This window comes from Panulirus ornatus, chromosome 6 (genome assembly GCF_036320965.1).
Source record: "Panulirus ornatus isolate Po-2019 chromosome 6, ASM3632096v1, whole genome shotgun sequence".
Taxonomy (NCBI): Eukaryota; Metazoa; Arthropoda; class Malacostraca; order Decapoda; family Palinuridae; genus Panulirus; species Panulirus ornatus.
In genome coordinates, this window is record NC_092229.1 from 19,791,800 (window position 1) to 19,852,747 (window position 60,948).

The 60,948-nt window shown below is 39.6% G+C and overlaps 1 protein-coding gene across 2 annotated transcripts; it reads right to left on the minus strand.

Moving 5' to 3' along the window:
• Positions 1-29,304: 29,304 nt before the first annotated feature.
• On the minus strand, positions 29,305-60,544 carry LOC139749113 (acid sphingomyelinase-like phosphodiesterase 3b). 2 transcript variants are annotated; one of them, XM_071662702.1, is made up of 7 exons: positions 60,369-60,544; positions 51,298-51,508; positions 46,595-46,742; positions 40,294-40,434; positions 39,451-39,576; positions 33,880-34,060; positions 29,305-30,817 (listed from the first exon to the last, which is right to left on the minus strand). In XM_071662702.1, exons 1-7 carry the CDS (start codon positions 60,394-60,396, stop codon positions 30,027-30,029), a joined length of 1,626 nt encoding a protein of 541 aa, XP_071518803.1. In that variant the 5' UTR covers positions 60,397-60,544; the 3' UTR covers positions 29,305-30,026. The 2 variants fall into 2 exon arrangements, with proteins under 2 accessions (XP_071518803.1, XP_071518802.1); XM_071662701.1 differs by lacking the exon at positions 60,369-60,544 and adding an exon at positions 55,100-55,655.
• Between the last annotated feature and the right edge of the window lie 404 nt (positions 60,545-60,948).

Sequence of the window (60,948 nt, forward strand, 5' to 3'; positions counted from 1 at the left end):
GAAGGAGATGGAGTGAGTATTTTGAAGGTTTGTTGAATGTGTTTGATGATAGAGTGGCAGATGTAGGGTGTTTTGGTCGAGGTGGTGTGCAAAGTGAGAGGGTTAGGGAAAATGATTTGGTAAACAGAGAAGAGGTAGTAAAAGCTTTGCGGAAGATGAAAGCCGGCAAGGCAGCAGGTTTGGATGGTATTGCAGTGGAATTTATTAAAAAAGGGGGTGACTGTATTATTGACTGGTTGGTAAGGTTATTTAATGTATGTATGACTCATGGTGAGGTGCCTGAGGATTGGCGGAATGCGTGCATAGTGCCATTGTACAAAGGCAAAGGGGATAAGAGTGAGTGCTCAAATTACAGAGGTATAAGTTTGTTGAGTATTCCTGGTAAATTATATGGGAGGGTATTGATTGAGAGGGTGAAGGCATGTACAGAGCATCAGATTGGGGAAGAGCAGTGTGGTTTCAGAAGTGGTAGAGGATGTGTGGATCAGGTGTTTGCTTTGAAGAATGTATGTGAGAAATACTTTGAAAAGCAAATGGATTTGTATGTAGCATTTATGGATCTGGAGAAGGCACATGATAGAGTTGATAGAGATACTCTGTGGAAGGTATTAAGAATATATGGTGTGGGAGGCAAGTTGTTAGAAGCAGTGAAAAGTTTTTATCGAGGATGTAAGGCATGTGTACGTGTAGGAAGAGAGGAAAGTGATTGGTTCTCAGTGAATGTAGGTTTGCGGCATGGGTGTGTGATGTCTCCATGGTTGTTTAATTTGTTTATGGATGGGGTTGTTAGGGAGGTGAATGCAAGAGTTTTGGAAAGAGGGGCAAGTATGAAGTCTGTTGGGGATGAGAGAGCTTGGGAAGTGAGTCAGTTGTTGTTCGCTGATGATACAGCGCTGGTGGCTGATTCATGTGAGAAACTGCAGAAGCTGGTGACTGAGTTTGGTAAAGTGTGTGAAAGAAGAAAGTTAAGAGTAAATGTGAATAAGAGCAAGGCAATTAGGTACAGTAGGGTTGAGGGTCAAGTCAATTGGGAGGCAAGTATTGAATGGAGAAAAACTGGAGGAAATAAAGTGTTTTAGATATCTGGGAGTGGATCTGGCAGCGGATGGAACCATGGAAGCGGAAGTAGATCATAGGGTGGGGGAGGGGGCGAAAATCCTGGGAGCCTTGAAGAATGTGTGGAAGTCGAGAACATTATCTCGGAAAGCAAAAATGGGTATGTTTGAAGGAATAGTGGTTCCAGCAATGTTGTATGGTTGCGAGGCGTGGGCTATGGATAGAGTTGTGCGCAGGAGGATGGATGTGCTGGAAATGAGATGTTTGAGGACAATGTGTGGTGTGAGGTGGTTTGATCGAGTAAGTAACGTAAGGGTAAGAGAGATGTGTGGAAATAAAAAGAGCATGGTTGAGAGAGCAGAGGAGGGTGTTTTGAAATGGTTTGGGCACATGGAGAGAATGAGTGAGGAAAGATTGACCAAGAGGATATATGTGTCGGAGGTGGAGGGAACGAGGAGAAGTGGGAGACCAAATTGGAGGTGGAAAGATGGAGTGAAAAAGATTTTGTGTGATCGGGGCCTGAACATGCAGGAGGGTGAAAGGAGGGCAAGGAATAGAGTGAATTGGATCGATGTGGTATACCGGGGTTGACGTGCTGTCAGTGGATTGAATCAAGGCATGTGAAGCGTCTGGGGTAAACCATGGAAAGCTGTGTAGGTATGTATATTTGTGTGTGTGGACGTATGTATATACATGTGTATGGGAGGGGGGTTGGGCCATTTCTTTCATCTGTTTCCTTGCGCTACCTCGCAAACGCGGGAGACAGCGACAAAGTATAATAAAAAAAAAAATATATATATATATATATATATATATATATATATATATATATATATATATATATATATATATATATATATATATATATATATATGGATGGAGTGTTAAGAGAGGTGAAAGCAAACCAGGGAAAAGCAGTGCAGAGATGGAGACCAAGTGGCAAGCCTGTTTGCAGATGATGCTGTGTTGTTTGCTAAGAGTGAAGAGGAGTTGTAGAAGGTTATAAGTGTGTTTTATGATATGTGCAAGCATAGACAATTAAAAGTATATGCAAGTAAAACTAAAGTCATAGTGTTTGAAAGGAAACAGAGTGAAAATACAGATTTTGTAAAACCATACAGAGTGAAAGAAGTGTGTACTAAATTGTGCTTTGAATATGGGGGGGAGAAAGACTGGAAGAAGTGAGAGAATTTTTAGTATCTAGGAGCTGTCATGGATAAGTTTAGTGATATGGAAGGAGAGATAAGGGAGAGAGCGTTACAGGTAGAGAGTCATTGGGTCCCTTAATAGAATAACGAAGGGTAGAGATGTAAGTATGGAAGTGAAGAGAGGATATAGGGACAGCATAGTCCTACCATCCCTGACCTATGCAGCCAAAACATTGACATGAAATGAATCATAGAGGTCAAGAATTCAGGCTGTAGAAATGAGCTTTTTGAGAAGAGCATGTGGTGTGACTAGATAGAATGAAGACAGGAATGAAGGGGTGTATGAGAGATGTGTTATGGTATGGCCACCCCTTAATGGGAGTTCTCAGAAGGAATGGGTCTCTGAGATATAGATAGATAGATTTAATTTTATTTTCCAAGTGCAGCTTAAGCATACGTAAAATCCATGTTATTGTGGAGCATTTGGAAATTTGTTTTATATACCACAGATTTTAATTTCAATGGGGACTGTACCGAACTTCAGACATCAGAAAAAATGCATGATTGACAAATGATGGTTGAGATATTGCTGTTTTGTATTTAGTCCTTAATTAGGATTTGTGAATAAGTGTCCAAATTGACTGATAGTGAAAGAAACTGCAGTGCAGATAAAGACAGCGATAATCGAAAGACGTATGAGAGAACTTTTCTTAGACATATGCACATGGCTATCCTGTACATCATAGGTCATTTTATTTACACAATTATGAACCTTGTTTGGAATTTGTATAGAGGAATTATTTCATATGTATTCCTATCATTTTATGAGATTGATGGGAAATAGATACAAAGTCTTATGTTTTCCCATGTTTTCCCCAGTATAGATATGGGATTTATCTTTTCTTGAATGATTGTTTTTCCAAATCATATGGTCATTCTCATTCTTTCTTACTCTTTTCCGAGAGGGCTCATTACCATGGTCACTTCTTTACATTTTAAGATTTTTAATTTAGTTATTTTTAATTTTAGGGAAAATTACTACACATTTCATGAAATTTTGTGTAGAAATATATGTAAAACTTGTGCTTAGTGATCTTGAAAAATAAACTAGTGTCTTTGAAAAGTCCTTAGAAATGAATTTGATTTTATATGTGGCTGAATGTTTGAGAACCCTATACATAAGTGAGTTTGGGATATATTTTTTCCCATATGATATTTATTTGATATTTGAGTGACTGGCATTACCATGCAAAAAAACAGTTTCAGTTTTGAATTGGATATTCAAATTGTGTGTGCATAGTTTCAAAGGAGTTTTTCAGAAATCCTCTTAGTAATACATTAGACAATATTGTTTAAAAGAATGCCTTTTAATTTTCTCTCCTTAATAAACCAACACTGCATTGGGTGAGTGCAGCTTGTTTTAATACAAGTCCAGGTATACAAACTAAATTACAAGGGATACAGTGCAGGAAGTTACTTCCAGGTAATATTAATGGTTAATCTTTTAATAAAATAATCTAATGAATGTTGTTTTTATTGTAAGCCCAGCTAAGTTTGTTTGCAAAGGTATTGGGCAATACGTACTAGTCCCTACCAGAGATCTGTTGTGGAGAAAATACTGAAGAGCTCATGGGTTGGGTAGAAAATAGCACAACTGGCCATTAAGTGTGATGTGGTGTGCAAGGTACAGTGTACATGCTGTACAGGCAGAGTGGGTTATGAAACTGGTTAAACTTGTACAATATTATTCATGAAATTATGAGACATCCAGATAAGAAACTACAAAGTCAGTGATATAATCATATACATAATGAGTGTACTATATTGAATTTCCAGTCCAGTTTAACCAAGCACAACAACACATCTCAAACTTTTGAGTTTCCACTTAATGTGAATGCAAGTACCACTCCAACCTCCCTGTAAGTTTCCGCTTAATGTCTGTTCACAATTTGCAAAGTTTCTTTCACAGATCTGCCTCATTTCACTAATTGTCAACATACAGTTTTCCTGGTTCTTGCACTTGGATATTTCCAGATGCTTATTTAGGTTATTCACCTCACTCCAGTATGAACAATATGTGACATTTTCTTCTCAACTTTAGTGTTCTTATATTAACCCTTTATATGTACAGCTGTCCAAGACCTTGCAGAGAGATAGTATCCCCAAATATCCTTGCAATATATGCAACTCAATCCACCCTACAGCTACAGTCAGGTAATACAATATATGACTTTCCTTCTTCCAAATTACCCATTTACACTCCAAGCCACAACTGTGGCTAATTGCAATAACCTCTGATTATTGACAGGTGTATTTAAGGTAAGCTAAGAAATGGAACTGCCTTCCATAAATTCAATGTAGCTTTCATCAATTCTGTTGGAACACTAGAGACATTGTGGACCAATGAGGCTTATGAATGAATGCTGTTAGTCAGTGACATGGTCAGACCATCAAAATGCTCATACAGAAGCTGGATGATCTAAACAAAAACTTTTTTAGTTACTTGGAATATAAGATAGGCAAATTTCATAACAGAGAAACTGATTTTAATTTATTAGTGCCTTGGTATTTTTATGTACAGCACACAGTAAATCCCTCTTTTAGAAACTGGAATACAAGAGGGGGTGAATTTAGCTCTCCACACCTACCCTTTAATCGCCTTCTATGACATGCAGGGAATATGGAGGTAGAATTCTTTCTTCCCTACCCCAGGGTTTGGACATACGGAGAGATTGAGTAAGGAAAGGTTGGCAGAGAGAAGTGGTTGAAACAAGAAAAACAGGAAGACCAAATTGCTGATGGGAGAATGGAGTGAAACAGAATTTGAAGGAACAGGGCCTAAACATGCATGATAGTGAAATGCATGCACGGGACAGAGTGAATTGGAATGATGTGGTATACTGGGGTTGACATGCTGTCAATGAGCTGAACCAGGGCACGTGAAGCATCTGGGATAAACCATGGAAAGGTTGGCGGGGAACTGGTTGCGGTGCATTAGACATGACAGCTAGAGATTGGATGTGAGCAGATTTAGCCTTTTTTAGTCTGTTCTTGGCACTGCTTCTAATGCGGAAGTGGCAATCAAGTATGAAGAGAGACTGAATGGAATCTGGGCGAACAGCCTCTTTGTCTTCTGATTGGTTTTACTAATTATATATTGGAATATTATTCATAATGCAGAGGGGAAGATGAGATAATTTGAATTTAGGTATATTGAGAGCTTTCTAAGAAGCCTCATGTTTTATTGATCATTGAGGAATTGTACCCTTTACACAAAATTAAGGAATGGAGATTGGAACATGAGAGAGCTATCTTTTCTTTGTAGCTGCTTGTTGGCAAGATACAAGCTCTACATATCTGAACATGCATTACAAATATTTATTCAATTTTTTTCAAGATTTTTTTAGATTACATTTTTTAGTAGAATCCTGATTTTTAACCACCATTACACCTTACTGTAGCTGATCTAGGAAGATTTCATTAATTGCATTACTTATTTCAGGTGATTTCAATTCAGAGTAGAAGGCAAGCATATAATTTTACCTTTTCTTATTTTTCTTGACATTTATTTTTGCTATGGGGATCTATTAAATGCCAATTTCTTCATTACATCTTGGGGTTGGAGGTTCCCCAAATTGGCTTCCTAAAAGCAAGTTATTACAAATAAAATGAAATAATTATAGTATGAGTATAAATGTAAAAAAAAGAATTTATTCTTAAAGATACAGAAATAAAGATATTTTCTTATTTTTCTAATAGCATCTCATTCATTGGCCATGTAGTTATGCATCATGGTAAGTTATTGTTACAGTAAACTGAAGTGATCTCAGCCACATAATAGGAACAAAGACTTTTCAGGATGCTTTACAAATAATTATCGTACGAGAAAGAATTTCAGACTTCTTCTCATGTTTATAAGAAGTGGAATTATTTGTCTCCTGCTGTCAATTCCTACACAAAATTAGGAATGAGAGAGGAGCTTATGACTGCATTCAGCCTCAAGATGAGGTACCTCATTATCATAAAGGAATTGTATCCTTTACATTAAGATACTTAGTTTAAAAAGAGAAATATACATAAGTGTATGTATGTAAGTAGGAGAGATGGCCAGAGAGCGTTATTGGATTACGTGTTAATTGATATGCGTGCGAAAGAGACTTTTGAATGTTCAAAATGCTTTTGGCATGAGAAGCGTGGGAGGTGGGCAGATTAGAAAGGGTAGTGAGTGGTGGGATGAAGAAGTAAGATTATTACTGAAAGAGAAGAGAGAGGCATTTGGATGATTTTTGCAGGGAAATGATGCAAATGACTGGGAGGTGTATAAAAGAAAGAGGCAAGAGGTCAAGAGAAAGGTGCAAAAGGTGAAAAAGAGGGCAAATGAGAGTTGGGTGAGAGAGTATCATTAAATTTAAATTTTAAATTTAAATTTTTCTTTTTCTTTTTTTTCTTTTTTTTTCCCCCAAAAGAAGGAACAGAGGGGGGCCAGGTGAGGATAATCCACAAAGGCCCAGTCCTCTGTTCTTAACGCTACCTCGCTAATGCGGGAAATAGCGAATAGTTTAAAAGAAAAAAAAAAAAAAGATGTTTTGGAAGGAGTTAAATGAAGTGCATAAGACAAGGGAACAAATGGGAACTTCAGTGAAGGGGGCTAATGGGGAGGTGATAACAAGTAGTGGTGATGTGAGAAGGAGATGGAGTGAGTATTTTGAAGGTTAGTTGAATGTGTTTGATGATAGAGTGGCAGATATAGGGTGTTTTGGTCGAGGTGGTGTGCAAAGTGAGAGGGTTAGGGAGAATGATTTGGTAAACAGAGAAGAGGTAGTAAAAGCTTTGCGGAAGATGAAAGCAGGCAAGGCGGCAGGTTTGGATGGTATTGCAGTGGTATTTATTAAAAAAGGGGGTGACTGTATTGTTGACTGGTTGGTAAGGTTATTTAATGTATGTATGACTCATGGTGAGGTGCCTGAGGATTGGCAGAATGCTTGCATAGTGCCATTGTACAAAGGCAAAGGGGATAACAGTGAGTGCTCAAATTACAGAGGTATAAGTTTGTTGAGTATTCCTGGTAAAATATATGGGAGGGTATTGATTGAGAGGGTGAAGGCATGTACAGAGCATCAGATTGGGGAAGAGCAGTGCGGTTTCAGAAGTGTTAGAGGATGTGTGGATCAGGTGTTTGCTTTGAAGAATGTATGTGAGAAATACTTAGAAAAGCAAATGGATTTGTATGTAGCATTTATGGATCTGGGGAAGACATATGATAGAGTTAATAGAGATGCTCTGTGGAAGGTATTAAGAATATATATTGTGGGAGGCAAGTTGTTAAAAGCAGTGAAAAGTTTTTATTGAGGATGTAAGGCATGTGTACGTGTAGGAAGAGATGAAAGTGATTGGTTCTCAGTGAATGTAGGTTTGCGGCAGGGGTGTGTGATGTCTCCGTGGTTGTTTAATTTGTTTATGGATGGGGTTGTTAGGGAGGTGAATGCAAGAGTTTTGGAAAGAGGGGCAAGTATGCAGTCTGTTGTGAATGAGAGAGCTTGGGAAGTGAGTCAGTTGTTAGCTGATGATACAGCGCTGGTGGCTGATTCGTGTGAGAAACTGCAAAAGCTGGTGACTGAATTTGGTAAAGTGTGTGAAAGAAGAATGCTGAGAGTAAATGTGAATAACAGCAAGGTTATTAGGTACAGTAAGGTTGAGGGACAAGTCAATTGAAAGGTAAGTTTGAATGGAGAAAAACTGGAGGAAGTAAAGTGTTTTAGATATCTGGGAGTGGATTTGGCAGTGGATGGAACCATGCAAGCGGAAGTGAATCATAGGGTGGGGGAGGGGGCGAAAGTTCTGGGAGTGTTGAAGAATGTGTTTGAAGAATGTGTGGAAGTCGAGGACATTATCTCGGAAAGCAAAAATGGGTATGTTTGAAGGAATAGTGGTTCCAATAATGTTATATGGTTGCAAGGCATGGGCTATGGATAGAGTTGTGCAGAGGAGGGTTGATGTGCTGGAAATGAGATGTTTTAGGACAATATGTGGTGTGAGGTGGTTTGATGGAGTAAGTAATAATGGTAAGAGAGATGTTTGGTAATAAAAAGAGTGTGGTTGAGAGAGCAGAAGAGGGTGTTTTGAAATGGTTTGGTCGCATGGAGAGAATGAGTGAGGAAAGTTTGACCAAGAAGATATATGTGTCAGAGGTGGAGGGAATGAGAAGTGGGAGACCAAATTGGAGGTGGAAAGATGGAGTGAAAAGATTTTGAGTGATCGGGGCCTGAACATGCAGGAGGGCGAAAGGCGTGCAAGGGATAGAGTGAATTAGAACGATGTGGTATACTGGGGTCGACGTGCTGTCAATGGATTGAACCAGGTCATGTGAAGCGTCTGGGGTAAACCATGGAAAGTTGTGTGGGGCCTGGATGTGGAAAGGGAGCTGTGGTTTTGGTGCATTATTACATGACAGCTAGAGACTGAGTGTGAACGAATGTGGCCTTTGTTGTCTTTTCCTAGCACTACCTCGCGCACATGCGGGGGGAGGGGGATGTCATTTTTATGTGTGGCGGGGTGGCGACGGGAATGAATAAGGGCAGACAGTATTAATTATGTACATGTGGATATATGTATATGTCTGTGTGTATATATATATGTATACGTTGAGATGTGTAGGTATGTATATGTGCGTGTGTGGACGTGTATGTATATACATGTGTATGTGGGTGGGTTGGGCCATTCTTTCGTCTGTTTCCTTGCGCTACCTTGCTAACGCGGGAGACGGCGACAAAGTATAATAAAAAAAAATAACATATATATATATATATATATATATATATATATATATATATATATATATATATATATATAAGGAAACCTCGATTTAACGGACCCCGATATAAAGGATTTGTTTTAATCCATTAAAGGCGGGCGACGTTACTTAACGGTTGTATGATAGAGGCCGGCAATGCTAAGTAACGGACTATTTTGCGTCGTAATTGTTTTTTGAATTTTGGAGATGTGGCTTATTGTTATCTACTACCATGGCCTCTGTTTATCTATTCCTATAAACAGGTTACGTACGTTTGGCCCTTTTGCATCGTAATATTACGGTATAATTAGGTGATGTGGCATCTCTGACATGTACTATCATGCTCTTTGTTTGGAAGCACCTGTAAACAGCCACCCGCGCTCGACCAGCCGGGGCCAACATCAGTCTTATCCCAGATGATGGAAGGAGAGGAGGAAGGTGCCTCACACAGCCAGCTATGACGTGGTATTACGTAACCCCGTTTTTCATCCAAGTTTATCTAGTTATGAATTTGCTTATTCTATAATACTTTATTATTTCTAAAATATGCCGCCTCACATAGATGTGTATATTAAAAAGTCACCGGCCTTTAATGGGTTAACGGACCGGACAAATGATAATATAGTACATTAATTTATAATAATTTGGAAAATGTGAATGCCGCACTATGCGCATTTCGTATCGCACGTGTTTTTGGTAGCGTAAGGTAGACTCGCTTTGTTTCGGTCTCAGTCTGACGTAAGCTATTGTACTTTTAGGTTGTGCACAGTGTTTTTGCTATTTCAGAATTGTGACTTTATTTAATATTCCAATCCTTACGATTCAAAATGGCATCAAGTGATAGAGGAGTTAAAAGAAAGCGTATGAACTTAAATGTAGCACAAAAATTAGAGTAATTAGAAAATTAGAACAAGGAATCTCAGTAACAAGTGTTTATGAAATTTACGGTTTGGAAAAACAAACTCTGATATCCGTAGATCAAAGGGCAAATTGCAACAATTTTCTTTTGAATACAGTGATGGTAGCTCTAATAGTGGTTCTTCAGTGGGGAGTAGAAACACATGAAAACGTAGAAGCTGTGTATAAATAGTATGTTCAACAGAGATATAGTAGTGTTAATGTACGACGTCTCGAGTTGAAATCTCTATGTGGAACTCTTGGAAAACACATGGTACTTAATATTAAGGCAAGTAATGGGTGGCTGTGGCATTTTAGATAAAGGCATGGTGTTGTAAACAAGCTTTGGTGAATCTTGTAAATGTAGACACTAAGCAGGTTGAGCCATTTAGAAAATTTATGAATGAACTTATAAAATTTGAGGGCCTGATTTTATCACAGGTTTACAGTGCTGATGGAATTGGCCTGTTCTTTTGTGCTGTTTCTGAAAATATGCTGGCCTACAAACATAAACACAGCACTCCTGGTCGCAAGTTAAGGAGCGAATTTCTGTCTGTCCTAATGCTGATGGCTTGCATTGCCTGAAGCCCATGGTCGTAGGAAAATCAAAGAAACGACACACTCATAAAAACATTATGAATCACTTACCTGCTATTTAAACCAGCACAAAGAATGCATGGTTTACTTTAAAGATATTTTCTGACTGGTTCTTCAACCACATTGTCCCTCATGTGAGGCACATCCAGACATGTTGCGAGGATTCCCCCCAATAATGTAAAGGCATTGTTGCTTCCTGAGTGGTCAGTAAGGATGGCAGAATTGATTTTTTTTTTCTCTGACACAATTTGTTTTTCAAACAATGGACCAGGGAATAATTGTAGCCTGCAAGAGGCTGTATAAGAACTTTTTGGAAGAAGTAATGGTTGTGTTAGAGGAAGAAGAAGATGCAGGACACTTCCGAAACTACGAGCCAACAAGTCTGCACTCAACTTTGCAGCTGCTTGGAAGGAGATGAAGACTACAACTTTAGCAGATGGTTAAAAGTTGTTGTACAACATTGAACTAGATCTGGATTTTGAGGGATTTGAGGCAAATTACTTTCAGCGCACCTTTGTAAATGCTGGCAACCAGGAAACAAGTGAAGATGATGTTCAAAAATGGCTTGAAAATGATGAATGTGATCCTGGCTACCAAGTCCTTACTGAAAAAGAAATTGGTTGAGGTTCTAAATGGTAAGGCAAGGGAAGAAGACATTGAGGAAGAGCAAGTTACACCAGCACAGCCTACAGTCTGAAACGAGGGATCATATGGACACTGCCACCCACTACATAACATCTGACTTTGAAATTGTCTCTTACTGTGAACATTTTCGGCAGTTCAGGGCTTTCATGATTAAGAAACACCAGAGCGGCAAACAAGTGAAGGTAGACGCTTCCTTTAAGCAAACTTCACAGACTCCTCTCACTCCTAATTCACCTCCAACTGCTTGTACATCACAACCGTCTACAAGCAAACAGATGGCAAGTGCACATTTCAGAAGAATCTGAAGCAGAAGATTCCCCTTCACTTCTCCCTTCGGATACTAAAAATAGAATACTGAACTACTACCACTATAGTCACAGTAAAATACTCTTGAACTACACTGTCAAAAAGGTGAGTAAATATTACATTAATCATTATAATTCCATTCTATTATGTATTGTATTGTATATTGTATTAACCTAGAAAAGGCAAGCGACGTTACCTTACGTTCATTTGATCGAAGCCGAACAACCTTACGTAACGGGCTAGTTTGCGTCGTAATTGTTCTTTTAATTTTAGTGATGTGGCACCACTGTCATTTATTATCATGACTTCTGTTTACCCATTCCTGTAAACAGCTATCCTTGCTTGCTCATCCTCGGACAGGCCAGCATTAATTATTATCTAATATTCGTACACTAGAAGGCAGGCAACATTACGTAAGGTTGGCCCTTTTTGCGTCGTAATTGTGTGGTGAAATTGGATGATGTGGCACCTCTGACATGTAAATAGATGTACATACTCGTAAACAAATGCATAAATGATAAAGTTGGTGCAAAACAAAATTATCGCAATTCCCCTAGCCTCGTACCAGGGATCTCCAACTCTACAACACAAATCCTCCAGAAGCTAAATATGACACAGTATCGCGCAACACCTCTTAACTTCGTTTGTCATCAAATTATATATATTTATTTATGTATTGCCCTATTACTTGATTCAACGTATACATACATATACATACACAGACATATACATATATACACATGTGCATATTCATACTTGCTGCCTTCATCCAGTTTTTACACCATCCCTCCACACATATGAAATAGTACCCCCCTGCCCACCCTGCACGCACGTGGTAGCGCTAGGAAAAGACAACAAAGACCACATTCTTTCAAACAGTCTCTATATCTCACGTGTAATGCACCGAAATCACAGCTCCCTTTCCACATCCAGGCCCCACAAAACTTTCCATGGTTTACCCCAGACTTTTCAAATGCCCTGGTTCAATCTACTGACAGCACGTCGACCCAGGTATACCACATCGTTCTAATTCACTCTATTCCTTGCACGCCTTTCATCCTCCTGTATGTTCAGGCCCCAATCGGTCAAAATATTTTTCACTCCATTCTTCCACCTCCAATTTGGTCTCCCATTTCTCCTCATTCCCTCCACCTCTGACACATATATCCTCTGTGTCAATCTTCCCTCACTCATTCTCTCCATACCATTTCAATGCACCCTCTTCTGCTCTCTCAACCACTCTTTTTATTACCACACATCTCTCTTACCCTTTCATTACTTACTCGATCAAACCAGCTCACACCACATATTGTCCTCAAATATCTCATTTCCAATACATCCACCCTATTCCTCATAACCCTATCTATAGCCCATGCCTCGCAATCATATCAAATTGTTGGAACCACTATTCCGTCAAACACCCATTTTTGCTCTCAGAGATAACTTTCTTGCCTTCCACACTTTCGTCAATGCTCCCAGAATCTTTGCTCCCTCCCCAACCTTATGACTCACTTCCACTTCATGGTTCCATCCACTGCTAAATCCACTCCCAGGTATCTAAAACATTTCACTTCCTCCAGTTTTTCTCCATTTACAGTTACCTCCCAATTAACTTGTCCCTCAACCCTACTGAACCTAATAACTTTGCTCTTATTCACATTTACTCTCAACTTTCTTCCACACACTTTACCAAACTCAGTCACCAACTTCTGCAGTTTCTCACTCGAATCAGCCACCAGCGCTGTGTCATCAACGAACAACTGACTCACTGCATACTTGCCCCTCGCTTCAAAACTCTTGCATTCACCTCCCTAACAACCCCATCCATAATCAAATTAAAAAAGCCATTGAGACATCAAGCACCCTGCTGCAAACCGACATATACTGGGAACCAATCACTTTCCTCTCTTCCTACACATACACATGCCTTACATCCTTGATAAAGACTTTTCTGGTTCTAGCAACTTACCTCCCACACCATGTACTCTTAATACCTTCCACAGAGCATCTGTCAACTCTATCATATGCCTTCTCCAGATCTACAAATGCTACATACAAATCCATCTGTTTTCCAAGTATTTCTCACTTACATTCTTCAAAGCAAACACCTAATCCATACATCCTCTACCACTTCTGAAACCACACTGCTCCTCCCTAATCTGATGCTCAGTACATACCCATACCCTCTCAGTCAATACCCACCCATACACCCTGTAATATGAACACTCACCTTTATCCCCTTTGCCTTTGTACAATGGCACTATGCATGCAATCTGCCAATACTCAAGCACTTCACCATGAACCACACATATATTGAATATCCTTACCAAACAGTCAACAACAGTCACCCCCTTCCTTAATAGATTCCACTGCAATGCCATATATATATATTTTTTTTTTTGCTGTCTCCTGCGTTTCCGAGGTAGCGCAAGGAAACAGACGAAAGAAATGGCCCAACCCACCCCCATACACATGTATATACATATGTCCACACCCGCAAATATACATACCTACACAGCTTTTCATGGTTTACCCCAAACACTTCACATGCCCTGATTCAATCCACTGACAGCACGTCAACCCCGGTATACCACATCGATCCAATTCACTCTATTCCTTGCCCTCCTTTCACCCTCCTGCATGTTCAGGCCCCGATCACACAAAATCTTTTTCACTTCATCTTTCCACCTCCAATTTGGTCTCCCTCTTCTCCTCGTTCCCTCCACCTCCGACACATATATCCTCTTGGTCAATCTTTCCTCACTCATTCTCTCCATGTGACCAAACCATTTCAAAACACCCTCTTCTGCTCTCTCAACCACGCTCTTTTTATTTCCACACATTTCTCTTACCCTTACGTTACTTACTCGATCAAACCACCTCACACCACACATTGTCCTCAAACATCTCATTTCCAGCACATCCATCCTCCTGCGCACAACTCTATCCATAGCCCACGCCTCGCAACCATACAACATTGTTGGAACCACTATTCCTTCAAACATAGCCATTTTTGCTTTCCAAGATAATGTTCTCGACTTCCACACATTCTTCAAGGCTCCCAGAATTTTCGCCCCCTCCCCCACCCTATGATCCACTTCCGCTTCCATGGTTCCATCCGCTGCCAGATCCACTCCCAGATATCTAAAACACTTTACTTCCTCCAGTTTTTCTCCATTCAAACTTACCTCCCAATTGACTTGACCCTCAACCCTACTGTACCTAATAACCTTGCTCTTATTCACATTTACTCTTAACTTTCTTCTTTCACACACTTTACCAAACTCAGTCACCAGCTTCTGCAGTTTCTCACATGAATCAGCCACCAACGCTGTATCATCAGCGAACAAGAACTGACTCACTTCCCAAACTCTCTCATCCCCAACAGACTTCATACTTGCCCCTCTTTCCAAAACTCTTGCATTCACCTCCCTAACAACCCCATCCATAAACAAATTAAACAACCATGGAGACATCACACACCCCTGCCGCAAACCTACATTCACTGAGAACCAATCACTTTCCTCTCTTCCTACACATACACATGCCTTACATCCTCGATAAAAACTTTTGACTGCTTCTAACAACTTGCCTCCCACACCATATATTCTTAATACCTTCCACAGAGCATCTCTATCAACTCTATCATATGCCATCTCCAGATCCATAAATGCTACATACAAATCCATTATTGATACAGTGGTTAAATTGATGAGAACTACTATTGACGTTTGTGTAAATAAATTATACATTTTCCCTTTTCCATAGCCAGAGGTTGAACCATTATGTGACATTCATTTTTTCATTTCATTTCAAGCTAGAAGTTTCAGTTACTAAATTATTTCTTACATTTTTCATATGTATATATATGTATATGTGTGTGTGTGTGTATATGTGCGCATGTATGTGTGTGTATGTATATATATATGTATATATATATATATATATATATATATATATATATATATATATATATATATATATATATATATATATATTATCCCTGGGGATAGGGGTGAAAGAATACTTCCCACGCATTCCTCGCGTATCGTAGAAGGCGACTAGAGGGGACGGGAGCGGGGGGCCAGAAATCCTCCCCTCCTTGTATTTTTGTAACTTTCTAAAATGGGAAACAGAAGAAGGAGTCACGCGGGGAGTGCTCATCCTCCTCGAAGGCTCAGACTGGGGTGTCTAAATGTGTGTGGATGTAACCAAGATGTGAAAAAAGGAGAGATAGGTGGTATGTTTGAGGAAAGGAACCTGGATGTTTTGGCTCTGAGTGAAACGAAGCTCAAGGGTAAAGGGGAAGAGTGGTTTGGGAATGTCTTGGGAGTAAAGTCAGGGGTTAGTGAGAGGACAAGAGCAAGGGAAGGAGTAGCAGTACTCCTGAAACAGGAGTTGTGGGAGTATGTGATAGAATGTAAGAAAGTAAATTCTCGATTAATATGGGTAAAATTGAAAGTTGATGGAGAGAGATGGGTGATTATTGGTGCATATGCACCTGGGCATGAGAAGAAAGATCATGAGAGGCAAGTGTTTTGGGAGCAGCTGAATGAGTGTGTTAGTGGTTTTGATGCACGAGACCGGGTTATAGTGATGGGTGATTTGAATGCAAAGGTGAGTAATGTGGCAGTTGAGGGAATAATAGGTATACATGGGGTGTTCAGTGTTGTAAATGGAAATGGTGAAGAGCTTGTAGATTTATGTGCTGAAAAAGGACTGGTGATTGGGAATACCTGGTTTAAAAAGCGAGATATACATAAGTATATGTATGTAAGTAGTAGAGATGGCCAGAGAGCGTTATTGGATTACGTGTTAATTGACAGGCGCGCGAAAGAGAGACTTTTGGATGTTAATGTGCTGAGAGGTGCAACTGGAGGGATGTCTGATCATTATCTTGTGGAGGCTAAGGTGAAGATTTGTATGGGTTTTCAGAAAAGAAGAGTGAATGTTGGGGTGAAGAGGGTGGTGAGAGTAAGTGAGCTTGGGAAGGAGACTTGTGTGAGGAAGTTCCAGGAGAGACTGAGTACAGAATGGGAAAAGGTGAGAACAATGGAAGTAAGGGGAGTGGGGGAGGAATGGGATGTATTTAGGGAATCAGTAATGGATTGTGCAAAAGATGCTTGTGGCATGAGAAGAGTGGGAGGTGGGTTGATTAGAAAGGGTAGTGAGTGGTGGGATGAAGAAGTAAGATTATTAGTGAAAGAGAAGAGAGAGGCATTTGGACAATTTTTGCAGGGAAAAATGCAATTGAGTGGGAGATGTATAAACGAAAGAGACAGGAGGTCAAGAGAAAGGTGCAAGAGGTGAAAAAGAGGGCAAATGAGAGTTGGGGTGAGAGAGTATCATTAAATTTTAGGGAGAATAAAAATATGTTCTGGAAGGAGGTAAATAAAGTGCGCAAGACAAGGGAGCAAATGGGAACTTCAGTGAAGGGCGCAAATGGGGAGGTGATAACAAGTAGTGGTGATGTAAGAAGGAGATGGAGTGAGTATTTTGAAGGTTTGTTGAATGTGTTTGATGATAGAGTGGCAGATATAGGGTGTTTTGGTTGAGGTAGTGTGCAAAGTGAGAGGGTTAGGGAAAATGATTTGGTAAACAGAGAAGAGGTAGTAAAAGCTTTGCGGAAGATGAAAGCTGGCAAGGCAGCAGGTTTGGATGGTATTGCAGTGGAATTTATCAAAAAAGGGGGTGACTGTATTAATGACTGGTTGGTAAGGTTATTTAATGTATGTATGACTCACGATGAGGTGCCTGAGGATTGGCGGAATGCTTGCATAGTGCCATTGTACAAAGGCAAAGGGGATAAGAGTGAGTGCTCAAATTACAGAGGTATAAGTTTGTTGAGTATTCCTGGTAAATTATATGGGAGGGTATTGATTGAGCGGGTGAAGGCATGTACAGAGCATCAGATTGGGGAAGAGCAGTGTGGTTTCAGAAGTGGTAGAGGATGTGTGGATTTTTGCAGGGAAAAAATGCAATTGAGTGGGAGATGTATAAAAGAAAGAGACAGGAGGTCAAGAGAAAGGTGCAAGAGGTGAAAAAAAGGGCAAATGAGAGTTGGGGTGAGAGAGTATCATTAAATTTTAGGGAGAATAAAAAGATGTTCTGGAAGGAGGTAAATAAAGTGCGTAAGACAAGGGAGCAAATGGGAACTTCAGTGAAGGGCGCAAATGGGGAGGTGATAACAAGTAGTGGTGATGTGAGAAGGAGATGGAGTGAGTATTTTGAAGGTTTGTCGAATGTGTTTAATGATAGAGTGGCAGATATAGGGTGTTTTGGTCGAGGTGGTGTGCAAAGTGTGAGGGTTAGAGAAAATGATTTGGTAAACAGAGAAGAGGTAGTGAAAGCTTTGCGGAAGATGAAAGCCGGCAAGGCAGCAGGTTTGGATGGTATTGCAGTGGAATTTATTAAAAAAGGGGGTGACTGTATTGTTGACTGGTTGGTAAGGTTATTTAATGTATGTATGACTCATGGTGAGGTGCCTGAGGATTGGCGGAATGCATGCATAGTGCCATTGTACAAAGGCAAAGGGGATAAGAGTGAGTGCTCAAATTACAGAGGTATAAGTTTGTTGAGTATTCCTGGTAAATTATATATATATATATATATATATTCCCTGGGGATAGGGGAGAAAGAATACTTCCCACGTATTCCCTGCGTGTCGTAGAAGGCGACTAAAAGGGAAGGGAGCGGGGGGGCTGGAAATCCTCCCCTCTCGTTTTTTTTTTTCTAAAAGAAGGAACAGAGAAGAGGGCCAGGTGAGGATATTCCCTCAAAGGCCCAGTCCTCTGTTCTTAACGCTACCTCGCTATCGCGGGAAATGGCGAATAGTATGAAAAAAAAAAAAAAAAAAAAAATATATATATATATATATATATATATATATATATATATATATATATTTCTTTTTCTTTCATACTATTCGCCATTTCCCACGTCAGCGAGGTAGTGTTAAGAACAGAGGACTGGGCCTCTGAGGAAACATCCTCATCCAGCCCCCTTCTCTGTTCCTTCCTTTGGGGGAAAAAAGAAAAAACCGGAGGATTTCCAGCCCCCCGCTCCATTCCCTTTTTAGTCGCCTTCTACGACACGCAGGGAATACGTGGGAAGTATTCTTTCTCCCCATCCCCGGGGAATATATATATATATATATATATATATATATATATATATATATATATATATATATATATATATATATAAAAAAAAATATATATATATATATATATATATATATATATATATTTTTTTTTTTTTTTTTTTGTCGCTGTCTCCCTCGTTTGCGAGGTAGCGCAAGGAAACAGACGAAAGAAATGGCCCAACCCACCCCCATACACATGCCTTGATTCAATCCACTGACAGCACGTCAACCCCGGTATACCACATCGCTCCAATTCACTCTATTCTTTGCCCTCCTTTCACCCTCCTGCATGTTCAGGCCCCGATCACACAAAATCTTTTTCACTCCATCTTTCCACCTCCAATTTGGTCTCCCTCTTCTCCTCGTTCCCTCCACCTCCGACACATATATCCTCTTGGTCAATCTTTCCTCACTCATTCTCTCCATGTGACCAAACCATTTCAAAACACCCTCTTCTGCTCTCTCAACCCCGCTCTTTTTATTTCCACACATCTCTCTTACCCTTGCGCTACTTACTCGATCAAACCACCTCACACCACACACTGTCCTCAAACATCTCATTTCCAGCACATCCATCCTCCTGCGCACAACTCTATCCATAGTCCACGCCTCGCAACCATACAACATTGTTCGAACCACTATTCCTTCAAACATACCCATTTTTGCTTTCCGAGATAATGTTCTCGACTTCCACACATTCTTCAAGGCTCCCAGAATTTTCGGCCCTCCCCCACCATATGATCCACTTCCGCTTCCATGGTTCCATCCGCTGCCAGATCCTTTCCCAGATATCTAAAACACTTCACTTCCTCCAGTTTTTCTCCATTCAAACTCACCTCCCAATTGAATTGACCCTCAACCCTACTGTACCTAATAACCTTGCTCTTATTCACATTTACTCTTAACTTTCTTCTTTCACACACTTTACCAAACTCAGTCACCAGCTTCTGCAGTTTCTCACATGAATCAGCCACCAGCGCTGTATCATCGGCGAACAACAACTGACTCACTTCCCAAGCTCTCTCATCCCCAACAGACTTCATACTTGCCCCTCTTTCCAAAACTCTTGCATTCACCTCCCTAACAACCTAATCCATAAACAAATTAAACAACCATGGAGACATCACACACCCCTGCCGCAAACCTACATTCACTGAGAACCAATCACTTTCCTCTCTTCCTACACGTACACATGCCTTACATCCTCGATAAAAACTTTTCACTGCTTCTAACAACTTGCCTCCCACACCATATATTCTTAATACCTTCCACAGAGCATCTCTATCAACTCTATCATATATATATATATATATATATATATATATATATGGGATGTATTTAGGGAATCAGTGATGGATTGCGCAAAAGATGCTTGTGGCATGAGAAGAGTGGGAGGTGGGCTGTTTAGAAAGGGTAGTGAGTGGTGGGATGAAGAAGTAAGAGTATTAGTGAAAGAGAAGAGAGAGGCATTTGGACGATTTTTGCAGGGAAAAAATGCAATTGAGTGGGAGAAGTATAAAAGAAAGAGACAGGAGGTCAAGAGAAAGGTGCAAGAGGTGAAAAAAAGGGCAAATGAGAGTTGGGGTGAGAGACTATCAGTAAATTTTAGGGAGAATAAAAAGATGTTCTGGAAGGAGGTAAATAGGGTGCGTAAGACAAGGGAGCAAATGGGAACTTCAGTGAAGGGCGTAAATGGGGAGGTGATAACAAGTAGTGGTGATGTGAGAAGGAGATGGAATGAGTATTTTGAAGGTTTGTTGAATGTGTCTGATGACAGAGTGGCAGATATAGGGTGTTTGGGTCGAGGTGGTGTGCAAAGTGAGAGGGTTAGGGAAAATGATTTGGTAAACAGAGAAGAGGTAGTAAAAGCTTTGCGGAAGATGAAAGCCGGCAAGGCAGCAGGTTTGGATGGTATTGCAGTGGAATTTATTAAAAAAGGGGGTGACTGTATTGTTGACTGGTTGGTAAGGGTATTTAATGTATGTATGACTCATGGTGAGGTGCCTGAGGATTGGCGGAATGCTTGCATAGTGCCATTGTACAAAGGCAAAGGGGATAAGAGTGAGTGCTCAAATTACAGAGGTATAAGTTTGTTGAGTATTCCTGGTAAATTATATGGGAGGGTATTGATTGAGAGGGTGAAGGCATGTACAGAGCATCAGATTGGGGAAGAGCAGTGTGGTTTCAGAAGTGGTAGAGGATGTGTGGATCAGGTGTTTGCTTTGAAGAATGTATGTGAGAAATACTTAGAAAAGCAAATGGATTTGTATGTAGCATTTATGGATCTGGAGAAGGCATATGATAGAGTTGATAGAGATGCTCTGTGGAAGGTATTAAGAATATATGGTGTGGGAGGCAAGTTGTTAGAAGCAGTGAAAAGTTTTTATCGAGGATGTAAGGCATGTGTACGTGTAGGAAGAGAGGAAAGTGATTGGTTCTCAGTGAATGTAGGTTTGCGGCAGGGGTGTGTGATGTCTCCATGGTTGTTTAATTTGTTTATGGATGGGGTTGTTAGGGAGGTAAATGCAAGAGTTTTGGAAAGAGGGGCAAGTATGAAGTCTGTTGGGGATGAGAGAGCTTGGGAAGTGAGTCAGTTGTTGTTCGCTGATGATACAGCGCTGGTGGCGGATTCATGTGAGAAACTGCAGAAGCTGGTGACGGAGTTTGGTAAAGTGTGTGGAATAAGAAAGTTAAGAGTAAATGTCAATAAGAGCAAGGTTATTAGGTACAGTAGGGTTGAGGGTCAAGTCAATTGGGAGGTGAGTTTGAATGGTGAAAAACTGGAGGAAGTGAAGTGTTTTAGATATCTGGGAGTGGATCTGTCAGCGGATGGAACCATGGAAGCGGAAGTGGATCATAGGGTGGGGGAGGGGGCGAAAATTTTGGGAGCCTTGAAAAATGTGTGGAAGTCGAGAACATTATCCCGGAAAGCAAAAATGGGTATGTTTGAAGGAATAGTAGTTCCAACAATGTTGTATGGTTGCGAGGCGTGGGCTATGGATAGAGTTGTGCGCAGGAGGATGGATGTGCTGGAAATGAGATGTTTGAGGACAATGTGTGGTGTGAGGTGGTTTGATCGAGTAAGTAACGTAAGGGTAAGAGAGATGTGTGGAAATAAAAAGAGCGTGGTTGAGAGAGCAGAAGAGGGTGTTTTGAAATGGTTTGGGCACATGGAGAGAATGAGTGAGGAAAGATTGACCAAGAGGATATATGTGTCGGAGGTGGAGGGAACGAGGAGAAGAGGGAGACCAAATTGGAGGTGGAAAGATGGAGTGAAAAGGATTTTGTGTGATCGGGGCCTGAACATGCAGGAGGGTGAAAGGAGGGCAAGGAATAGAGTGAATTGGAGCGATGTGGTATACAGGGGTTGACGTGCTGTCAGTGGATTGAATCAAGGCATGTGAAGCGTCTGGGGTGAACCATGGAAAGCTGTGTAGGTGTGTATATTTGCGTGTGTGGACGTGTGTATGTACATGTGTATGGGGGGGGTTGGGCCATTTCTTTCGTCTGTTTCCTTGCGCTACCTCGCAAACGCGGGAGACAGCGACAAAGTATAAAAAAAAAAAAAAAAAAATATATATATATATATATATTCTTTCATACTATTCGCCATTTCCTGCGTCAGCGAGGTAGCGTTAAGAACAGAGGACTGGGCCTCTGAGGAAACATCCTCATCCAGCCCCCTTCTCTGTTCCTTCCTTTGGAAAAAAAAAAAAAGAGAGAGGAGGATTTCCAGCCCCCCGCTCCCTTATATATATATATATATATATATATATATATATATATATATATATATATATATATTCATCATATTTAATTGCTGTTTCCTGCATCAAGGTAGTGCAAGGAAACAGACAAAGAATGGCACAACCACTCATATACACATATGTATATACATAAACGTCCATACGCACACATGCACATACGTATACATATCAACATATACATACACAGACACACACACACACACACATATATATATATATATATATATATATATATATATATATATATATATATATATATATATATATATATATATATTTTTTTTTTGCTTTGTCGCTGTCTCCCGCGTTTGTTAGGTAGCGCAAGGAAACAGACGAAAGAAATGGCCCAACCCATCCCCATACACATGTATATACATATTTCCACACACGCAAATATACATACCTACACAGCTTTCCATGGTTTACCCCAGACGCTTCACATGCCCTGATTCAATCCACTGACAGCACGTCAACCCCGGTATACCACATCGATCCAATTCACTCTATTCATTGCCCTCCTTTCACCCTCCTGCATGTTCTGGCCCCGATCACACAAAATCTTTTTCACTCCATCTTTCCACCTCCAATTTGGTCTCCCACTTCTCCTCGTTCCCTCCACCTCCGACACATATATACTCTTGGTCAATCTTTCCTCACTCATTCTCTCCATGTGCCCAAACCATTTCAAAACACCCTCTTCTGCTCTCTCAACCACGCTCTTTTTATTTCCACACATCTCTCTTACCCTTACGTTACTCACTCGATCAAACCACCTCACACCACACATTGTCCTCAAACATCTCATTTCCAGCACATCCATCCTCCTGCGCACAACTCTATCCATAGCCCACGCCTCGCAACCAAACAACATTGTTGGTACCACTATTCCTTCAAACATACCCATTTTTGCTTTCCGGGATAATGTTCTCGACTTCCACACATTCTTCAAGGCTCCCAGAATTTTCGCCCCCTCCCCCCACCCTATGATCCACTTCCGCTTCCATGGTTCCATCTGCTGCCAGATCCACTCCCAGATATCTAAAACACTTTACTTCCTCCAGTTTTTCTCCATTCAAACTTACCTCCCAATTGACTTGACCCTCAACCCTACTGTACCTAATAACCTTGCTCTTATTCACATTTACTCTTAACTTTCTTCTTTCACACACTTTACCAAACTCAGTCACCAGCTTCTGCAGTTTCTCACATGAATCAGCCACCAGCGCTGTATCATCAGCGAACAACAACTGACTCACTTCCCAAGCTCTCTCATCCCCAACAGACTTCATACTTGCCCCTCTTTCCAAAACTCTTGCATTCACCTCCCTAACAACCCCATCCATAAACAAATTAAACAACCATGGAGACATCACACACCCCTGCCACAAACCTTCATTCACTGAGAACCAATCACTTTCCTCTCCTCCTACATGTACACATGCCTTACATCCTCGATAAAAACTTTTCACTGCTTCTAACAACTTGCCTCCCACACCATATATTCTTAATACCTTCCACAGAGCATCTCCATCAACTCTTATCATATGCCCTCTCCAGATCCATAAATGCTACATACAAATCCATTTGCTTTTCTAAGTATTTCTCACATACATTCTTCAAAGCAAACACCTGATCCACACATCCTCTACCACTTCTGAAACCACACTGCTCTTCCCCAATCTGATGCTCTGTACATGCCTTCACCCTCTCAATCAATACCCTCCCATATAATTTCCCAGGAATACTCAACAAACTTATATATATATATATATATATATATATATATATATATATATATATATATATATATATATATATATTTTTTTTTTGCTTTGTCGCTGTCTCCCGCGTTTGCGAGGTAGCGCAAGGAAACAGACGAAAGAAATGGCCCAACCCACCCCCATACACATGTATATACATACGTCCACACACGCAAATATACATACCTACACAGCTTTCCATGGTTTACCCCAGACGCTTCACATGCCTTGATTCAATCCACTGACAGCACGTCAACCCCGGTATACCACATCGCTCCAATTCACTCTATTCCTTGCCCTCCTTTCACCCTCCTGCATGCTCAGGCCCAGATCACACAAAATCTTTTTCACTCCATCTTTCCACCTCCAATTTGGTCTCCCTCTTCTCCTCGTTCCCTCCACCTCCGACACATATATTCTCTTGGTCAATCTTTCCTCACTCATTCTCTCCATGTGCCCGAACCATTTCAAAGCACCCTCTTCTGCTCTCTCAACCACGCTCTTTTTATTTCCACACATCTCTCTTACCCTTACGTTACTCACTCGATCAAACCACCTCACACCACACATTGTCCTCAAACATCTCATTTCCAGCACATCCATCCTCCTGCGCACAACTCTATCCATAGGCCACGCCTCGCAACCATACAACATTGTTGGAACCACTATTCCTTCAGACATACCCATTTTTGCTTTCCGAGATAATGTTCTCGACTTCCACACATTCTTCAAGGCTCCCAGAATTTTCGCCCCCTCCCCCACCCTATGATCCACTTCCGCTTCCATGGTTCCATCCGCTGCCAGATCCACTCCCAGATATCTAAACCACTTCACTTCCTCCAGTTTTTCTCCATTCAAACTCACCTCCCAATTGACTTGACCCTCAACCCTACTGTACCTAATAACCTTGCTCTTATTCACATTTACTCTTAACTTTCTTCTTTCACACACTTTACCAAACTCAGTCACCAGCTTCTGCAGTTTCTCACATGAATCAGCCACCAGCACTGTATCATCAGCGAACAACAACTGACTCACTTCCCAAGCTCTCTCATCCCCAACAGACTTCATACTTGCCCCTCTTTCCAAAACTCTTGCATTCACCTCCCTAACAACCCCATCCATAAACAAATTAAACGACCATGGAGACATCACACACCCCTGCCGCAAACCTACATTCACTGAGAACCAATCACTTTCCTCTCTTCCTACACGTACACATGCCTTACATCCTCGATAAAAACTTTTCACTGCTTCTAACAACTTGCCTCCCACACCATATATTCTATATGGTGAGGTGCCTGAGGATTGGCGGAATGCGTGCATAGTGCCATTGTACAAAGGCAAAGGGGATAAGAGTGAGTGCTCAAATTACAGAGGTATAAGTTTGTTGAGTATTCCTGGTAAATTATATGGGAGGGTATTGATTGAGAGGGTGAAGGCATGTACAGAGCATCAGATTGGGGAAGAGCAGTGCGGTTTCAGAAGTGGTAGAGGATGTGTGGATCAGGTGTTTGCTTTGAAGAATGTATGTGAGAAATACTTAGAAAAGCAAATGGATTTGTATGTAGCATTTATGGATCTGGAGAAGGCATATGATAGAGTTGATAGAGATGCTCTGTGGAAGGTATTAAGAATATATGGTGTGGGAGGCAAGTTGTTAGAAGCAGTGAAAAGTTTTTATCGAGGATGTAAGGCATGTGTACGTGTAGGAAGAGAGGAAAGTGATTGGTTCTCAGTGAATGTAGGTTTGCGGCAGGGGTGTGTGATGTCTCCATGGTTGTTTAATTTGTTTATGGATGGGGTTGTTAGGGAGGTAAATGCAAGAGTCCTGGAAAGAGGGGCAAGTATGAAGTCTGTTGGGGATGAGAGAGCTTGGGAAGTGAGTCAGTTGTTGTTCGCTGATGATACAGCGCTGGTGGCTGATTCATGTGAGAAACTGCAGAAGCTGGTGACTGAGTTTGGTAAAGTGTGTGGAAGAAGAAAGTTAAGAGTAAATGTGAATAAGAGCAAGGTTATTAGGTACAGTAGGGTTGAGGGTCAAGTCAATTGGGAGGTGAGTTTGAATGGAGAAAAACTGGAGGAAGTGAAGTGTTTTAGATATCTGGGAGTGGATCTGGCAGCGGATGGAACCATGGAAGCGGAAGTGGATCATAGGGTGGGGGAGGGGGCGAAAATTTTGGGAGCTTTGAAAAATGTGTGGAAGTCGAGAACATTATCTCGGAAAGCAAAAATGGGTATGTTTGAAGGAATAGTGGTTCCAACAATGTTGTATGGTTGCGAGGCGTGGGCTATGGATGGAGTTGTGCGCAGGAGGATGGATGTCCTGGAAATGAGATGTTTGAGGACATTGTGTGGTGTGAGGTGGTTTGATCGAGTAAGTAACGTAAGGGTAAGAGAGATGTGTGGAAATAAAAAGAGCGTGGTTGAGAGAGCAGAAGAGGGTGTTTTGAAATGGTTTGGGCACATGGAGAGAATGAGTGAGGAAAGATTGACCAAGAGGATATATGTGTCGGAGGTGGAGGGAACGAGGAGAAGAGGGAGACCAAATTGGAGGTGGAAAGATGGAGTGAAAAAGATTTTGTGTGATCGGGGCCTGAACATGCAGGAGGGTGAAAGGAGGGCAAGGAATAGAGTGAATTGGAGCGATGTGGTATACAGGGGTTGACGTGCTGTCAGTGGATTGAATCAAGGCATGTGAAGCGTCTGGGGTAAACCATGGAAAGCTGTGTAGGTATGTATATTTGCGTGTGTGGACGTGTGTATGTACATGTGTATGGGGGGGGGTTGGGCCATTTCTTTCGTCTGTTTCCTTGCGCTACCTCGCAAACGCGGGAGACAGCGACAAAGTATAAAAAAAAAAAAAAAAAAAAAAAAAATATATATATATATATATATATATATATATATATATATATATATATATATATATATATATATCATCCCTGGGGATAGGGGAGAAAGAATTCTTCCCACGTATTCCCTGCGTGTCGTAGAAGGCGACTAAAAGGGAAGGGAGCAGGGGGCTGGAAATCCTCCCCTCTCGTTTTTTTTAATTTTCCAAAAGAAGGGACAGAGAAGGGGGCCAGGTGAGGATATTCCCTCAAAGGTCCAGTCCTCTGTTCTTAACGCAACCTCGCTGATGCGGGAGATGGCGAATAGTATGAAAGAAAGAAAGAATATATACAGGAAAAGACCACATTTGCTCACACTCAATCTCTAGCTCTCATATGGAAAGATGGAGTGAAAAAGATTTTGAGTGATCGGGGCCTGAAAATGCATGCAGGAAGGTGAAAGGCGTCCAAGGAATAGAGTGAATTGGAACGATGTGGTATACCGGGGTCGACATGCTGTCACTGGATTGAATCAGGGCATGTGAAGCGTCTGGGATAAACCATGGAAAGTTCTGTGGGGCCTGGGTGTGGAAAGGGAGCTGTGGTTTCGGTGCATTATTACATGACAGCTAGAGAATGAGTGTGAATGAATGGGGCTTTTTTTGTCTTTTCCTAGCGCTACCTCGCACACGAGGGGGGATGGAGTTGTTATTCCATGTGTGGCGAGGTCGCGATGGGAATAAATAAAGGCAGAAAGTATGAATTATGCACATGTGTATATATGTATATGTCTGTGTATATATATATATGTGTACATTGAGATGTATATTTGTGTGTGTGGACGTGTATGTATATACATGTGTATGTGGGTGGGTTGGGCCATTCTTTTGTCTGTTTCTTTGCGCTACCTCGCTAACGCAGGAGACAGCGACAAAGCAAAATAAATAAAATATAAATTTATTTATTTATCCATTCCTGGCACTACCCCACCCCACAGGAAACAGCATTGCTACCCCCTACTTCAGCGAGGTAGCACCAGGAAAACAGACAAAAGAGGCCACATTCATTCACACTTAGTCTCGAGCTATCATGTGTAATGCACCGAAACCACAGCTCCCACAAACCTTTCCATGGTTTACCCCAGACATTTCACATGTCCATTGACAGCACATTGATCCTGGTATACCATATCATTCCAGTTTACTCTATTCCTTGCACGCCTTTCACCCTCCTTTATGTTTAGGCCCTGATCGCACAAAATCTTTTTCACCCCATCCTTCCACCTCCAGTTTGGTCTCCCATTCCTCCTTGTTTCCTTCACCTCTGACACATATAACCTCTTTGTCAATCTTTCCTCTCATATTCTTTCTATATGTCCAAACCATTTCAACACTCACTCTTCTGCTCTCTCAACTGCACTTTTTTTTATTTCCACACATCTCTATTACCCTTTCATTACTTACTCGATCAAACCACCTCACACCACATATTGTCCTCACTCATTTTATTTCCAACACATCCACCCACCTCCGTACAACCCTAACTATAGCCCATGCCTCACAACCATATAACATTGTTGGAACTATTATTCCTTCAAACATGCCCGTTTTTGCTCTCCATGATAATGTTCTCTCCTTCCAAACACATTCTTCATCACTCCTAGAACCTTTGCTCCCTCCCCAACCCTGTGACTCACTTCCGCTTCCATGGTTCTATTCACTGCTAAATCCACTCCCAGATACATCTCTGCATTAGTATAGAAAAACCACAATGAAAAAATCATTTGCATCATCTGGCTTAATGCCTGAAGTATCTCATATTTTTCTTCCTCTGTTGGCTCATTGTTAAAAACTGATAAAATAATATACACAGTCATCTAAGAATAGGCACCAGCTTCTCACAAAATAGCAACATGCATCTCTCTTCATTAATGTTTTTTTTATGAATACTATAAAATATACTTTTACACTACATGATGTTACCCTGCATATAACATATAAATTTTGGTAAAAATACAGGGAAATTTTATGTATAGCTATAAGAGTGTAGTGGGTCAGCTATTTATCTAAAATTGCACACAGAAAGCAGCACTCTCTCTGCAGTTTAGTAGGTATTTTGGAGGTGATATGAGTTGTAGCCATTTATGCATTACAGGGAGGAATTTTTTTCTTATCAATAGTAAAGAATATATTCAATCCCATACATCCAGTGCTTGTAGTAAAAAAGGGTAAATGCTTCTCTAAATCTTCTCTCTTGGATGACCCTAAAGCTTCCCACTATAATAACTGAATTGTTTCAAAAGGTTCTTGAATAATAGGAAGAAAAAAACAAAGGCACATCATGTCAAAGAATACATTCCATCCATAGATATTCTTTATTACAAATCCTATACACTGTTTTCTAATTAGTGCTTAGTTATTTACAGTTACCCCAGGGCCCCCTTTGCCAGGAGCTACTGCAGCTTAGAAGGTTTTATGATATTTCCTCAACATGAAAATCACCATGTGAACACTGTGGGAGCAGTCTGACCCGAACCAGAGCTTTTTTGATCCAAATGCCATCATGAGTAACAAGGGTGTCACCTGCTATGGAAAGAGCCATAATGACATGACATATCATAATGGTTCGAAATTAACTAAAAGCTCACCAAAGAGGTTGCTGCCTAATTCAGTTGGAAATAATGTGAATAGCAAGTCAGGTTTCTATCATACTGAGAAAGTATTTAGCAAGTCTAATTTACATTGCATGTTTTCATGGACACAGGAATTGACTGAGGCATCCTCTATTTGCTAAAAAAAATATGACATTCAAATTTGTGCAGGATTCAGCACTGTAAAGTTTTATATGGAATACTCACTTTAAAAAAATTAAAAAATACATACAGTAGGCACTAATCAGTTCTACATTCTGATGATATGATTAGCTTTTTTTCTAACTAATCAGTTTAAAAAGGCTAAGGTATACCATGCACACACAGTACTGTTATGCATAAAAGGGGAAAATTAACTTAGTTCCATTGTACACAGGAGAAGCATAAACCTCAAGTTCCAACCAACTAAAGGGAATAACAAAATATATGTTTTTAAGGAAGCGGCTTGTAATTTTGTTGACGACACCAGGGGAAGTCTGTGAAAGGTAGGCCTTTCTCAGTCTTAAGCATTTGATTCCTTTTAATTGTTATGAGTACTAACATTACAGCCAAAGTTACAGCTAAAACTACAGTTAAGCTCATACTTAAACCAATAACAACGATGATAAAGTGAGAAGAGTTAGAGGATTTACTAAGCAACTCAACACTTCCGGGAAGTCTATCCTCCATTACAAATGTTGGAACTTCCTTGGAGTGCTCTACTGAAGCTTTCATTCCTACATCATATTTAGTCTGGTTATATCCCATACACTTTCGTAAAGCCTTTATTTTAGCATATGCTATTGCACATACCTGACCTTTTTTACACTGCGGATCGCAGAGGCCATTATCATACCCAGCAGAATTCCTTGCATAGTACTTCTGAAACAAGGCATCATCTGATACAAGTTGTTTGTACAGGCTTGCCATATCAACAGCACTAAGGCTTTTTAGCCCATATGTTTTCCTTGCTTTATAATACAACTCCCACTTTGGCCTTACTAACCCAGTAACTTTAAATGAAGTGCTGTTTAATCCAGTGATATCTTTGGTGCTACCTAACTCTTCAGCAGCAGAAACATCTGTTAAAGTAAGATTGAGGTGGTACTGAGTATAATCTAATAATGATGATTTGTTGTAATAGTACAGCCGTAGTGAGGGATTGATTGCTGTGCCACCCGGAACAGGAGATGGATACCATGGTGTTAATGATGGTGCTAGGAAAGCCACACTTTGTACATCACCTATGTGGAAAAATGGATTATTAATATTCATGAATTTAAGAATAAATATTTTGTATAACAATGATAATAAATACTGTATAAGGATGAATGTTGGTTAGCTAAAATAACAAGTACTATGACATTTTAAAGATTCATTATGCAACAAAAGACATAGATAGTTATCTCACTTCTAAATACACTTACAATTTTCTAGATACTACAAGTTTACTGAATACAATAAATATTACTTCCATAAATAAGGTCTATAATTGCCTTTGGGGAAAAATTTAGCCTTAACTAGGAGCTTATAGAAAATCCTTATAGGATGGAGAAAGAGACAGACCTGCTCATAAAGCCCCCCTGCATATCACTTAGCATCAAACATACAGGAGCTTTTTGAGAGAATGATCTCACCTGATGAACAAAATGAGTATAATGTGTGAGAATGGTCTTGCTTAATAAAAAGAGTGTAAAGTGAAAGCAATTTGTGACAAGGGTCTCACCTGACTAAAAAAATGAGTGTATAAAGTATGAGAATGATCTCACTTAATAAAAAGAGTGTAAAGTGAAAAAGAAGTACTTACATGAAGTTCATGTTTATGGGTTCTGGAGAATTAAGCCACTCAGATGGCCATCACAAACAGCAATTACGTATGAAGATGGTTAATGTGTGTAATGTACATTTACTTTTGTGCATGCAACTTAAAAAATGGATTTTCATGTCAACTAATTTAATGTGTATGTGAGATGGGTTTTTTTAACAGTGACATTAAAAGTGAAGCTAATGGGATATAGAAAAACATTACAAAAATCAAAAAAGAAGTTAACTCTAAGGAAATGGTAATTATCACCCTGTCACACCCTGAGGAACTGGTGCAAGTGGTCTTGATCATTAGCAGCATGCTTACAACCACTTACAAGACATGTGGACTCCTACAAAATGAACTCTCGGAGGAATAAATGATGAATGTAACAGGATGAAAATTCCAGGTAGTTTCAAAAGGGATACTAAAAGTAAGTTGGATGCGTGTGAGACCAGTAAGGGGCTAATGAACCATCTGACCGGATATGAATGAAGGTTGTGAAATTGGACTTATTAAACACATTAAATACTAGAGCTGTATCATTGGCAAACAACAACTGACTTACTTCCCAGGTCCTCTCATCCACAACAGACTGCATACTTGCCCCTCTCTCCAAAACTCACATTTAACTCCCTAACCACCCCATCCATAAAAGAATGATGTACTCCAAAACCAAAGTGCATAACAGTATTTTTTTTCATACTTGACCCCCATGTTCCATGTCAAGTAAGCCATGCCAGGAACATATGAAGAAATGCCACATCCACTCTTGTCATGTGTAATGTACTGAAATCACAGCAATCAGGCCCCACAGAACTTTCCATGGTTTACCCCAGACACTTCACATGCCCTAGTTCTGGCCACTAATAGCACATTAACCCCTGTACACTGCATATTTCCAATTCACTCTAACCTATGCATGCTTTTCATCCTCCTGCATGTTCAGGCCCAAATCACTCAAAATCTTTTTTTTTACTCCATTCTTCCATCTCCAATTTGGCCTCCCTATTCACCTTGTTCCCTCCACTTCTGACATATATAACCTCTTTGTCAACCTTTTCTCACTTATTCTCTCCATATGTCCAAATCATTTCAGCACACCCTCTTCAGCTCTTTCAATTATACTCTCTTTATTACCACATACCTCTTACCTTTTTATTACTTACTTGATCAAACCACCTCACATCACATAATGTCCTAAATCATTTCATTTCCAACACAACCACCCTCCTCTGTGCAGCCTTACCTATAGCCTATGCTTTGTAGCCAAATAATTTTGCTGGGACTACTATACTTTCAAACATACTTACTTTTGCCCTCCCGGATAACATTCTTTCTTTCCACACATTCTTTGGCAGTCCCAGAACCTTTGTCCCTTCTCCCACCCTGCAACTTTCTTCTGTTTCAATGGTTCCATTCACTGCCATGTCCACTCTTAGATATTTAAAACACTTTACTTCCTCCCAAGATTTCTCTGTTCAAACTCCCACCCTAACTAACCTGTCCCTCAACCCTGCTGAGCCTAATAACCTTGCTTTTACTCACATTTACTCTCAACTTCCTCCTTTCACACTCTTTTATACTCTTACCAATTTGTGTAGCTTCTCACATGAATCCCCCACCAGTCCTATATCATCAGCAAACAACTGACATCACAGGCCCTCTCATCCCCAACAGACTGCATACTTGCCCCTTTCTCCAAGACTCATTTACCTCCCTCACCACTCCATGCATAAACAAATTAAACAAGCATGGTGACATCACACACACCTAATGCAGACCAACCTTCACTTGGAACCATTTACTTTCCTATCTTAATACAGTACAACTTTGATAAGTACTTCTCACTGCTTCTAGTAGCTTTCATCCACCACTGAATATTCTTGACCTTCCACAAGGCATCTCTCAATCTTATCATGTGCTTTCTCCACATCCATAAATGCCCACACAAATCCATTTGTTTCTCTTCAGTATTTCTAACATGAATTCTATAAAGCAAACACCTGATTCATGCATCCTCTGACACTTCTGAAACCACAATGCTGCTCCTCAATCTGATGCTTTATACATGCCCTCACCCTCTCACTCACCATCCTCCCTTACAACATACTATGTACACTTAACAAAGTTATACCTCTGAAGTTTAAACACTTGCATTTATAAAGAGGCACTATACATGCATTTCACCAACCCTCAGGCATCTCATCATAATCCATACATACAGTGAAAATCCTTACCAACCAATCAACAACATAGTCATCCCCTTTCTTGATAAATTTAATTGCAATACCATCTACTCTAGCCACCTTGCCACATATCATCTTATGTAAGCCTTTCCCCACCTCTTCTCTCTTCACCAAAGCACTCCATGACTCTCACTTTGCATACCACCCCAATCTAAATACCCTACATCTGCCATGCTGTTCTCAAACACATCAACAGTCCTTCATTAATTGTATAGATTTAATATTAAAACAAAATACAGGCATATATATTTACCTTTTGAAGTTGAAAACAACCTGAAGCTGTCAGTGTGCTCATGGCCATAAATCTGTGCCATAATAACCATACCAAATTCATTCAGAAGATCAACATAGGCATCATTGTATGTGGCATTAAAAAATGGTATGGCTGGAAATCTTTCAAAATATCCAGGAGGGGCATGTGCAGCAATTATAACCTAGAAAAAAAGTTGAATAATGATAATGATCACTACTTTCTAGTTACAAGGACTAATCCTAGATAAGAATAATTAAGGAGTATATAATGGTTTTATAGTTTAGAATGGGTAGAAGGCTAAAAGACATTCTATGACAATGAGGATTGAGGTGAAAAAAAAATTTATATATATAATTAAGAGGATTTGGAAAGATCCAAAGGGTACCAAAGCAAATCCAAGAGATATTTTTTCTACACCTATCTACCTCAGTGAGGTAGCACCAAGAACAGAAAAACAACAGCCTCATTTCTAAACATATATTCTGTAGGTCTTGATGTCTACTGCACCTAAAATCAGTGCCTACCATCCAAAACCAAGCCCTAAAGACTACTCCACAGTTTATTTGACTGCATCACATGTGCTGGTCCAGCTCAGTAACAGGACATCACCCCTGCCACATACCATTTTGCTACAGTTCAATCTGTCCAATGCATGCCTCTCACCTTCCCGAATGTTTAGATTGCATTACCCCCGAGCCCTCTTCCCACCATTCTTTCATCTCCTTGGTCTCCCTCTTCCCCTTGTTCTCTCCACTACTGATATGCAGGTCCTTAGTTTCTCTTTGATCATCTCCTCCATGTGTATGAACCACTTCAGCACACCCTGTTAGCTCTTTCGGAACTTCAGACTGGTCATACTACCAACCTTCTCTCTTACTGTCACACCACATATCATCCTTAGGCACGTAACTTCCAACATGTCAATCCTTTTCCTTTCTTTTGGATTCAGGATCCAAAACTTGCATCCATACAACACTACTGGACTACTATACCTTTAAACATAACAATCTTTGCCCTAAAAGAGACTGACCTGTCTTTCCACACTATCCTTAATGCAACCAAGACCTTAACCCCTTCTTATATCCTATCCTATGAGTCACTTAGACCTTCTACTGCCATGTCTACTCCCTAGTACCTAATGCACTACCTTTCCTTCAGATCCTCCCTATTCACCCTTTTTCATCCCCCTGCTGCACTTCATTACACTCCTTCATTTCATATTGACTTTAAACATTCTTTTACGTGAATTACTCTCCAAAAATCTACCACCAATGTCTCGAGATTTTCTCTCAAGTCTGGCATCACAGATTAATCATCTAAATACAGCAACTGATTTACCTGCACGATCTCAGTTTATCACAGTCCATATATGTCAAAGTTGCTGCATGTGGCCCAGTAAAGGGTTTTATGTGGCCTGTAGGATCTCATTGTGCTTTTATTTTTAACATTTGGTTTATGCTGGCCATTAATGTAAGAGAACAAAATTAAAATAAACACAAAAAAAGATTCAGAGTTGGGAAAATGGGTAAAAAATGTGCACCCCAATCCTGTATTTAGCTTAAAATTTAACCATCCAACTACAACTACTAGTACTACTACGAAAAAAAAATCACAAATTATACCCCAACAGGCATCACATAAATGTAGGGTTCAATGTCAAAATATGTTGTCTTGTTCCTAAACAAAACTTTTAGTATTAGCAGTTATTTATTTATTATACTTTGTCACTGTCTCACACATTAGCGAGGAAGCACAAGGAAACAGATGAAAGAATGGCCCAACCCATCCACATACACATGTATATACATAAATGCCCACACACGCACATATACATACCTATACGTTTCAAAGTATACATACACAGACATGTACATATATACACATGTACATATTCATACTTGCTTTCCTTCATCCATTCCCATTGCCACCCCGCCACTTCCGTGTGAGAGCGCGAGGTAATGCTAGGAAAAGACAACAAAGGCCACATTCGTTCACACTGTCTCTAGCTGTCATGTGTAATGCACCGAAACCACAGCTCCCTTTCCACCTCCAGGCCACACAAAACTTTCCATGGTTTACCCGACACTTCATATGCCCTGCTTCAATCCATTGACAGCACAGCAACCCCAGTATACCACATGATTCCAATTCACTCTTATTCCTTGCATGCCTTTCACCCTCCTGTAAGTTCAGGCCCCCATCGCTCAAAATCTTTTTCACTCCATCCTTCCACCTCCACCCCTGACACATATATCCTTTTTGTCAATCTTTCCTTACTCATTCTCTCCATGTGACCAAACCACTTAAATACATCCTCCTCTGCTCTCTCAACCACACTCTTTTTATTACCACACATCTCTCTCACCCTTTCATTACTTACTCGATCAAACCACCTCACACCAAATATTGTCCTCAAACATCTCATTTCCAGCACATCTACCCTCCTCCACACAATCCTATCTATAGCCCATGCCTTGCAACCATATAACATTGTTGGAACCACTATTCCTTCAAACATACCCATTTTTGCTCTCCGAGATAACGTTCTCGCCTTCCACACATTTCTCAACGCTCCCAGAACCTTCGCCCCCTCTCCCACCCTGTGACTCACTTCCGCTTCCATGGTTCCATCCACTGCTATATCCACTCTCAGATATCTAAAACACTTCACTTCCTCTTGTTTTCCCCATTCAAACTTACCTCCCAATTGACTTGTACCTCAACCCTACTGAACCTAAAGTATTAGCTATATCTATCAATATTTGAACCTAAAATATTAGCACTATCTATCAATATTTGAACCTAAAGTATTAGCAATATGTATCAATATTTTCACTCAAAACTTGCAGCTCCAATCAAAACCAGGTTTATGTACATAGGTCCCTTGCCCACCACAGTTTTGCCAACCAAAGTAATGTTTTGAGTATTTTTTATTAATATTTCATTATACTTCACTACTGTCTCCCACATTGGTGAGGTAGTGCAAGGAAACAGACGAGGAATGGCCCAACCAACCCACATACACATGTATATACATAAATGCCCACACATGCACATATACATATATGTACATGTCAACATATACATACACAGACATATACTTATATACACATGTACATATCCATAGTTGTAGCCTTCATCCATTCCTGTTGCCACCTCACCACCCATGAAATAGCATCCCCCCCCTAAAGAGGCAGCGCCTGGAACAGACAAAAAAGGCCACATTTGTTCACACTCGGTCTCTAGCTGTCATGTGTAATGCACCGAAACTACAGCTCCCTTTCCACATCCAGGCCCCACAAAACTTTCCATGCTTTACCCCCAGACCCTTCACATGCCCTGGTTCAATCCACTGACAGCATGTTGACCCCGGTATACCACATCGTTCCAGTTCACTCTATTTTTATGCACTTCTTTCACCCTCCTGTATGTTCAGGCCCCAATTGCTCAAAATCTTTTTCACTCCATCCTTCCACCTCCAATTTGGTATCCTGCTTCTCCTTCTTCCCTCCTCATTTGACACCTATATCCTCTTTGTCGATCTTTCTTCACTCATTCCCTCCATGTATCCAAACCATTTCAACACACCCTCTTCTGCTCTCTCAACCACTTTTTATTACCACACAACTCTTACCCTTTCATTACTTGCTTGATCAAACCACCTCACACCACATATTGTCCTCAGACATTTCATTTCCAGCACATCCACCCTCATCCACACAACCCTATCTGTAGCCCATGCCTTGCAAGCATATAACATTGTTAGAACCACTATTCCTTCAAACAAACCCATTTTTGCTCTCCGAGATAACGTTCTCGTCTTCCATAGATTCTTCAACACTCCCAGAACCTTCACTCCCTCCCCCACCCTGTGACTCATTTCTGCTTCCATGGTTACATCCGCTGCTAAATCCACTCCCAGATATCTAAAATGCTTCACTTTCTCCAGTTTTTCTGCATTCAAACTTACCTCCCAATCAACTTGTCCCTCAACCCTACTGAACCTAATAACCTTGCTCTTATTCACATTTACTCTCAGCTTTCTTCTTTCACACGCTTTACCAAACTCAGTCACCAACTTCTGCTGTTTCTCACCTGAATCAGCCACAAGCGCTGTATCATCAACGAACAACAACTGACTCACTTCCCAAGCCATCTTATCGAAAACAGACTGTATACTTGCCCCTCTGCAAATCTCTTGCATTCACCTCCCTATCCATCCCATCCATAAACAAATTAAACAACCATGGAGACATCACGCACCCCTGCCGCAAACCGACATTCACTGGGAACCAATCACTTTCCTCTCTTCCTACTGGTACACATGCCTTATATCCTTGGTAAAAACTTTTCACTGCTTCTAGCATTTTACCTCCCACACCATATACTCTTAAAACCTACCACAAAACATCTCTATCCACCCTATCATATGCCTTCAGATCCATAAATGCTATATACAAATACATCTGTTTTTCTGAGTATTTCTCACGTACATTTTTCAAAGCAAACACCTGATCCACACGTCTGAAACCACACTGCTCTTCCCCAATCTGATGCTCTGTACATGCCTTTACCCTCTCAATCAATACCCTCTCCTATCCCTGGGGATAGGGGAGAAAGAATACTTCCCATATATTCCCCGCTTGTCGTAGAAGGCGACTAAAGGGGGCAGGAGTGGAGGCTGGAAACTCCCTCTCCTTGTATCTAAATTTCTAAAAGGGGAAACAGTTTAGAGTAATATATATCAATTTACCCACTATATAATCAAATTTTGAGTATCCACAGTTTTCCAATACACCTCCAATATTGTATCCATGCACTGGGCAAAATTCAAGTGGCCATAGGCTGCTTGAGGCCCAACCCAACAAACAATCATTTCCAGGGAGAGGCAGGAGAAGCATCATAACTAAGTAGTGTAGCAATGCCAGAGCAAGCACTGACGTAGCCTTTTGTGTGATATAGCTAGATGGCTGCTTGGTAGGAATAAAAAGATGCAGGCTCAGTGGTGGCGTAGTGATATCCCATTTTTATCTTACAATTTTGTACAAAATTTCTTTAGATTTCTTTAAACATGTTTTTGTGGTATAACATTATTTATTTTAAACCTGAAGTGTTCATTACAGGAATGAAGGTATCTATATCAAGAGTCACTCCCCCTAACCCTTGCCAAGCACAGTCTTGGCAACTATGGAGTCTTCTTGAAATGTAACCCCAGTGGTTGGCAAGGAACCTCACAGTACATATATTATTAATACACAGTTTATTCATTTGTGATAAGAGGACATAAACATCTTAGAAATGGAGATTTCTGAACACACTTTACATTATTCATTCTCTGCAAATACAGAAATCTCTTGTAATGTAGTACAACTGTTAACAGAAGGCCACAGAATTACATTCTACACATCAGCAGCATTACACAAGGAAGGATAACAGCAAATAGTCTGCAGTTCAAGCAAGAAATTCAAGGAAGTTTGGTTCAGATCATGTGAAAATTGTGAAAATCTCTTGGCTGGATACAGATTGTTCCAACTGCACTCATAGTAAAGGACTTTCCATATTCATACAAACCTTTGAATTTGTCTCTTGGGCCATCTGTAGCCTTTTCCTCAACCAAGCAAACTGTTCACAAGGGTCACTTGCATTCACACCAAGTTCATTAAAGGCGTAATACAGGTTGGTGTTCACCACTAATACCTGTATAAGAAATTTTTCAATAATTAGGTTTATTAACCACTACATGTTTATAATAAAAGTTTTCTATGAAATATTCTAAAAAGTGAAGTAAAAACAGGATAAGTGCCTATCTTATTACTTGTCATGAGCTAAACAGTAACTTTAGTCCTGCTTGTTAAATTTTTCAGTGATAATAAACATCAAATTCTGTCCTTGACACTATCTTGCTTGAGAATATACAAAACATGAAAAAAACAATGCTGAGTTTGAGAAAACCTTTCCTTTCTCCAGAGAAGCCCTGTGAACAACCCTCTCTTCCTTCATCCTATACAACATCCACTCTATTCTAATTTTTCATGTAATGGAATAAAATCATATGTCTGTGGTTTGGTGAGACAGACTAAATGGGATTGCTTGGGAGAGTCCTATGGCTTTGCCACATGGCAAGCACATCAAAGAAGCTTATCCTTGGAAAGGAAGTGGGTAAACCCCATACATGAGGCATGATAGTCTCACACACCCCCAATCTGTGGGTACTAGACTATTGTTTTCTATACTCACAAGGCATCCCCAGCTGAAAGAATATTTTTTTTCCAAACTTCAGATCCCAATTCTTTCCTTTCTTCTACTTTTACTTTCATCTGCCTATCTTCTGGAATCTTATGCAACAGTTGACATATCTTTCTGAATTCTTAAACTTACAACCTGAGAATCACAACAATAACTTATAGCACTTACTGTTATACCAGTAGGAAGTTCATACCCATAGTAACCTCCTTTCTTGAATTCTTCCTGTGCTTTCTCAGGTAAGATAGCAGACCATCCTCCTTTAGTTAAATAAAGTCCATAAAACTCTTCTCCAGCAACTGGAAAATCATCCTGTATTTCATGATGAAAATGGTACCAATGATTAACGAAGATTTGCTAGTGTATACAGTAAAACAATATCATGTAAATAAACCTATCCCCCTACAAAATAGAACTGATGAGTTCTTGAAAAGCTGAACATTACCAGGAATTCTGGTATACAAAACCCATTTTCCCATTGCCTACTATTGTAAAACTGAAGATGCTTTGCATGCCTGTAGAAAAGTTCAATCACAATATACAAAAACAAACTTAAGAATACACAAAAACAAAATATTTTTAAACACTTTCTGATATATACTGTATTCAATAATAATCTGACAAATCATCAATAATTTTTTTTTTCAAACTTTGCCATTTCCCAAGTGGTGAGGCAGTACTAGGAACATACAAAGAGCAGTCTCATTTGCTCATGTCCACCCTCTGGCTGTTATGTGTGTGTAATGTGCCAAAACCAGAGCCTTCTATCCACAGCCAGGCCCTACAGACCTTTCTATGGTTTCCTTCAACTGCTTCATATGCCTTAGTTCAGCCCACTGACCTCTGTATACTGCACTGCTCTAATTTACTCTCCCCAATGCAAACCTCACACTCTCTTATATGTTTAGGCCCTGAGCACTCAAAGTATGTTTCACTCCATCCTTCCACCTCTCACTTAGATTTCTCCTTTTCATTGTTCCTTCAACTTCTGACATGTATAGCCTCTTCTCACTCATCCTCTCCATATGACAAAGTAATTTAAGTACACCCTCTTAAGCTCTCTCACATGTACTCGTCTTACTTCCAAATCTCTCACTTGCCCTATCACTTCTATTATTAACCATCCTTACACCACATACTGTCCTGAAGCATTTCATCTCCAACACATCTACCCCTTTCCATAATTTATCATCTACGGCCCATGACTCACAGACAGTGATCTCTTTTTTCACACACTTCAACAAACCATAGCACCCCTCACCCACCCTAAGGCTCACTTCAGCTACCATTGCTCCATTTGCTGCCATATATACTCCCAGGTATAGGTTGTACCTCTCTAATCTGTTGCTCTGTGGTCCAGTAACTCCCATGGTCCAGCACATTTTGAATCTGCCACCATTAGTTTGTGGATCTGCCACCAGGGTGGTGCTGTTAGCAGTGCTAAGGCACCAAAATCTGTTTACACCAGCCAAGCTAATTAACACTCCTGTTAATTTCTTATATTTTATTTTTTGCTAAAAATGAAAGCCAGAAAAGTTTAAAGTTTTGGAAAACTTTGAAAGGAGCCAGGAGTACAGAATTAGGCAGTGCACTTATAAAGTGATTTAAGCTCCTACATAATGAAGATGTAATCATTTCTGGGGAGATGCTTATCGAGCAGGCCAAAGTTTTTCTTAGAAAACTAAAGCTAGACTATGACTGCGAATATTTGCAAGGATGCTTACACAAGTTTAAGAAGATACATGGGATTTCAGTACATAATGGGTGTGGTGAAAAGTGTGGGTCTGATATGGAAGCTTGTAGTATAAGGTCATAGTGTAAGGTCATATTAAAAGAATCAATAAAAACTCCAATTCTCTATCAAACAACCAACAGCAATATGTACAGGGCGAGAGAGAGTGTATGAACCGGCTGCTTGGCTAGACTGACACAGTGCATGATGGCTGCCTTGGCAATAACAATAAAACAAGTATGGTAACAAGGGTCGACCAAAGCCAACTACCAACCTATTGTGATTTGTTACATTAATTACCCATCACAAAGTTGCAACAAAGTTTGTAGTTGAATTTGCACAGCTAGTGGCAGCAGAAAACTTGGCCCCAGAACAAATGTATAATGCTGACGAATATGCCCTGTACTGGCGTCAAATGCCATAGAAAAGCCTTGCCCAAGATACTGAGGAGTCTCCATTTGGGGGTATTTCTGATGTAATATGAAGTAACAATAAAAAACTTGTTTGGAAGCATTAATGGTTGTATTATTTCCCATTTTAAGCTTTGTTCCAACTTTGATGACAGCAATATGTGTGTGGAATGAGCTGACAAGACTATGGGCCAGGTATACGTTTACATAGGAAGTTCCCTTAGGGGTTAAATTCTGTTTTCCAGCATTTTCTGTGGTCCGGCAATGGCCAGGTCCCAAGGTTGCCGAATTAAAGAGGTTCAACCTGTATCTATAACACTCCATTTCTTCAGGTTCTGTCTATTCAAACTCATTTTGACTCCAATCTCTCTCTTCTGCTAAAAATTCAGCTCTCAATTTCCTCATCTTACATACTCTCCCAGACTCTGAAACCAACTTCTGCAGTTTCTCACTTGAATCTGCAACCAGTGTCATATCATCCGCAAACAGCAACCAATTCACCTCAGAACACCCTCATCCTGAACAGACTGTGGATATGTCCCTCCTTCTCAGACTATCTCATGATGTAGTAATAATGATAATAATAATGATAATAATAATGATTATCATTATTATTTATATATATATTTTTTATCCACACACATTTAGACACTCCAATCTGAGCCTTCGAGGAGGATGAGCACTCCCCACGTGACTCCTTCTTCTGTTTCCCCTTTTAGAAAGTTATAATACAAGGAGGGGAGGGTTTCCAGCCCCCCGCTCCCGTCCCCTTTAGTCGCCTTCTACGACACGTGAGGAATGCGTGGGAAGTGTTTCTTCTCCCCTATCCTCTTCCTCTTCGAAGGCTCAGATTGGGGTGTCTATTATGTGTGTGGATGTAACCAAGATGAGAAAAAAGGAGAGATAGGTAGTATGTTTGAGGAAAGGAACCTAGATGTTTTGGCTCTGAGTGAAACGAAGCTCAAGGGTAAAGGGGAAGAGTGGTTTGGGAATGTCTTGGGAGTAAAGTCAGGGGTTAGTGAGAGGACAAGAGCAAGGGAAGGGGTAGCACTACTCCTGAAACAGGAGTGGTGGGAGTATGTGATAGAGTGTAAGAAAGTAAACTCTAGACTGATATGAGTAAAACTCAAAGTGGATGGAGAGATGGGTGATTATTGGTGCATATGCACCTGGGCATGAGAAGAAAGATCATGAGAGGCAAGTGTTTTGGGAGCAGCTGAGTGAGTGTGTTAGTAGTTTTGATGCATGAGACCGGGTTATAGTGATGGGTGATTTGAATGCAAAGGTGAGTAATGTGGCAGTTGAGGGAATAATTGGTGTACATGGGGTGTTCAGTGTTGTAAATGGAAATGGTGAAGAGCTTGTAGATTTATGTGGTTTAAAAAGAGATATACATAAGTATATGTATGTAAGTAGGAGAGATGGCCAGAGAGCGTTATTGGATTACATGTTAATTGATAGGCACGCGAAAGAGAGACTTTTGGATGTTAATGTGCGGAGAGGTGCAACTGGAGGGATGTCTGATCATTATCTTTTGGAGGCGAAGGTGAAGATTTGTAGAAGTTTTCAGAAAAGAAGAGAGAATGTTGGGGTGAAGAGAGTGGTGAGAGTAAGTGAGCTTGGAAAGGAGACTTGTGTGAGGAAGTACCAGGAGAGATTGAGTGCAGAATGGCAAAAGATGATAACAAATGATGTAAGGAAAGTGGAGGAGGAATGGGATGTATTTAGGAAAGCAGTGATGGCTTGTGCAAAAGATGCCTGGGACATGAGAAAGGTGGAAAGTGGGCACATTCGAAAGGGTAGTGAGTGGTGGGATGAAGAAGTAAAATTGTTAGTGAAAGAGAAGAGAGAGGCATTTGGACGATTTTTGCAGGGAAGTACTGCAAATGACTGGGATATGTATAAAAAAAAAAGCAGCAAGAAGTCAAGAGAAAGGTGCAAGAGGTGAAAAAGAGGGCAAATGAGAGTAGGATGAGAGAGTATCATTTAATTTTAGGGAGAATAAAAAGATGTTTTGGAAGAAGGTAAATAAAGTGTGTAAGACGAGAACAAATGGGAACATCGGTGAAGGGGCTAATGGGGAGGTAACAAGTAGTGATGAAGTGAGAGGGAGATGGAGCGAGTATTTGAGGGTTTGTTGAATGTGTTTGATGATAGAGTGGCAGATATAGGGTGTTTTGGTCAAGGTGGTATGTGAAGTGAGAGGGACAGGGAGAATGGTTTGGTTAACATAGAAGAGGTAATGAAAGCTCTGCAGAAGATGAAAGCTGGCAAGGTGGTGGGTTTGGATGGTATTGCAGTGGAATATGTTAAAAAAGAGGGTGACTGTGTTGTTAACTGGTTGGTAAGGATATTCAATGTGTGTATGGTTCATGGTGAAGGATTGAGGATTGGCAGAATGCATGCATAATGCCATTGTAAAAAGGCAAAGGGGATAAAGGTGAGTGCTCAAATTGCAGAGGTATAAGTTTGTAGAGTACTCCTGAGAAATTATATGGGAGAGTATTGATAGATAGGGTAAAAGCATGTTCAGAGCATCAGATTGGGGAAGAGCAGTGTGGTTTCAGAAGTGGTAGAGGATGTGTGGATCAGGTGTTTGCTTTGAAGAATATATGTGAGAAATACTTAGAAAAACAGATGGATTTGTATGTAACATTTATGGATCTGGAGAAGGCATATGATAGGGTGGATAGAGATGCTTTGTGGAAGGATTTAAGAGTATATGGTGTGGGAGGTAAGTTGCTAGAAGCCGTGAAATGTTTTTACCAAGGATGTAAGGCATGTGTACAAGTAGGAAGAGAGGATAGTGATTGGTTCCAAGTGAATGTCGGTTTGCGGCAGGGGTGCGTGATGTCTCCATGGTTGTTTAATTTGTTTATGGATGGGGCAGTTAGGGAGGTGAATGCAAGAGTTTTGGAGAGAGAAGTAAGTATGCAGCCTGTTGTGGATGAGAGGGCTTGGGAAGTTAGTCAGTTGTTGTTCGTTGATGATACAGCACTGGTTGTTGATTCAGGTGAGAAACTGCAGAAGCTGGTAACTGAGTTTGGTAAAGTGTGTGAAAGAAGAAAGCTGAGAGTAAATGTGAATAAGAGCAAGGTTATTAGGTACAGTAGGGTAGAGGGAAAAGCTTATTGGGAGGTAAGTTTGAATGGAGAAAAACTGGAGGAAGTGAAGTGTTTTAGATACCTGGGTGTGGATGTAGCTGCGGATGGAACCATGGGTGAAGTTTCTGGAATTGAAGAATGTGTGGAAGGCGAGAACGTTATCTCAGAGAGCAAAAATGGGTATGTTTAAAGGAATAAGTGTTCCAACAATGTTATATGGTTGTGAGACATGGGCTTTAGATAGGGTTGTTTGGAGGAGCGTGGATATGTTGGAAATGAAATGTTTGAGGACAATATTTGGTATGAGGTGGTTTGATCAAATAAGTAATGAAAGGGTAAGAGAGATGTGTGGTAATAATGAGTGTGGTTGAGAAAGAAGAAGAGGGTGTGTTGAAATGATTAGGTCACATGGAGAGAATGAGAGAGGACAGATTGACAAAGAGGATATACGTGTCAGAGGTAGATGGAACGAAGAGAAGTGGGAGACCAAATTGGAGGTGGAAGGATGGAATGAAAAAGAATTTGAGTGATCGGGGCCTGAACATACAGGAGGGTGAAAGGGGTGCAAGGAATAGAGTGAACTGGAACGATGTGGTATAATGGGGTCGACATGCTGTCAATGGATTGAACCAGGGTGTGTGAAGCATCTTGGGTAAAGCATGGAATGTTTTGTGGGGCTTGGGTGTGGAAAGGGAGCTCTGGTTTCAGGTGCATTACTCATGACAGCTAGAGACTGAGTGTGAACAAATGTGGCCTTTTATGTCTTTTCCTAGAGCTACCTCGTGGGGTATGTGTGTGTGTGCTATTTCATGTGTGGTGGGGTGGTAAGGGGAATGGATGAAGGTAGCAAGTATAAATATGTACATGTGTATATATGTATATGTCTTTATATGTATGTATACATTGAAATGTATAGGTATGTATATATGTGTGTGTGTGTGGGTGTTTATGTATGTGTGTATGGCTGTTTCCTTGCGCTACCTCACTAACGTGGGAGACAGCGATTAAGTATAATGAAATAAATGAAATAACCAGTAATGAGTTTTAGCCCTCTGTTAAATGGACTGGTCCTCAAATTTATATAAGTAAATGAGCTGCCAATTTGAAGGGGATCCTGAAGTGTAATCTAATGAAATGTTTTCTGCAAAAACAATAGCTATTTATTTTCATTCTCATTTTGACCAATGGCCTATATAACAACTGTACATATAATATTCATAACCAACCTTGGGGTAAGCATCATGGTTGCCAAGAACTGGAAGGATAGGCACAGACTCCTGAAATGTAGTACGGATCTCCCCAGTAATATTGCTGATAGTGTTAAATATAACTGAGAAATCAGGCTGAGGATCATTTGTATGTGGTGCATTATCCCTGTAATGCAAAAAATAATTACTTCTGTTACAGCTATGCATGAGAAAAATTCAATTATGATTTTTTTTCTCTTTACAAATTATGTCCTGCAATGCATTGCTGAATATGGAGTACTAGTAAAGAGCTTCAGAACTTTACAAAGTTTAGAGCTCCAAGATTGCATTACACTCAGTAGCAGGGATAGGATGGATTACTTTGAAACAATTTCTCTGATGAGACTTTACTCTGTTTCATCAACTGACAATGAAACAGCTTCATAAAGATGAATTTTCACCCTCAGTGTAACTTCAACCAGGTGGAGTTTAATAACATCTGTCCTCTCACCACCTGCCCATTCTCATAACACTCCAATTGGTCCATCCACTGCACTTATAAACTACAAGAAAGTAAACTAGCCAGCCTTAACACAGGGCATGGAAACAAAGCTCAAAAAAATGAGTATAGGTGATATCCCATTCCCCTAAATCAAACTACCTAACATTTCATCAAGCCAACGAAAAGCACATACCACAAAAACAGAAAAATTATAAGCCAAACTTCTCGCCACAAGTCACACACCTCATAAAACAAAACCAGCTTTGACAGAACCACACACCATCAAAAGAGATCAGAGAATAAAAATCCAAACCATAAATAACACTGTCACTAACTTAATCTATCTCAATCTCTAATGCCTGTTCCCACATGGAACTACCACAGCAATAGTCTCCATAGCTAGTAATTCCAGTGCTAACCTAATAATTAAAAGGCAATGAAATTATCCAAGACAACTTTTAAAAAAAATAAAAGAAGTACTTCCATAGTATATGATTACTGATGAATGGAATAAGCTGACTGAGGACATGATTAATGCCAACTTCAAACACTAATTTAAGAAGTTTTATAACAGAGAATATTCAAGAGATGGGGCCCTAAAGTACAAAAATCCCTCCCCATGTGGTACAAATGGGTAATTATAAACTGAAAACAGGCGTTAGGTATAAGTAGTTGGTGAGAACATTAAACATGAGCATTAGGTACAAGTAAATAGGAACATTTGGTAGGAGCCTCTGCAAACACTGCACTTGAGTTGCCCTCTGCCAGTGGCCTGTTAAGTGTGAGGCACTAAAGGCTACGAAACACCACTGGAGTTTACAAGTCATGGAGACTATTGCTGTGGCCACACCCTTGAGGGAGTTCCAAGTGGGAACAGGCATTAGAGATGTATAAAACTGGCACTCCTTCCTCAAGACAACGAAATACAAGACCCAAAGCAACCAACTCTGGCACCCATCAAAGAATATCCACACTTGCCACATCAATCTAGCCTTGATTCAGTAAGCACTCCTGACCCATTCCAATGACATCTCCTCTTCTAAAAAACAAACATCTAAAAAATTAGCCTCAAACCAAATTCACCCCCAAACAGGAAAGTCATGTAAGACTTGCATAAAAACTATCCACAAACAACTGTCAACCCATCCTTCACTAGTACTGATAGTCATGACAATTAAAACCTTAGAGAACTCTCCTGCTTTATGCCCTAAAAACATATCAAACTTTCACATGAAATCTGGAAACTTGCTGACATAATACCAACTGTAATGCCTTCCAAACCACGTAACTCCCCTTCCTTCAGTAATAGAGGAGAATGATTTACAAAAATGTGTAAAATCAGGTAACTTAACACATGATAAGAAATACCAATTTTTCTGGTATATAAGACATTTTTTCCTGCACAATGTCTCCAGTAGCATCTTCTATTCCAAAGGTCAACCAATCATTATCTGTTAACTACATTACATGCAGAAGACTTTGAGTTGCAATGAGTTGAAATATCATGTGTCATATTTGGCATATACACCTTTCCCTTATAGTACATGAGCATTTGTTTTAGTGCTCAACTCAGATTCATGTAAGTTGAACCTACCATTACAAAGTGGAATTTGGCAAGTCCCAGCTCGTCTATTTTGTTTCTGTTTAAGAACAAGAACTTTCCCTTCTTGGAAACGTGTTGGAATATCCCATCCCTAAGAAAAATGACCTTTCTAACCCATCTAATTATCATCCTGTCACTTTGACATCTATCATTTTCAGTCTTTGAATCCCTTCTAATGTTTCAAGTCCTCAGACATCTATAATCTGTCTTCTTTCTAATCACAAGTAAGGCAAGATCCACTGGTGATATTCTTTCCTATCTCACTAATGTCTGGTCGTCATATCTAAAACATTTTGGGGAATCCCATGTAGCTGCCCTTGATCTATTCAAAGCCTTTGACAGGATGTGGCATCAAGGGCTCATCTCAAACCTCCCCTCTTCTGGTTTTCCTCCCTCACTTCGCTCCCTCATATCTAGATTCCTCTCTGGCTGACATATCTCCATGGCTGTTGATGGATAAGCTCTCCACCTTTCTCCATTAATAACAGTGTCCCTCATGGTTCTGTCCTGACTGTTACACTTTTTCTCCTTCATATCAATGATTTCCTTTCTTCCACAAATAACCAAATGCATTCATATGCTAATGACTCAAATTATGTATTCCTCCACATCCTTCAGATCTGCTCCTTCTATCCCTTGATTTGCATCTCATCTTGGCACAACTTCCTCAACAAATTTAAACTTGCACAGGATATTTCAGAGGTAGATGAAATCTGGTTGAGTTTAATGCCTCCAAAACCCGGTTTCTGCCCATCTCTATCAAAATTCCTCAACTTCCCAAACTCCTTCAGTGGCTCTGAAATTCCACCTCTGGATGAAATAAACATACTTGGTATTACTGAAAATCCAACCAATCTTGGAAATCCTGCATCACAGAAATAGCAAAGTCTGTCTCTAAGAAACTGGGAGTCCTGTTCAAACGTCAAAATCTCTTTTCTTCTTCTGAACAGTTGCTCCATTCATGCAAAGGATTGATCTGTCCTTGTATGGGGTACTACTCTCACATCCCGGTTGGTTCTAGCTCTGTATCCTTACCTTGACAGAGTTGAATCAAAAGCATTATGACTTATAAACTCCCCTTGGCTACCTTCAAAACTTGAGGGATTTGCCTTATGCTGCAATGCTGGTTCACTTTCCCTCTTCTATAGGCGTGACTGGCTGCTTGTGTGCCCCCATCACTAGTTAGACCATGCAATACTCAGCAAACTACTGCATCACAAGAGTACTGTGTGGCTGTTGGCAACTTAAGGGTGGCCTTCTTGATAACTGTTTCTTTCCCTCTAACTTCAAGCTTTGGATCTCTCTACCCTCTCTTGTCTTTCCCAATTACTATGAGCTGGCACATTTTAAAGGAAAGGTTTTTCAGTTCCTCCAAAATTTTTAAATAACTTCCCCATCTCTTCTTTTTTGCTTTCATTAATCCCTATTTCAATTGAAGCCCAGCCTTGATGTGAACTTTTGACCATTGCTGGTGCATCAAACGAAAAAAAATCTTACCACGGAAGTTTTTAGTGATCACTAAGAGGTTTCTGTGATTTTTTTAAGGACATCTTTGTTCCAGATTTAGGACAAGACCTGGCATAGGCATGCTAAACTGATTGTTTTACTTGGATTATGGTAAGTGTAAACATCAAAGCTCATATGAACCAAGGACTTTTTGCTGAATTCTTTCTTTTATAATAAGTGTGTCTTATATGCTTGTCTGTTTCTATGCCATAAAATTGTTTATAATAAAATCGTTATCTATGTATATGATATTAGAGGGCAATCATTTATGAACAGATGCATTTAGAAAAATATAAATGACCAAAACAGTTCCAACTTAACACTGTTTGTAAATATACTGATCCAGTAACTTCTAGATGCTGCATCCTGGGTTCACCTTACAGGAAAACAGCTCCCAGTATGTTTATATACTGCACTCAAATATTGCATTGATATTGTAAAAAACATGAAAAGTTCACTAAACTTGAAATCATTTTAAAGAAAAGACTGAAGAGATCTCAACGTAGATGAAACATGCAACAGGACTAAACAAGAGAGACTCTGGAATGGCTGAGGGGAATGATAATGGCTGATCAGATACCTGCTTGTGAGTGCCAATCAATCAGCACTCCATTCTCTAAGAGAGGACCTTCAAGCAGCAACACATCCAACTGAATAAAACTTCCATTAATGAGAATGGTGTCTTTTTTTCTCCTATAAGCCACACACTGACATTTCTCAAAAATGTCCAAGTTATAAATAGTCTGGCTTTTAGTGTCCAAGTTTGAAAGGTACCACTACAAGATATCTTGTTGCCAATTCACAATTCAAAAATTCCTCTTCTAATAATATCAAGTATCAAATGTTACTACCAAATAGAAACTTCAAGAAGTTTGTAAAGTACTTTACAAAGACTACAGATATAGGCTGATCTGCTGTAACATAAAGAAAAAAATTAGAAAATATACTGCCAAAAATATCCAAATAAAATATGCTTTTCACAGCAATTGAAAATTATGTTTCTAAGTAACACAATTAGTGAAATGACAATATCAACTTCATATAATTAAGGAGTTCACAAATGTCATTAATAGTTTGATCATTTCTATCATTCATAAAGTTGTATCAAGAAAATTCTGAACAAAAGCTCACCCTGTCCAAAGAATAAAATCTGGTGCATTATTTATCTCTGCCATAGTCTCAATGGCACTTTTGACAAGTGGCCAAGGGGAGTCACATCGATAATTGCCATACACACCATTATGGCTATCAGAAATAGAGTTTTTGTGGCACATCTTGGACGGATCTCCATTTTCACTATACTGCAGATCCCAGTGGATGTCTGTAATTTGCCAGAAAGTACCTGAAAATACCCATGCAAGTAAATTCGAAGTTTCATTAGTTGATATTCCTTAAATACAACCACATCTTAGACAAACTAACATCAGGAAATAAAGAGTTTTGCTGGATAATGGACTGCCATTCTTAAAAATATATGAAAAAAAAAGCGGAAAAGGTTTTTCTAATATGCACATCAATTATAGCAGATATAGCCAGATCTAAGATATGGGAGAAATATGGTAGCTCTTCCCATTTCTAATATTGAGCAAAGACCAGGATATCAACCATTAATTATCCTTAAGCTTCTTACTTGTTCTCATAAACTAAAGAAACAAATGATTGGCAAAAGTAAAAAATCTTTAGAAGGAATAGACAATAACAGACATTACACCATGTGAAAATATGTGCACAAAGTTTCAGAGTGTAAAGTTTACTTTGGAAGACTCAGATATTTCACTACTACAGATTTTTCCAAACATATAGTTTTTCATCAAAGGTAAGACTAAATCAAACATAATGCTACCTAACTAAAAGGCCTCTTTTTTCATCTCAGGTTACTTATACACTGGATGGCCTGTTTAATTATGATAGCCAATCGTCTTATTTGGGTTAAGCTGCATAATATGAATTGACTTTGAATGAGGTACAAGGCATATAACACCATTAATGCTAATGGTGTTGTGCTTATGGAGGAAGATTCCATATCAAAATAAACATTCATATTTAAGATGGGAGTGTGAAGAGAAAAAACAAAAATAAAATCAAGTCCAGGATAAGATGCGTGAGGAGAACTCTTTCTTGAGTCTATCTCCATCAATGGATCTAGGTACTAAATCTTACTCTAACTGACATTCTATGGATATAAAAGGGCTCTTACATGAATAAGGGTTTACTTCGATGTTATTACTTAAGAGAAAATGTGTATTTTTTTGTTTTGATATTATGCTTCTCAAAATAGGCATATGAACCATAAAGAAATTTTGGTTCATTTGCACGTATTTTTGAAATTATCATGGCTCACTTCAGTCTCCTTTGTTCGATACTAATCATGAAGGTGATGGTGTGCTGGGCTGTCTAATCACCTACAAAATTACTCAAAATTTTGCTAACCATCAGATCTCAAGATTACTGTTAAAAGTTCTAAGTTTGATGTGAATTTGTAGCTTTCACTAAGAAGTGTCTTAAATGTTGGATTGCATCACTTTTGCTTTGACAGAATCATCACAATGTGATACATGGAATTCCACCTGTTACTTTAATGACAATGCTATGAAATCTAAAGTTATTAAGTTTGCCTACCTTTCTTTTCAGTGAAGGAAAGGTAGGTATTTTCAGATGAAAAGTCACTCCTTAATATTATTTTAAGCATTGCTATGCTAGGTTAGATTATCATTATTATCCCCCACTCCCACAGTGACCAACATAGTATAGGCAAGACTTGATCCAGTCAAGGCCATCTCTGGTGAAAAAGAAAAGGATTAATAGAAAAAGAATGAAGAAATTCATCAGAGCTCCACAGGTGTTTACAAACTTAACTCGTAAAAGTAAAAGTTATAGGAAGAGGGAAAAGTAGAAAGACAAGAATTCCACAGTTTTGCTGTTAACAGAAAGCAGAAGGTATTACATGTCATATCTGTACTACAATCATTATATCAAATTCATATGTTGTATTTGTAATACAAATGGTACATCTGACACCACAGTCGTCTGATCCTCAGACATCCTCACTGTTTGGTTTAGGGGTTGAAAGCTGATGAGCATTCCTGGATGCAAAACGTTTCTTCCAAAAAATCAAATGCTGTGTAATTTAAAGAAGTAGCTCAAGGAAATTGATTACGGTAAATTGCTGGTTTAGTGTCTCCACTCTATTACCTTTGGAATTTAAGTGATATTATTTTGGAGTGGCAGAATGGTACAGCATGATTGGGATTTCTTTTTTTTATTCTATGATCATAAATAAGGCAATAAAGCCAAGGATATCAAGCACAGGAAAAAACGTGGTGATAAGGTAATTCACACAGAGAAGTTAAAAGAACCTGCAAAAACCTCAAGTAACTTTCCCATGCAGCCAACATAAGACTTTTAATGTTACAGTTGAAATATATTGGCAATGGTGTCTGCAGGCCATGTACCACATCTAGACTGTTTACTTAATGCATTCATGATAGTGTATCATTTCAATCCAACCACTTTATCTCTTATTTAGCTGTAAAAATCAGTACATGTAGTAATATATTCTTAACACTTAAATTAAGTGATTTAGACTGGTACTGTAGGTTTTTTTGTAACCCATGAGAGGATTATGAAAATCAGAGTAAAAACATTCCAACATTAATGTGGTCTGGTGCTGATGAAGTGATTTAGACTGGTACTGTAGGTTTTTCTGTAACCCATGAGAGGGTAATGAAAATCAGAGTAAAAACATTCCAACATTAATGTGGTCTGGTGCTGAGGACTATGTACAGAGTGATTATGGGGGAGGCTTTGCAGTGGCACCTCCAGCCAACTGGAATTTTGTCTGCAATGTTAAGTACTCTGGAAGCTGGCAAAATGCTTAAAACATGAATGCATGAGGTATACTTTGACTACAGCACTGAAAAGCAAGCCAAAGTTTAGGTGCTTGAAGATGTCAGACGAAGTTTTCATGGGTTTTGTTGATTTCTAAACATGTTTCATCTACATTATTGTTCCACTTTTTCCCTGGCCATCATAGCCCTCCCAAATATCAATGATTTATTGATGTATGATGACAAATGCTCTAAACCACAAAGCATCAGTGTAAATCACTTCTACTTTGTGTAAGGAATGTACTTATTCCAGTTTTGTTAAAGTATCGGATTAGCCCCATCAATCTATTTCTTCATAAAATTGTAAGACATTTTTATCTAAAAAGTCCTTACATTTAGGAAAAGTAACAGACTGTTACTGAAATATGTAGAAAACTTTTCCTTCAAGATAATCTGAGTGAGCTCTGGGGAAAACGTACCCTAGCATCCAAGACTTTATGTTAATCTTCAATGTAATAGTTGAAATATACCAACCACAACCATGGTCAGCCCAGTGTCAACTGACACGTATAAATACCTACAACACACCAGGTAGGTGGTGGTTCCTATGCCCAAGCTGCCCACAAGCAGCCATTTCATGCAATCCCAATGGGCCAGCCACATTACAGTCAGTATTCAATAAAGTTCTCACAGGTTCAATATCTAGGAGAAATCAGATGAGAGTCAATAAAGTTTTGGTGAGCTATTCATTTTCATTAGAAACAATAATTCGTCACCTAGTCCACAATACAATAATAGCTGAAAATAAAATCTCAGATTCCAAAGGTATTGGAGTACTATTGCTAAAACGTTATATACATAACAGTAATTGTCCAAATGTATCCCATAAAAACAGTATAAATGGGGAAGAGTATCACAATTTTTAGCTACCGAAATTTGACTGGTGCTTCAGCTCCAAGTCAATGTCTTTACCAATTTTTTCCTTGATCATCAAGAGCTTAAATTAGCATCTTACACCTGGGCTTTGTTCGTGTGTCCTATATCATAAAACAGAATTTCTTGCTTAATGTCTTATCCCCCCCTATCAAAATCCGAATACTACATACCTTCATAAGCATCGCTGTATTGAACGTTATCACTTTTGTTACTTTCTACTTCGTTAGCTTCCCACGTATTATTAAGTAAATATTCCGGTGCTGATTCTGAGAATGGAGTGACACAGCTAAACCATATCACCACCAGCGAAAAAGGGTATATTTTTCTCATATTCCTCACCATCGTCAGAGCATTACTGGCACTATCCCCGAGACAATTTACGCTCAGGATACAAGCAACAGGTAAATTTGGAATGATTTTTTATCCTTTGCCAGTGTGATTCGCAAAAAACTGCTCAATTTCAGATACTATATAAGTCTATTGTTATATTCTTGGCATTTTTAAAATTTATGTTTGTATTCTATTGTTTAATACTGTTTACTATAGAGGTAATATGATTTCAATATGAAGTAAATCATTACAAAATCCCTAAGCCAGTACAATCTTCCAGCGAGCAAATTTAAGAAACTCAATAAAATAGAACTGGTGCTCATAGTTAGCGAACTGGAATCGATTCTTAGATGTATGTACATATCTCCTGCAAGGAAAGGTAATGGCTACAGTGATACTCTGAGTTTAAAAAACCACCATGCCAAAAGTTGATGGGGGTGGAAATAAAAGTACCATGAATATCTCTTGTACCTATGACAAATAGCCAAAGCAGATTTGGGGTGTTCTTAAACTTCAAAGAATTGAGAATGACAATTTTCGGAACGTTAGTATAAAGCATAATATGAACGAAAGAGGAGAGAGGAACTGTAATGTCATCTTCTATTCTTATTTCTTGTATTATATGTAGATACAACCCTGGTGTTTGCTTTCGTCCCATAACGTTAATATAGCATTATCCAGTGCATGATAAATATAGTTGACATACCTTCCCAGAAAGATTCGTAACATAAGATTTGGCGACCCTGCCAGGATAGGAACCGTAATAATAATATATATATATATATATATATATATATATATATATATATATATATATATATATATATATATCCCTGGGGATAGGGGAGAAAGAATACTTCCCACGTATTCCCTGCGTGTCGTAAAAGGCGACTGAAAGGGAAGGGAGCGGGGGGCTGGAAATCCTCCCCTCTCATTTTTGATTTTCCAAAGGAAGGAACAGAGAAGGGGGCCAAGTGGGGATTTCCCTCAAAGGCTCAGTCCTCTGTTCCTAAAGCTACCTCGCTACCGCGGGAAATGGCGAATAGTATAAGAAAAAAAAAAAAAATATATATATATATATATATATATATATATATATATATATATATATATATATATATATATATACTATTTATTTTTATTTTGCTTTGTCGCTGTCTCCCGCGTTTGCGAGGTAACGCAAGGAAACAGAAGAAAGAAATGGCCCAACCCACCCCCATACACAATGTATATACATACACGTCCACACACGCAAATATACATACCTATACATCTCAATGTACACATATATATATACACACACAGACACATACATATATACCCATGCACACAATTCACACTGTCTGCCTTTATTCATTCCCAGCGCTACCTTGCTACACATGGAACACCATCCCCCTCCCCCCTCATGTGTGCGAGGTAGCACTAGGAAAAGACAACAAAGGCCCCATTCGTTCACACTCAGTCTCTAGCTGTCATACAATAATGCCCCAAACCACAGCTCCCTTTCCACATCCAGGCCCCACACAACTTTCCATGGTTTACCCCAGACGCTTCACATGCCCTGATTCAATCCACTGACAGCACGTCAACCCCGGTATACCACATCGATCCAATTCACTCTATTCCTTGCCCTCCTTTCACCCTCCTGCATGTTCAGGCCCCGATCACACAAAATCTTTTTCACTCCATCTTTCCACCTACAATTTGGTCTCCCACTTCTCCTCGTTCCCTCCACCTCCGACACATATATCCTCTTGGTCAATCTTTCCTCACTCATTCTCTCCATGTGCCCAAACCATTTCAAAACACCCTCTTCTGCTCTCTCAACCACGCTCTTTTTATTTCCACACATCTCTCTTACCCTTACATTACTTACTCGATCAAACCACCTCACACCACACATTGTCCTCAAACATCTCATTTCCAGCACATCCACCCTCCTGCGCACAACTGTATCCATAGCCCACGCCTCGCAACCATACAACATTGTTGGAACTACTATTTCTTCAAACATACCTATTTTTGCTTTCCGAGATAATGTTCTCGACTTCCACACATTCTTCAAGGCTCCCAGGATTTTCGCCCCCTCCCCCTCCCCCACCCTATGATTCACTTCGCTTCCATGGTTCCATCCGCTGCCAGATCCACTCCCAGATATCTAAAACACTTTACTTCCTCCAGTTTTTTTTTTTTTTATGATAGAGTTGATAGAGATGCTCTGTGGAAGGTATCAATATATGGTGTGGGAGGCAAGTTGTTAGAAGCAGTGAAAAGTTTTTATCGATGATATAATGCATGTGTACGTGTAGGAAGAGAGGAAAGTGATTGGTTCTCAGTGAATGTAGGTTTGCGGCAGGGGTGTGTGATGTCTCCATGGTTGTTTAATTTGTTTATGGATGGGGTTGTAAGGGAGGTAAATGCAAGAGTCCTGGAAAGAGGGGCAAGTATGAAGTCTGTTGGGGATGAGAGAGCTTGGGAAGTGAGTCAGTTGTTGTTCGCTGATGATACAGCGCTGGTGGCTGATTCATGTGAGAAACTGCAGAAGCTGGTGACTGAGTTTGGTAAAGTGTGTGGAAGAAGAAAGTTGAGAGTAAATGTGAATAAGAGCAAGGTTATTAGGTACAGTAGGGGTGAGGGTCAAGTCAATTGGGAGGTGAGTTTGAATGGAGAAAAACTGGAGGAAGTGAAGTGTTTTAGATATCTGGGAGTGGATCTGTCAGCAGATGGAACCATGGAAGCGGAAGTGGATCATAGGGTGGGGGAGGGGGCGAAAATTTTGGGAGCCTTGAAAAATGTGTGGAAGTCGAGAACATTATCTCGGAAAGCAAAAATGGGTATGTTTGAGGGAATAGTGGTTCCAACAATGTTGTATGGTTGCGAGGCGTGGGCTATGGATAGAGATGTGCGCAGGAGGATGGATGTGCTGGAAATGAGATGTTTGAGGACAATGTGTGGTGTGAGGTGGTTTGATCGAGTAAGTAACGTAAGGGTAAGAGAGATGTGTGGAAATAAAAAGAGCGTGGTTGAGAGAGCAGAAGAGGGTGTTTTGAAATGGTTTGGGCACATGGAGAGAATGAGTGAGGAGAGATTGACCAAGAGGATATATGTGTCGGAGGTGGAGGGAACGAGGAGAAGAGGGAGACCAAATTGGAGGTGGAAAGATGGAGTGAAAAAGATTTTGTGTGATCGGGGCCTGAACATGCAGGAGGGTGAAAGGAGGGCAAGAAATAGAGTGAATTGGAGTCATGTGGTATACAGGGGTTGACGTGCTGTCAGTGGATTGAAGCAAGGCATGTGAAGCGTCTGGGGTAAACCATGGAAAGCTGTGTAGGTATGTATATTTGCGTGTATGGACGTGTGTATGTACATGTGTATGGGGGGGGGGGGTTGGGCCATTTCTTTCATCTGTTTCCTTGCGCTACCTCGCAAACGCGGGAGACAGCGACAAAGTATAAAAAAAAAAAAAAAAAAAATATATATATATATATATATATATATATATATATATATATATATATATATATATATATATATGCTCTAGTTCTTTTTTTCAGTAATTTCAAGAAAAAAATTCTGTTGATAACATACTTCTCTTTCGTTCAGTTTGCAGTTATTCATACATTAGTAATTGTAGTAACTGAACCTTAAGTTCTTACTTTGAATATTTGAGGAAAAAATCAGTCTTTTGATAATCTCAACGACCTTAACAGTCTGGAACAAATACCGGAGAATAGTTTCATCATATAATATAACAGATTAGAATCAGGGGATCTCGTAAGCCATCGTTGACATACTTAATATATTGTACTAAGAAGGTAGCAAGGTGGGTGACATTCGTAGAATAACAATTTACTATAAATGACCATTCAGTGATACGTTTCCAGTTTCATGTATATGTAGACTGCAGGGGTAAACAAAACAAACAAAAAAAACTCATGAAAGAATCGATTATGATAATGAGTGAGTTATTGTTCATCCACCGGAGCACTTTGTTCTGTAACAAAAATCCTTATAAACAGAAGGATTTCTGTTAAAGTGAAATTTCAGTCAGTTGTAAATAAGTGCGTCCCTAAATATTAGTCAGCAATGACAACTCAAGAACTTAAACTGAATCGTGTAATGGGCAGGCAAACAGAATATAAGAATTGAATCTGATGGAACGCACGGGGCACAGATATGGACTTTCTAGGGATGGTGAAATAAGAGAATATATCAGGACCCACAATTAGATTAACAACTAGAACAGCTGCGAAAGCGCAAGAAAAATGGGTAGTATACAGTATCAAGTAAGACACCTAAGAAATTTTGATTATGTAAATAAAACGAAATCGTCAGTACCAGATTTGCACAACAGAACTAATTTCATGACAAAAACTGACATGTCCTTGCGAATCTCTTCACATAAGTCTTTGCAGCACTTCCAGATGATACAAGATATAAAGATAAAACAAGTTCCTGTTCTAAACGATATAGTAACTGACAAAAGATTTCTAAGATAAAAAAAAAATATACAAGTAATCCATAATCATTAAGAATATCAGTTAAAAGGTTGAAAGCAAAGTGAAAGGTTTATTCTCGGATAATGCAGGCTCTAGTGGAATGGTTTGGCCAATATTGTTTGTGTTCTTCATTATTGATCTACTAGGGTCACTTAGAAACCAGTGACCTATTCGTTTATGTAGATGATACAAAGTTCTTAAAAAATCAGCCCAAAAGATAACAGCAATACGATTAAAATAATTTATATTTAACATTAATGATCTCCTAAGGTCACTTAGAAATCAGTGACATACCTTTTGTAGATGATACAAATTTGTTTAAAAATCAGTCCAAGAAGTTTACTTATAAAAGATAACAGCATGAATCGTAAAGTGCGACTAAAACAAATTTCTGAGAACAAACAAACCAAACAATTTTCTAAGATGTGTAACTAGATATAGCTTGTTTCGGGCTCGTCCTATTCAAATATATGAAGAAAAAAAAATTCTACAAATATAATCAAAAAGAAATTGTTTAGTAAAACACATTGTCCAGTCACAATGAAAATACACAATTATAATATGACAGAACTTTAACAAGATACAAATGATACTGCTAATGTCGGCTCACCTTGTATGTTCACGGTGCCGTCGTTCATCAGTGTTGTTAATGATGGTTCCTATGAATTGTGTTGGGTCTTGCACTCTGTCAGGTCCGTGAGTCTTTTCGCTGTATGCCAGTTCACTACTCCAGAGTAAGACCCAAAGAGTGACACAGGAAATTATATTGATGTCGAAACTCTTTCATCCCTTGACCTTATTCCCTTCATAGTCTTCCATCACTGCCTGTGACAATTCCAATGATACCTGTGAAGCACTTTCTGAATCCGTTCGAACTTGAAGAAGTTAACGAATCGTAGTGTCCGTTGTTTGACTCAATAAGGGTTCTGGGGAGTGTGTACCACCAGTTTCGTGTACTCCGTTTTGATAGTTACTGAGACCTGTGTGCTGCTCTTAACTGCTTCGTTTTTACCGTTCTTTTGGTTATGGACCGGTGTCTGGTTGTATGTTGTGCGTTTCTCGATAGTCAATTTGTTTCTCCATTTGTCGAAACTTTGGTGAACGAGGGCATTTTTCTAGAGTATGATTTTTGCCTGTTCGGCGTGTTTTTTGTTGCCGAGTCTGTCAGTCCCTCCTGTTGTTCCAAGGGG

Bases quoted from the DNA above. Each gene is read 5' to 3' on its own strand.
- LOC139749113 (XM_071662701.1), bottom strand. From the start codon at position 55,271: ATGGTGAGGAATATGAGAAAAATATACCCTTTTTCGCTGGTGGTGATA. The intron at 51,509-55,099 runs GTATGTAGTATT...GGGTATTTTCAG, and splicing joins ATACAGCGATGCTTATGAAG to GTACTTTCTGGCAAATTACA. The intron at 46,743-51,297 runs GTGAGCTTTTGT...TTTGCATTACAG, and splicing joins GATTTTATTCTTTGGACAGG to GGATAATGCACCACATACAA.